Here is a 72,089-nt window from a genome sequence, read left to right as displayed (position 1 = left end):
TACTTGAAGGATTTGACTATAATATTGGGGTTGTTGGCTAAGGCCTGACGTGGAAATTATTGCAGTGCTGAGTTACTAATTGTCCTACTGTATTGCAATTTTTGGGTTGTGTTTCCCGTCCATCCTTCTATGTCGTTATTAAAAAGTTTCGTTGCTACTTGTTGTTTTCATTTCTTATTGTAATTATTGTACTGTTAGTCATACTGCGAAATTTTCTTATGTAGACATCATATTCTGTTGATCTTTTTATACTCACACTTATTCAGTTTATTAGACCAGTAGGCGTCATGACTGTTCCTCGTCACTACCCCACTGAGGTTAGTCTTGATACTTACTGGGCGCCGCTGTGGTGTGCTCATACTACTCTTCTGTACATTTTTTTTGTACAGATTCAGGTAATTGATCGTTAGTGGCTGTATGGATCATTGTTGTGTAGACTCAAGGTAAACCTGTTGTTGCGTTCGCAGGCCTCAAAGTCACCTTCAATTGTATTTATTTCCATATGTTCCTTTTTTTCGGAATAGTGATGTACCTGTTTTGTATAACTATTCTTAGAAAGGCTTATGACTTGTACCATCGATTTTGGGAATTATAAATTGTTAGTTATTGAATTTAAAGCTGGCAAATATCAATGTTATTTTAGTTAAATGTTAGGTTTACCTAGTTTAGAGACTAGGTGCCATCACGACTCATTCGAAGGAATTTTTGGGTCATGACACGCTAACTCTCTTTTTCCCTTTATTTGGTATACTATAAAACATATTTATTAATATCTTTCATAAGTTGCATAGCCTAAGCAAGCCAAGAGAACAAACTCAATTTCTTTATTCACATCTTCCCAAATCTTCTTCATGTTTATGGCCTTGGTTTGCTAAACAATTTGCGCATTAACTTACCTCCCTCCAGATGTGTATAATAGTTGTCCATTCTAGCAACTGATCCATAACATTTAGAGGGGCATAGAATAACTTTTTTATTTTCAAAAATTATATATTTTTATAATATTTTAATTTACACCTTGACTACATGTGTTTATATATTAATATAATTTTTACATTTATGTGGTTTGGGAACTATCTAAGTTACTCAGCGCATCCAAAGGGTTTCCGTGCGAAGTTCAAAATAAAATAAACTTGATAAGCAACATTATTGACTACTAAATTTCCTCCTTCATTCAAAGACACGGATTCCGAGGAGTCAATCAGGTTTGTTGTTGTTATTTAAATGAAAATATCAATGTAATAAAGTTGAAAAGCAAGTATGATAAACAAAAATATCACAACAGTAACAAAAATATCATTACAGTAACTTGAAAATTTGGATTATTACATGAATTTGAATTCTTAAATTTTATAAAAGTTATAAAAGTTGGAATGATATAAGAAATGTCCAACTATTAGAAGCATGTTATTTAGATTTGAAAGGAAAGAATCGGCAGTGCCCAAGATTAATTGACCTATCAATTGAAAAGATGTTATAAATAGAATTGTATTTAATCAAAACGAACTAATATTATTTCATAAAATAAATAATACTAATGACTACTACTCATGAAAAGAACTATGATTATATGATGTTTATTCACTAGCTACTACGAATAGGCAAAAATAAAAAGCAAACTACTCAATCATCTTTAACCACAGATCCATCACCGGTCAAGTGATATATTTTTCCATCTGGGTGCTCAAAGAAGGTTGTCACATCCAAGTGGGTGATGCCAAATTCATTGTCAGAGACAAAAATAGCTTCAGGGCATTTATTCTTTAAAGATGCTTGGTAAAGTTCAACCAAATGTCATGGTGTACGACAAATATTTGTCCAATGCCATTTTCCATCGCAACGATAGCATTCAGTTTCTGAACCCTCTGCCTTTGGCTTCTCATCTTTTCCTTTTCACTTTTGGTGGTTATTTTTCTTTGGGAGTGATTAATACTAGTAAAATTTCTTTCTTGGCCACGACCACGACCATGAACAGGGCCACAACCTTTTCCATGCTTAACATAATGGGAATACTGTCACGACCCGGAACGGGAGTCGTGATGGCGCCTACTAATGTGAGCTAGGCAAGCCAATCTTTAACAGCTTACTTCATTAACAAATCACTTCTTTTAACGATTATCAGTGATATCATGAAAACAACGGAATTTAATGAATATATGGAAGACTTAAATTAAAGAAACTGAACAATAATACGGAAATCAACATATGCCTCTACCCAAGAACTCGTGTCACATTACTCACGAACTTCTAAGAGTACTAAATACATCCGTTTGAAAGAAAAATGTAAACTGTTTTTCTCGTATACATGAGATAACAGACTAAAATAAAGATAGAGGAGACGTCGGGCCTGCGGACGCTTGCAAGGCTACCTCGGTGTCTCACTGGACTGAAAGCTGGCTCCCGCGCTACTGCTGCTGTCCAAGACCTGGATCTGTGCAAAAGAGCACAGAGTGTAGTATCAGCACAACCGACCCCATGTGCTGGTAAGTGTCTGGTCTAACCCCAGCGAGGTAGTGACGAGGCTAGGACCAGACTCCAGATAAACCTGTGCAGTTATAAACTATATGGCAGAAAAGTAAACAAGTAATAAGCAATCAAAGCTGGGAAAGGGGAAACATGCTCCGGGCGTAGCAGATAAAATAGAATATCAAAGAATAGTAAGGAAACTACAATTTAACTTCTAACATGGATAAAGAGAAATAAGGAAACTTTCACTTTCAGTTTCATCTTGTTGCAGGCGTGCAACCCGATCTCATTTCTCATATCTTGTGGTAGGCGTACCACCCGCTCCCATTTCAGTATATCTTGTGGTAGGTGTACCACCCGCTCCCATTTCAGTATATCTTGTGGTAGGCATATCACCCGCTCCCATTTCATCATATCTCGTGGTAGGTGTACCACCCGCTCCCATTTCATTATATCTTGTGGTAGGCGTACCACCCGCTCCCATTTCATTATATCTTGTGGTAGGCGTACCACCCGCTACCTTTTCATTATATCTTGTGGTAGGCGTACCACCCGCTTCCTTTTATATTTGATCACACAATCACAAGAAATCCTGGAAAGGGAACATAAATAATATAATAACTTCCCAGCAAGGGAACACAATAATATTATAATTTTCCCGGCAAGGGAACAACAATATTAAATTAGTCATCCCGGCAAGGGAGAATCAACTATAACCAATCTCAACTCAACTTGTACTCAGTTCAATTATTGAAAATGCTCAATCATCGAAGATCATTAAGTAAAGCACCCAAGTGTCATTTAAGAACACAACAACTTTCAATTTAAGACTCACGGTCATGCTTGACACCAACGTATAGATACTCGTCACCATGCATATACGTCGTACTCGACAAGAAGCAAGTAGCAAGTATGACTCAACTCCTAATCCCTCAAGCTAGGGTTAGACCAAACACTTACCTCGATGCATTGATCACCACTCAAGTCTCAACTATAAATTTATCCCTTGATTCCACCACCAATCCGCTCGAATCTAGTCACAAGTTACTTAATTACATCAATAAGTGCTAAATGAATAAACCCCAATGCATGAAAATGAGTTTTTCTAAAGTTTTACCCAAAAGTCAGAAATCACCGCCTGGGCCCACGTGGTCAAAACCCGAGGTTCGGACCAAAACCCGATTATCCATTCCCCCATGAATCCAAATATATCATTTGTTTTGAAATCGGACCTCAAATTGAGGTCCAAATCCCCAATTTTAGAAAAACCTAGATTCTACCCAAAACACCCAATTTCTCCTATGAAAATCTTTGATTTGAAGTTGAAATCATGTTAAAAGATGTTAAGGAGTGAAGAAAATGAGTTAGAAATCACTTACCAACGTTTTGGAGAAAAAAGGTTGTTTGAAAAGTTGCCTTTTATGTTTTGGGGTTTTGAAAAGTGAAAAATAATTGAAATTCCCGTTTATTTATACTCCTCTCAGACCCCCAGTGCGGATCGCATCAAATGGACCGCGGCCGCACAGCCTCCACCGCGGACCGTACAAAGGCGACCGCGGCCGCGCTGGCCCCTCCCTGAAGACCTGCAGTTCAGCACCCTGGGTGGACCGCACATAGGCGACTGCGGCCGCACAGCCTCCACAGCGGACCGCACAAAGGCGACCGCGGCCGCGCTGGCCCCTCTGCGGTCGCACGCGATTTCTCGCAGACCGCACTAGAGGGTTCAGAGACTGCAACTTCCTGAACCTGCAACATCTAACTTTCTAAGCCTAAGGCATTTCGGAGCCCACTCGAAACTCACCCGAGCCCTCGAAACTCCAACCTAAGTATACACACAACCTCAAAAACATCCTACGGACATATTCGTGTAATCAAATTACCAAAATAACATCACGAGCATCGAATTAAACCTCGAGATCAATAAAATTTCTCAAAACTCTTTTAAACATCAAATTTCTCAATTAATGTCCGGATCACGTCAAACGACATCCATTTTTAACCAAATTTCACAGGAATGACTCAAGTCATATATAAGACCTGTACCGGGCGCTAGAACCAAAATACGGGCCCGATACCATTGCTTTCTAATCAGTTTTCACTTCAAATTTCTTTAAATAATTTCTGAAAGTAATTTCACTTAAAAATTCATTTCTCGGGCTAGGGACCTTGGATTCCGATTCTGCGCATACGCCCAAGTCTCACATTTTCCTACGGACCCGTACGGGTCCAGGTTCGTTTACCCAAAATATTGACCAAAGTCAAATTTATTTATTTTAAAGTCAAGACTTAACATTTTTCACAGAATTTCATATTTAAGCTTTCCAGTTACGCGCCCGGACTGCACACGCAAATCGAGGCGACTTTAAATGAGGTTTTCAAGGCCTCGGAAGCTCATAATGGGTAAGAAAACAGGTGATAAAGGGTCGTCACATTCTCCACCTCTAAAACAACCGTTCGTCCTCGAACGGACAGAAGAAGGAACTACCTGAGTCGGGGAATAAATGAGGATAACAGCTCCGCATATCGAACTTAGACTCCCAGGTCGATGCCCCAGGAGGCTGACCTCTCCACTGAACATGAACCGAAGGAAAACTCTTCGATCTCAACTGGCAGACCTGCTGGTCTAGAATAGTCACCGGCTCCTACTCATAAGACAAGTCCTTGTCCAACTGGATAGTACTTAAATCTAACACGTGGGATGGATCGTCGTGATACTTCCGAAGCATGGACACATGAAATACTGGATGCACGACTGATAAGTTAGGTGGCAATGCAAGTCTATAAGTCACCTCTCCCACTCGATCAAGAATCTCAAATGGACCAATGAACCTAAGGCTAAGCTTGCCCTTCTTCCCAAATCTCATCACACCCTTCATAGACGACACTCGGAGCAATACCCTCTCACCAACCATAAAAGCCACATCCCAAACTTTGCAGTCTGCATAACTCTTTTGCCTTGACTGAGCCGTACGAAGCCTCTCCTGAATGATCCTAACCTTGTCCAACACCTCCTGATCCGTACCCAACAACCGAGCCTCTCCCGGCTCAAACCACTCAACCGGAGATTGACATCGCCTACCATACAAAGCCTCATAAGGAGCCATCTGGATACTCGACTGGTAGCTATTGTTGTAGGCAAACTCTGCTAAAGGCAAAATTTGATCCCACGAACCTCCAAAATTAATGACACAAGCTCGGAACATATCCTCCAGAACCTGAATAGTCCGCTCGGACTGGCCGTCCGTCTGGGGATGAAATGTTGCACTCAACTCCACTTGAGTGCCCAACTCTCGCTGGAATGCTCTCCAGAAATGCGAGGTAAACTACGTACCTCGGTCCGAAATGATAGACACAGGCACACCATGAAGGCGAACAATCTCCCGGATATAGATCTCAGCTAACCTCTCGGATAAATAGGAGACTGCCATAGGAATGAAATGCGCTGATTTGGTCAGCCTATCAACAATGACCCAAACTGCGTTGAACTTCTTCCGAGTCAGCGGAAGTCCAGTAACGAAGTCCATAGTGGTCCGCTCCCACTTCCACTCGGGAAGCTCAATCCTTTGAAACAATCCACCAGGCCTCTAATGTTCATACTTAACCTGCTGACAATTCAAACATCGAGCCACATGTGCAACAATATCCTTCTTCATTCTACGCCACCAATAATGCTGCCGCAAATCCTGATACATCTTCGCGGTGTCTGGATGACTAGATTACCGGGAACTATGGGCCTCCTCTAAAATCAACTCTTGAAGCCCATCCACATTAGCCATACAAACTCGCCCCTGCAATCTCAAAACCCCATCATCACCTAAGGTAACCTGCTTGGCACCTCTACGCTGCATCGTGTCTCTAAGGACACACAAATGGGGATCATCAAACTGTCGATCACGGATACGCTCCAATAATGAAGATCGAGCGACCGTGCAAGCTAATACTCGACTAGGCTCAGAGATATCCAATCTCACAAATCGATTGGCCAAATCCTGAACATCCAACGCAAGCGGCCTTTCACCGACCGGAATATAAGCAAGACTGCCCATGCTGGCTGACTTTTTACTCAGAGCATCGGCCACCACGTTGGCCTTTCCCAGGTGATATAAGATGGTGATATCATAATCCTTCAACAACTCCAACCATCTCCTCTGCCTCAAATTAAACTCCTTTTGCTTGAACAAATACTGAAGACTCTTGTGATCAATGAACACCTCACATGCCACGCCATACAGATAATGCCTCCAAATATTTAATGTGTGAACAATGGCTGCCAACTCTAAATCATTGACCGTATAGCACTTCTCATAAATCTTCAACTGCCTCGAAGCATAGGAAATGACCTTGCCATCCTGCGTCAACACTGCACCAAGCCCAATATGGGAAGCAACGCAATAAACTGTGTAAGGCCCTGAACCTGTGGGCAAAACCAACACTGGTGCGGTAGTCAAAGTTGTCTTGAGCTTCTGAAAGCTTGCCTCACACTCGTCTGACCATCTGAACTGGGCACCCTTCTGGGTCAACCTAGTTACCGGGGCTGCAATAGATGAGAACCCCTCCACAAACCGACGATAGTAGCCTGCCAATCCCAAGAAAGTCTGAATCTTTGTAGCTGATGTTGGTCTAGGCCAGTTCTTGACTGCCTCAATCTTCTTCGGATCAACCTGAATACCTCTACTAATACAACATGACCCAGAAATGCAACTGAACTCAGCCAGAACTCACACTTCGAGAACTTAGCATATAACTGACTATCTTTCAGAGTCTGAAGAACCACTCTGAGATGCTTCTCATGCTCCTCCTGGTTGCGGGAATATATCAAAATATCATCAATGAAGACTATCACGAATGAGTCCAAATAAGACCTGAACACTTGGTTCATCAAATCCATAAAAGCCGTTGGGGCATATGTCAACCCAAATAACATAACCAAAAACTCATAATGCCCATACCGAGTGCAGAAAGCTGTCTTAGGGACATCGGATGCCCTAATCCTCAACTGATGGTATCCAGATCTCAAGTCGATCTTTGAAAATACATTGGAACCCTGAAGCTGATCGAACAAATCATCGATCCTCGGCAGTGGATACTTATTCTTTATGGTGACCTTGTTCAACTGCCAGTAATCAATGCACATTCTCATCGAACCATCCTTTTTCTTAACAAACAACACCAGCGCACCCATAGGCGTAACACTGGGTCTAATGAAACCCTTCTCAAGCAAGTCCTGCAACTGCTCCTTCAACTCTTTCAACTCAGGCGGGGCCATGTGATACGGCGGAATAGAAATAGGCTGAGTGCCCGAAGCCAAATCAATGCAAAAGTCAATATCCCTGTCGGGCGGCATACCCGGCAGGTCTGAAGGGAATACCTCAGGAACTCACGAACCACGGGCAAAAAATCAATAGAGGAAACCTCCGCACTAGAATCACGAACATAAGCTAAATAGGCCAAGCACCCCTAACGCTACGGGTAGAATGACCAGGAGTCCCTTTCCACTCTAAACGAGGCATACCTGGTAAAGCTAAGGTCACAGTCTTGGCGTGACAGTCCAAGATAGCGTGGTTAGGTGATAGCCAGTCCATCCCCAATATGACATCAAAATCGACCATGTCTAGAAGCAACAAATCCACATGAGTCTCAAGACCCCTAATCACAACTACATAAGAACGATAGACTCGATCTGCCACAATAGAATTACCCACCAGTGTAGAAACATAAATAGGAATACTCAACGAACCACTAGGCATGACCAGATACGGTGCAAAATAAGATGACATATACGAGTATGTAAACCCTGGATCAAATAACACTGAAGCATCTCTACTATAAACCAGAATCGTACCTGTAATAACTGCATCTGAAGCCTCAATATCGGGCCTGGCTGGGAGAGCATAACATCGGGGTTGGGCCTCACTACCCTAAACTACCTCTTTGGGACGGCCTGCTGCTGGCTGGCCTCCATCTCTGGCGGCCTAAGCTCCATCTCTAGGACCTCTACCTCTACCTCTAGCACCTCTACCCCCACCTCTAGCTGGATGGGTGGGCTGTGGAACATCTGGTGCCTGAACCATAGCACGGGAACCCTGATGCGGAGAATTGTTCGAAGCCCGAGGGCAATACCTAGCAATATGCCTCGTGTCGCCACAAGTAAAACAAGCCCTTGGCTGTTGGGGCTGACAACTCTGAAAACTCTGAAGCGGCGGTGCACTGATAGGTACTGGTGGTGCACTGAAGGACTGCTGATCAGAATACTGAATCGGAGGACCATGGCTATCTGAAGCACCGTGAAAAGCCTGAAGAGCTGACTGAAAGGGCCTAGGAGGATGGCCTCTACCATATGAATCTCTACCTCTAGATGAGGTGCCATTAAATCTGCCTGAATGACGAAGCCTCTTATCTGACCCCTGACCACCTCCCTGCGACAGAACCATCTCAACTCTGCGGGCCACATTGGCCGCCTCCTAAAAAGTGATCTCACTACCGGCCTCCTTGGCCATCTGAAGACGAATCGGTTGAATAAAACCGTCGATAAACCTCCTTACCCTCTCTCTCTTAGTAGGAAGTATGACAAGAGCATGGAGAGCTAAGTCGATGAACCTGGTCTCATACTGAGTGACCGTCATGGAACCCTGTTGGAGGCGCTCGAACTGCCTCTGATAGGCCTCTCTCTGAGTAACGGGGAGAAACTTCTCCATAAACAATACTGTAAATTGCTCCCAAGTCAAAGATGGCGACCCGACTGGCCTAGCTAAGCAATAATCCCTCCACCAAGTCTTGGTGGATCCAGACAAGCGGAATGTAGCAAAATCGACCCCATTGGTCTCAACAATACCCATGTTCCTGAGAACCTCGTGACAGCTATATAGAAAATTTTGGAGATCCTCAGAAGAAGCACCGCTGAAAGTAAGTATGAAGAGCTTGGTGAACCTATCCAACCTCCACAAAGCATCGGCAGACATAGCCGCTCCATCACCGGTCTGAGCTACTACAGCCGGCTGAACTGCACCAACTGGCTGAACCGCTGGAGTCTGAATCTGAGGAGTTACCTGCTCCGGAGTGTGTGTAGTAGGAGTCTGAGCCCCTCCTCCAACCTGAGAAGTGGCTGGTGCTACAGGAAGCAAACCTGCTCGGGTGACAATCTCCATGAGGCCTACCAATCGGACCAGAGCGTCCTGAAGAACTGGGGTAGTAATAAACCCCTCTAGGACCTGAGCTGGGCCCACCGGAACTGCTGGGGCCGGAACCTCCTCCTCAAAATCAACCTGAGGCTCCGCCACTCGTGTTGCTGCTCGGGGCTGAACTCTGCCCCTACCTCGGCCTCTAGCACGGCCTCGGCCTCTACCCCTAGTAAGAGCTGCTGCTGGGGGCTCGGGATGCTGAGCGGTAGATGAGGAAGCGCGTGTTCTTGCCATCTATAAAAGAACAGAGTAGAAATCCAATTAGCATTTGAGGAACGAATCCGCACGACAAGAAAGAACAAATGTGAGATTTTCCTAACTCTGTAACCTCTAGGAGATAAATACAGACGTCTCCATACCGTTCCCTCAGACTCTACTGAGCTTGTCCGTGAGTTGTGAGACCTATGTAACCTAGAACTCTGATACCAACTTGTCACGATCCGGAATTTCCACCATCGGGAGTCGTGATGGCGCCTACTAATGTGAGCTAGGAAAACCAATCTTTAACAACTTACTTCATTAACAAATCACTTCTTTTAACGATTATCAGTGATAGCATGAAAATAACAGAATTTTATGAATACACGGAAGACTTAAATTAAAGAAACTGAACAATAATACGGAAATCAACATATGCCTCTACCCAAGAACTGGTGTCACATTACTCATGAACTTCTAAGAGTACTAAATACAACCGTTTGAAAGAAAAATGTAAACTGTTTGTCTCGAATACATAAGATAACAGAATGAAATAAAGATAGAGGAGACGCCGGGCTTGCGGACGCTTGCAAGGCTACCTCGGTGTCTTACTGCTGTTGTCCAAGACTTGGATCTGTGCAAAAGAGCACAGAATGTAGCATCACACAACCGACCCCATGTGCTCGTAAGTGTCTGGCCTAACCCCGGCGAGGTAGTGACGAGGCTAGGACCAGACTCCAGATAAACCTGTGCAGTTATAAACTATATGGCAGAAAAGTAAACAGGTAATAAGCAATCAAAGCTGGAAAAGGGGAAACATGCTCCAGGGGTAGCAGATAAAACAGAATATCAAAGAATACTAAGGAAACTACAATTTAACTTCTAACACGGATAAAGAGAAATAAAGCAACTTTCATTTTCAGTTTCACTTATTGCATGCGTGCAACCCGATCCCATTTCTCATATCTTGTGGTAGGCGTACCACCCGCTCCTATTTCAGTATATCTTGTGGTAGGCGTACCACCCGCTCCTATTTCAGTATATCTAGTGGTAGGCGTACCACCCGCTCCCATTTCATCATATCTCATGGTAGGCATACCACCCGCTCCCATTTTATTATATCTTGTGGTAGGCGTACCACCCGCTCCCATTTCATTATATCTCGTGGTAGGCGTACCACCCGCCCCCATTTTATTATATCTTGTGGTAGGCGTACCACCCGCTCCCATTTTATTATATCTCATGGTAGGCGTACCACCCGTTCCTATTTTATTATATCTTGTGGTAGGTGTACCACCCGCTCCCTTTTCATTATATCTCGTGGTAGGCGTACCACCCGCTCCCATTTTATTATATCTTGTGGTAGACGTACCACCCGCTCCCTTTTACATTTGATCACACAATCACAAGAAATCCTGGCAAGGGAACATAAATAATATAATAACTTCCCGGCAAGGGAACACAACAATATTATAATTTTTTCGACAAGGGAACAACAATATTGAATTAGTCATTCCGGCAAGGGAGAATCAACTATAACCAATATCAACTCAACTTGTACTCAGTTCAATTATTGAAAATGCTCAATCATCAAAGATCATTAAGTAAAGCACCCAAGTGTCATTTAGGAACACAACAACTTTCAATTTAAGACTCACGGTCATGCTTGACACCAACGTATAGATACTCGTCACCATACATATACGTCGTACTTGACAAGAAGCAAGTAGCAAGTATGACTCAACTCCTAATCTCTCAAGCTAGGGTTAGACCAAACACTTACCTAGATGCCTTGATCACCACTCAAGTCTCAACTATAGCTTTACCCCTTGATTCCACCACCAATCCGCTCGAATCTAGTCACAAGTTACTTAATTACATCAATAAGTGCTAAATGAATAAACCCCAATGCATGAAAATGAGTTTTTCTAAAGTTTTACCCAAAAGTCAGAAATCACCCCCCGGGCCCACGTGGTCGAAACCCGAGGTTCGGATCAAAACCCGATTACGCATTTCCCCACGAATCCAAATATATAATTTATTTTGAAATCGGACCTCAAATTGAGGTCCAAATCTCCAATTTTAGAAAACCTAGGTTCCACCCAAAACACCCAATTTCCCCAATGAAAATCTTTGATTTGAAGTTGAAATCATGTTAAAAGATGTTAAGGAGTGAAGAAAATGAGTTAGAAATCACTTACCAACGTTTTAGAGAAGAAAGGTTGTTTGAAAAATCGCCTCTTATGTTGTGGGGTTTTGAAAAGTGAAAAATAACTGAAATTCCCGTTTATTTATACCCATCTCAGACCCCCAGTGTGGACCGCATCAAATGGACCGCGACCGCACAGCCTCCACCACGGACCGCACAAAGGCGTCCGCGACCGCGCTGGCCCCTCCCTGAAGACCTGCAGTTCAGCACCCTGGGCGGACCGCATAAAGGCGATTTTGGCCGCACAACCTCCACCGCGGACCGCATAAAGGCGACCGCGGTCGCGCTGGCCTCTCCGCGGTCGCACGCGATTTCTCGCAGACCGCACTAGAGGGTTCAGAGACTGCAACTTCCTGAACCTGCAACATCTGACTTTCTAAGCCTAAGGCATTCTGGAGCCCACTCGAAACTCACCCGAGCCCTCGAAACTCCAACCCAAGTATATACACAACCTCAAAAATACCCTACGGACATATTCATGTAATCAAATTACCAAAATAACATCACGAGCATCGAATTAAACCTCGAGATCAATAAAATTTCTCAAAACTCTTTTAAACATCAAATTTCTCAATTAAGGTCCGGATCACGTCAAACGACGTCCTTTTTAACCAAATTTCACAGGAATGACTCAAGTCATATATAAGACATGGATCGGGCGCCGGAACCAAAATACGAGCCCAATACCATTGCTTTCTAATCAGTTTTCACTTCAAATTTCCTTAAACAATTTCACTTAAAAATTCATTTCTCGAGCTAGGGACCTCGGATTCCGATTCCGGGCATGTCCCATATTTTCATACGGACCCTCCGGGACCGTCAAATCACGGGTCCTGGTTCGTTTACCCAAAATATTGACCGAAGTCAAATTTATTCATTTTAAAGTCAAGACTTAACATTTTTCACAGAATTTCATATTTAAGCTTTCCGGCTACGTGCTCAGACTACGCACACAAATCGAGGCGACTCTAAATGAGGTTTTCAAGGCTTCGAAAGCTCATAATGGGTAAGAAAATAGGTGATAACCCTTTGGGTCGTCACAAATACACCTCATTTACTTCGGGTAATAGTGTAGACCCAGTGGGTCGATCATCATGATTTCTCATGAGCAATTTATTATTTCATTCAGCCACAAGAAGAAGAGAAATCAACTCAGAGTATTTCTTGAAATATTTTTCTCAATACTACTTTTGCAGGACCATATTGGAGGGATGAAATGTTGTGAACATGTTTTCAAGTTTATCATTGTCACTAATATTATCTCCATAAAGCTTCAATTTAGAAGTAATTCTGAACATTGCTGAATTATATTCAGAAACAAACTTAAAGTCTTGGAGCCTTAGATAAACTCAATCATATTGTGCTTATGGAAGTGTAACTTTAGGTTGTCATATCTTTCCTTTAAGCTATTCCACAAAATAAGTGTATTTTTTACTGTGAGATATTCTATTTCCAACCCATCATCAAGGTGATGACGCAAGAAAATAAGACCTTACCACCGTCTTGGGTAGATGCTTTATTTTTATCTTTAATGGCGTCTCCAAGACCCATTACATCTAAATAGATTTTAGCATTTGACACCCATGACATATAGTTCTTTTCCGAAATTTCAAGGGCAACGAACTTCCGTTTCATAATATTAGTCATAGTTAAAAGAGGGAAAAAATTATACCTTAATCTTCTCAAAGAGCTTCTTGAGACGGTAGAGTCTCGTGCTGATAACGTGAAATAAAACAATAAAGAAAAAAAGAATATTGCAAAGAGAGAGAGAGAATTCTATTGATTTTGAGATGAATTACAATGGATAAAACCCCTATATTTATAGGAAAAAATGAACTAGCCACAGAGTAACAAACTCTCTAAAAGATAGGCATTCATCTAGAATATAATTTTATTTAAAACAAATAACAATTTTTTTTATTTGTATGATGAAAAAGGTCATGCATATTATGACAGAAGAAGAAATAATTTCATAGAGAACTTTACTTCTATAGTTAAGGTTCAAATAATTCATACATTACTATCTTTTCAAGGAATTTTAAGTTTTATTATTCCTCAATCAACTTTGAATTTAGTGATTATTTTTTATGAATTTTTTATAATCACCTTAATGGATAATATGTGTATTAGTTGAAAAAATTATTTAAAGGACGCTAACTCTTTTTTTCTTTTTTGGTAAAATAGAAAACATAATTTATTAATATCTTTCATAAGTTATATAGCCTAAGCAAGCCAAGAGAAAAAACTCAATTTCTTTATTCGCATCTCCCCAAATCTTCTTCATGTTTATGGCCTTGGTTTTCTAAAAAATTTGCACATTAACTTACCTCTTATGTTTAGTTTAAAGTATATATATTTCTATGTATATACCCTCATATTTTACTCTTGTTTCGTGAATTTGGGATGTTAAATGCTATGATTTTATATTAATTTGAAGTGTTTTTGCTTGTAGGAATGATTCGGGAGCAATTGGGGGCGAAACGTGCAAGATTTGAACTAAAACGAACAAAACAGGAAAAAGAGGTCATTTGGGCGCCACAGGCAGCGCCTGGCGCCACCTGTGGCACTGAAGACAATGTGCACAATTTGGGCAGAGCCCTGGTGGGCGCCGGGCTGGGCGCCGATGACGCGGATTTCGTCCTGTTTTATCTGGGACACGGTTTATTCGACCTTAGACCTATCCAACACGTATAAAAGGAAGACTAAGCCTAATTTTGGGGAGAGACGCACTTTGGAGCAAAAAAAATACACACAAGAAACATCGAGGAGCAAGAACATCTCAGAATTCTTCATCTTTTCTAGTATTTTCAATTATTCAAAACTTTTGCATTTGTTTGATTACATCATGAGTGGTTAAACACCCATTGTTCTGGGGTTGTGATTTAGCCATGAATATTGTTGTTTGACATTAACTTGACCTTGATTATAATTCACCAATATATGGTTGTTTCTTCAATTCTGTGTTTAATTGCTTAATTGTCTGGCCAACAGTTAGGTTCTATTTACTATCTATGCTATGCTTGAGAAAGCCGTGTTTAGGTTAGAGAAGAATTGAAGAGAGCATGATCTTAACCCTTAGGAGGAGCGGATTTGTGGTTACGATAGGAATATACCTAGTCACCGTGCTTAATTAAATATCGTCATCTTAATGTGTTCTTAATAGATTGATTTCATAGGAATATATGCGTTAATCTATTGAGAATAAGTGAGTAGTACTTCGAGAGAAGACTATGAGAGCATTTATCGATTAATTAGTAACCATGAGTGAATTATATGAAAGGGGGAGTTAATTAGAACACAATACGAATGGTGAATCGATCACAACCCTGGAATACTTGTCTCTACTGAATACACAACAATCAACTCGTTACTTGATAATCTAGTTATTATTTAGAATCATAGTATCATATAATCATATTATTAGACTTTGATTTTAGCTGGATTGAATAACAGTTTTAGCGATTTAGTGAGTAATTTACACAAGTCTATGTGGGTTCGACACTCAACTTATTATTATATTACTTGTCGAACACGTATACTTGTGTGCGCGTTTGGGAGCAACAACCTCCTTCCAGATGTGTATAATAATTGTCCATTCTAGCAACTGATCCATAACCTTTAGAGTGGGGTAGAATATTTTTTTCTTATTTTCAAAGATTTATATATTTTTATAATATTTTAATCTACACCTTAGACTACATTTGCTTATATATTGTAATAGGGGTGTCAATGGATATTCGAAAACCGACTAGATCGACCGAACCGTACCGTATCGAATCGATTTTTAGGTGTCTTTTTAAGAAATCGTAGGTTTTTATATAAATCTATAACCGCACCGATAATTAGGGTATGTTTTTTATTTTATAAAAATAAACCGAAAAAATACCGAACCGTACCGAATAAATTTTATATGTAGAAAATATATTTATTTAGTAAGTTTAAAAATAATAATGCATTAAATTTTCTTTGAGCCTTGGAATTATGAAAACTATTACAAGCCAACAAGTAATTAAACTCAAAATACTAATTCCTAAAACCTATTATGCTACTTCTACTTAAACTAAGTTATTTCAAGTATCTTTATTAGCAAGACACAAAGTATTCTAGCGATTATGAGTAGCAAACTACAATGTATTGAATATATTTCCTTTCATGTAATTTAGATTTATCTTTTTGAATATTTAATCTTCTATAGAATTTATTCTTGAGTCGTCCCAGCTTGGTATATCTTTCAACTCGTATGATTAATATTTTATTTGCCTTTGTTTGATTTCTTTTACGTTGTTGTAGAATAGTTGATGGATCTATACTTTAGTCATCTTTTTTTTTTTAAATTCATCACCCTTTAAACAGTAAAAATGTCTAGAGAGTTTTGCTAAGTCCTATAAAAGAACGTATATTATTGCAATTCTACTTCTACTGGTGAATTTACATGATATTAAAAAAAATACCGAAAATTAACCGAACCGTACCGATACCGAAGAGAAACCGACATGATTGGGACGGTTTCAAAAAGTCTAATTTTGGTTATACATAATAGAATAACCAAAAAATTGATATGGTACAAATTTTATAAAATAACCGGCCGAACCGAACCATTGACACCCCCACATTGTAATATAATTTTTACATTTGTGTGGTTTGGGAACTATCTAAGTTACTCAGCGCATTCAAAGGGTTTCCGTGCGAATTTTTCAAAATAAAATAAAATTGATAAGCAACATTATTGAATACTGAAATTTCCTCCTCCATTTAAAGACACGGATTCCGAGGAGTCAATCAGGTTTGTTATTGTTATTTAAATAAAAATATCAATGTAATAAATAATTTAAAAAGTAAGTATGATAAACAAAGATATCACAATAATTTGAAATTTTGGATTATTACATGAGTTTGATTTCTTAAAAATTATAAAAGTTTTAACAGTTGGAATAGTATAAGAAATTTCCAAATATTAAAAGCATGTTATTTAGATTTGAAAGGAAAGAATCGGCAATGCCCAAGATTAATTGACCTATCAATTGAAGAGATATTATAAATAGAATTGTATTTATTCAAACCGAACTAACACTATTTCATAAAATAAATAATACTAATTGATACTAATGACTATTATGCATGTAAAGAACTATGATTACATGATATTTATTCACTAGCTACTACAAATAGGCAAAAATAAAAATCAAATTACTCAATCATCTTTAACCACAGATCCATTACTGGTCAAGTTGTCTATTTTTCCACCAGGGTGCTCAAAAAAGGCTCCCACATCCAAGCGGGTGATGTCAAATATATTGTTAGAGACAAAATTAGCTTCAGGACCTTTATTTTTTAAAGATGCTTGGTAAAACTCAACCAAATGTCTTGGTGTACGAAAAATATTTGCCCAATGCCCTTTTCTGCCGCAACGATAGCATTCAATTTCTGAACCATTTGCCTTTGGCTTCTCATCTTTTCCTTTCCACTTTTCGTAGTTTTTTTTTTGGGTGATTAATACCAAGAAAATTTCTTCCTCGGCCACTAGCACGGCCATGACCATAGCCACAAACATGGCCATGACCTTTTTCACGCTTAGCATAATGAGAATACACCTCATTTACTTCGAGCAATGGTGTAGACCCAGTGGGTCGATTATCATGATTTCTCATGAGCAATTCACTGTTTCGTTCAGCCACAAAAAGAAGAGAAATCAACTCAAAGTACTTCTTGAAATATTTTTCTCAATATTACTTTTGTAGGACCATATTGGAGGGATGAAATGTTGTGAACACGTTTTCAAGTTTATCATTGTCACTAATATTATCTCCACAAAACTTTAATTTAGAAGTAATTCTGAACATTGCTGAATTATATTCAGAAACAAACTTAAAGTCTTGGAGCCTCAGATGAACCCAATCATATTGTGCTTGCGGAAGTGTAACTTTAGGTTGTCATATCTTTCCTTTAAGCCATTCCACAAAATAAGTGTATTTTTTACTGTGAGATATTCTATTTTCAACTCATCATCAAGGTGATGGCGCAAGAAAATCAAGACATTACCATCGTCTTGGCTAGATGCTTTATTTTTATCTTTAATGGCGTCTCCAAGGCCCATTACATCTAAATAGATTTTAGCATTCGACACCCTGACATATAGTTCTTGCCCGAAATTTCAAGGGCAACGAACTTCCGTTTCATAATATCAGTCATAGTTAAAAGAGGAAAAAAATTATACCTTAATCTTCTCAAAGAGCTTCTTGAGATAGTAGAGTCTCGTGATGATAACGTGAAATAAAACAATAAAGAAAAAAAGAATATTGCAAAGAGAGAGAGAGAGAGAATTCTATTGATTTTGAGATGAATTACAATGGATACGACCCTTTTATTTATAGGAGAAAAATGACCTAGCCACTGAGTAACAAACTCTCTAAAAAAACAGACATTCATCTAGAATACAATTCTATTTAAAATAAATATTTTTTTTATTCGTATGATGAAAAAGGTCATGCATATTATAATAGAAGAAGAAATAATTCCATAGAGTACTTTACTTCTATAGTTAAGGTTCGGATAATTCATACATTTGTAACGACCCGACCAGTCGTTTTGAGCTTTTGCATTTTGATTGCCAGTTTTCGGGCATGAATTACCCCGTGTGGTGTATTATGACTTATGTAAATCGTTGGAGTTGGGTTTCAGGTTAATCAGAATGAATTTGGAAGAACAGTCACAGTTGAAAGCTTAAAATTTGAAAGGTTTGACCAAGATTTGACTTGTGTGTATTTGATCTCGGATTGGAATTTTTATGGTTTAGTTAGCTCTATTAGGTGATTTGGGACTTAGGAGCGTGATCGGAATGCATTTTGGAGGTTCGTGGAAGGTTTAGGCTTGAATTGACAAAATTGAGATTTCAGCGTTTTCCGGTTGATAGGAGAGATTTTGATATAGGGGTCGGAATGGAACTTCGAGAGTTGCAGTAGCTTCGTTGTGTCATTTGGGATGTGTGTGCCAAATTTCAGGTCATTCGGACGAGATTTGATAGACTTTTTGATCGAAAGAATAATTTAAGAGTTCTTGGGCTTGAATCCTATGTTAAATTGGTGATTTGATGTTGTTGTGAGCATTCCGAAGTTTTGAACAAGTTTGAACGATGTCATGGGATGTGTTGGCACAATTGGTTTTAAGTACCGGGGGTTTCGGGTTGTTTTAGGCCGAAAATCATAGTTGTAGCAGGTCGAGAAGGGTTGCAGGCCTCGAAACCCACCAGCGCGATCCACACAAAAAGAAGTGCGTCTGCGGTAGATGCTGTGCGGACCGCACAAAATGCAATGCGGCCGTGGTGGGGAACATTTCACTGGTCCTACTTCAGAAGCTCATATCTTTTGATCTATATGGAATTTTGAGATATTTTAAACACGAAATTGTGGCCTTTCGTGTCTAGTTTCCATAAAGGTAAAGATATTGCAATTTGGACATCTGTAGCAAAAGTTATGGCCAAAATACTAAAGCTTATCACTGCAGATGAAAACTTGTGCGGCCGCAGTCGTTTTTGTACGGACCACACTCGTTTTTGTGCGGTCCGCAGAGATGGAAATCCGTGGGTACTCTATAAATACGAGGTTTTGGGTTTTATTTGATTTTTTGACCTAGAGAGCTCGGATTTTGGCGATTTTTTGAAGGTTTTTCAAGAAATTCATCGAGGTAAGTGATTCTAACTAAGATTTGGCTAGAGTACATGAATCTATCATTGAATTCATCATTTAATTCATGATTTGGGATGGAATTTGGGAAGAAAATTTGTGGAATCTTCCAAAAATATAAAATGATAATTTGAAGGACCAAATGGTACCGGAACTGAATAATTTTAGTATGGTTAGACTCGTGAAGGTATGAGGAGTTTGAAAATATAAATTTTACCCGATTCTGAGACGTGGGCCCGGGGCTCGGGTTTTGGTAATTTCGGGATTTGTGCCCTTTATTGATTGTTTTCGCTTGGGCTTCGTTCCCTTAGCATATTTTTATGTTCTCGTTTTGATTTTGGATAGATTCGACGCGCATGGAGGCCGATTTGAGGGGCAAAGGCGTCGCGAGCTAGAGATTTAGCTGGTTCGAGGTGAGTAATGGTTGTAAATGATGCTCTGAGGGTTTGAAACCCCAGATTTGCACATCGTAGTGCTATGTTGAGGTGATACACACGCTGGATAACGGGCGTGGGGTCGTGCACTATTGGGAATCGAGACTTGGTCCGTCTCGATTGATGATTTTACCGCGTATTTGACTGAAACTTATTTGCTATCATCATGATTTGGGCTGATTGTCATATTTGGGATTCGTGCCAACTACTTGAACACTTCGGCGATTTTTATTACTATTTTCCTCACTGTATTTGACTTATTACTTGAACTCGGTTATGTCATTTTCCACTGGTTTTACTACTCAACCATTTTTACTCAGTTTTGAGATTTAAATGATGTTTTGGGCTGAGAAAGACTGTTTTACTATTGGCCGAGGGGCTTGTGATGATTTTTAGACTAAGTAAGGCCGAGGGCCTATTTGTGAGGATACACTGATACTGCTATGAGGCCGAGGGCTTGAGATACATATATACGCCACGAGGTGGCTTGATTGATATGAGGCCGAGACCCTAGATTTGATGCCACGAGATGGCTTGTTATTGCGCTTGGGCCGTAAGGGGCCCCTCCCGGAGTCTGTACACCCCCAGTGAGCGCAGGTACCCATTGTGATGTGAGATATAGCCCGCGGGGCTGATATTGTTCTATGTGATTTGCCCGAGGGGCTGGTACCGTTCTATGTGATTGTGCGATGGGCTGTTATTGTTCTGAGATATTTCCCGAGGGGCAGAGTTATTGACATTGTGCCCGAAGGGCGAATCTTTATGTGTTTATCTTTCATATTTACTTGTTATTTACCTGTTAAACTATGGGATTTGTGCCCGAGGGGCGAATTTTTGTGCTTATCTGCACTAACTATTTTGCATTTATTTGCGTAACTGTTGAAAAAGTCATTTTCAAAGAAGTTTAAACCGAGCTAAGATGTTTTAAGAGATTTTTACAGCTTCAGTGCTTTCTTACTAATTTTTGAACTGCTTCTATACGGCACCTTGATATGCTTTACGTGATTCCTTACCATTCAGACTTTAGTTATGATAATTACTCACTGAGTTGGAGTACTTACTTTACTCCCTGCACCTTGTGTGCAAATTCAGGTATTTATACACCCGGTAGCGGGTTTTGGCTGATCGAAGGCAGAGTCATCAGAGTTTAGCAAGGTAGCTACTAGCGTTCGCAGCACTGCTTCTCTCTCTCTTCATTCATTAGTCTGTATTTGTACACTCAGACTTTTAGTTGTGTTTATGCCCTAGTAGATGCTCGTGACTTGTGATACCCCGGTTAGGGATTGTTGGGTTGTATTTCCGCACTTTATTGGCATTATTCGCTACTTAGTATTGCTATATCATGTTTCAGACTACTGTTATGTTATTTAACTGTTTTAAAAAGTGAATTGGGTTTAATTAGCTGGCCTTGTCTTCATGAGAGGCGCCATCACGACCGGGTCCGGGTTTGGGTCGTGACAAGTTGGTATCAGAGCCTAGGTTACATAGGTCTCACGAGTCATGAGCAGGTTTAGTAAAGTCTCGCGGATCGGTACGGAGACGTCTGTATTTATCCTCGAGAGGCTGCAGAACCTTTAGGAAAAACTTCACATTCTTGAATTCTTATCGTGCGTCCTTGATTCAGCTTGAGATGTAACTCTTGAATTCCTTCCACGCATTCGTATGCGCGAATGAGCACTCAGTATCAGATGTGCATCGATGGCTTGTGATTCCTCGATCGAGGGGCGAGACGTGATCTCTGTGAGTTGATGTTGGGCCAGTTTGGAGGACTTGAGGCCGGATCTTTGCCTATAGCTTGAGCACCGAGGTGCTGATTGTGTGACCAAGTGTCTTCGAACTAATATGTTTGGTAGTGTCCCTATTAGTGGAAGTGACGACTGCATGGCTATGTGATGAGTATGTTGTGACTGCGAGATGTATTCTTATGAATTGGAAGTGACGAGGAGGGTCTGCTGGAGGATAGAAGAACTATTAGGTGCTTGATTTTCATCTTGATTTGAGGTATAGCCCCGAGTTATGGGTGTGCGAAGTGTCTTTTCATGTGTCCTAGTTGGGAGTGAAGTAAATTTCATGTTGCAGTATGAGTTCAGACTCAGGAAGGCTAAGTGAATGCGTAATGTTTGTGACGGTGGAAGGTATATAGAAATGTTAGTTGAAGACAAAGCAGGTGGGTTATCTCCTACGAAGTGTTCCGAGGTTGTGTGATTCTTATGTGTCTTTTAGAAGGTCTCATTTACAAGTGAAATATAAGTGTTGAAATTTGAATTTTGAGTCGCTTAAGAGAGTGGGCTTGACTGTTGCAAGGATGAATGCGAGATTTGCAGAAGATTCAAGGTACCAGATGGTCTATGTTTCACAAGCTTATAAAGGTTTGAGTTTAATCTCACTATGGTATTGTGGCAGCAATAGAGTATATGCGTTATGCGTTATTGTGTGTGTTTTGGTCTATGGCTCCGAGCCAAGTGGGGGAGTCTACTATTGATTAAGCGATTGCACAGTTACATGCTATGTTGGTTCCAGTTTGAGACGTTCGGGTGAATCAGTTATGGTCTACGGAGGTTGAGACCGAGGATGGCTCGGGTAAAGGAAAATTTTGACAAAGATTATATTATGCTTCATATGTGTGTGAGAATCACGGGATGTCTTGAGTTGCTATTAGCAAGAATGCTTGGTGCATAGAGCGGGACGTTGCTTGGTTGTATTGGGATGAGGTTACATTCTGCGGTGTCGGAGTGCCAATGAGGAACGGGTTGTTCGGCTAATTTGATCAGACTAATTGTAGTTTGAATAGAGTGAATGACTCTCGAGAATGGTTCTAATGTGTTCAATATTCTACATGTAAAAATTGGGTATTTTTAGTTGTATATGTGGTTAGGAATTGAGTTTTCATGGAAAGATATCAAGACTTGTGGTGTTTTCTATATTAATTGTGGGATTCTATGTATCAGTATCAGGAGGTAACGGATTTAGATTCACAGGAAGTTCTTCAGAGTAAAGTATTTCTAATGTGGTGCTTTTGGGAATATTTAAGAGAGTATTCAGCGGCTTATGAGTCTTAGACAGTGTGGTTTTATGCTTGGGTCTCGTGTGGTAATCCTGGGTTGAGGAATTTTAGTGCTACAACAAGAGGGAATATCAAGTTGAAGATGAATCAGAAGGAAACTTAGATAGATGGGATAGCTTGATAGTAGACCGGACTGGTATGGTAAGGATATGATTAGTTCCTTGTGTGTGTTCGAGGTAATGAGTTCTTACATGTATTTCACGGCAATGCTCTTAGGTTTTGATGGCTTGCATAACTTGGTTGAGTTAGAAGGATTCAGTCCTGGCGGGTTTGATTTGTGCAAGGGGAACTCGGAGAGTTCTTGATGGTTTTACCGTGGTTTGGAGATGCATATTTTCTATGGGCATGCGGAGCATGGGATGTCTAATGATTTTCTTCTAGATGGGACCAATGGGAAGTTCTTGACTAGTTGAGTATGTAGATGTTTGTGGCTCGGGAGGAAGATGAAGCTCTCAGGTTATCCTAGGATGGTATGGTATATGCGGTATGTTGTGGAGGACTTAGATTTGCATGTGTAAGGTCACAGATCAGTTTTGAAAGGAAGGTCTCAACTCTTAGGCAGCGGGCAGTTTCAGACAATTAGAGAAATGAGCTTCAAATAATTAGAGAAAGGGTCTTCGGATGATGAAGGAAATGGTATTGCTAATTTGGGGTGATTTGACGAGGGTATATGTAAAAAAACAAGCAATGTGATTAAGTTAATGGTACTTCGGTGGTATTACGGCACTTTCTTGTTAGATCGACTGCTGATATTCGAGTTTTCTTGGTGGCCTAGAAGAATTTTAGAGTATCTCTCGTGGAATGATTGGATATTAGAGGTGTGGTATGTATTCGGACGGCGAAAATGGGATTGGATATGGTGATTCATGTGCCATATGGATTTAGAGACTGAGAGTTCTCATATTCAGACTATATTGTGGTTGTGGGTCGCGTGAATCGGCACTGCTTAGTGAATATCAGGGTTTGAAGACCCGAGCAGATCTTTTGTTGCTTGCTATGTTAGATTTGGATGTGATATTGGGTTCAGACTGGTTGTCTCCATAATGTGTCATTCTGGACTATTGCGCTAAGGCGGTGCTGGTGGCTATGCCGGGAATGCCACGGATTGAGTGGCGAGGTTAGACGGATTATGTCCTAGTAGAGTGGTTTTATATTTCGAAGACCCAGCGGACGGCTGAGAAGGATTGTCTTTCTTATTTGGGCTTTCATGATGAATATCAGTGTAGAGGCTTCTACCATCGATTCAATTCCGGTGGTGATGGACTTTTCGGATGCGTTTATTGTAGTTGGGCATGTCGCCGGGTAGGGTGGTTGATTTCGGTATTAATTTGATACCGGGGACCATATCGTATGGCACCGGCAGAGTTAAAGGAGTGGAAAGAGCAACTTCAGGATTTCCTTGATAAGGAGTTCGTTGGCAGGCCAATGTGGATGCGTGTTCTAACTTGAGTCGGCTTGGTTGGCTCCAAAATGTATTGTTGAGGGATGTGTTGATTCGATTATTATTGAGCTTATTAGTAATCTAGGGAGATCTATGAGTTACCTTTCCGTGTTGCGAGGCATTATGATTTGTTTGGTTATGGGCACATATGGTGCGGTTAGACTCGTGAGGGTATGAGGAGTCTAAAAATGGTACCGGAATTGGATAATTTTGGTATGGTTAGACTCGTGAGGGTATGAGGAGTTTGAAAAAATAAATTTTACCCGATTTTGAGACGTGGGCCCGGGGCTCGGGTTTTGGTAACTTCAGGATTTGTGCCCTTTATTGATTGTTTTCGCTTGGGCTTCGTTCCCTTAACATATTTTTATATTCTCATTTTGATTTTGGATAGATTCGACGCGTATGGAGGCTGATTTGAGGGGCAAAGGCGTCACGAGCTAGAGATTAACCGGTTCGAGGTGAGTAATGGTTGTAAATGATGCTTTGAGGGTTTGAAACCCCAGATTTGCACATCGTAGTGCTATGTTGAGGTGAGATACACGCTAGATGACGGGCGTGGGGTCGTGCACTATTGGGGATTGGGACTTGGTCCTTCCCGATTGATGATTTTACCGCGTATTTGACTGAAACTTATTTGCTATCATCATGATTTGGGCTGATTGTCATATTTGGGCTTCATGCCAACTACTTGAACCCTTTGAGGATTTTTATTACTATTTTCCTCACTGTGTTGACTTATTACTTGAACTTAGTCATGTCATTTTCCACTGTTTTTACTACTCAGTCATTTTTACTCAGTTTTGTGATTTAAATGATATTTTAAATGATGTTTTGGGCTGAGAAAGACTGTTTACTATTGGCCGAGGGGCTTGTGATGATTTTCAAACTGAGTAAGGCCGAGGGACTAGTTGTGAGGATACACTGATACTGCTATGAGGCCGAGGGCCTGAGATACATATATACGCCACGAGGTGGCTTGATTGATATGAGGCCGAGGGCGTAGATTTGATGCCACGAGATGACTTGTTATTATGCTTGGGCCATAAGGGGCCCCTCTCGGAGTCTGTACACCCCTAGTGAGTGCGGGTACCCATTGTGATGTGAGATATAGCCCGAGGGGCTGATATTGTTCTATGTGATAGCCCGATGGGCTGATATTGTTCTATGTGATTTGTCCGAGGGGCTGGTACCGTTTTATGTGATTGCCCGATGGGCTGTTATTGTTCTGAGTTATTGGCCGAAGGGCGAAGTTGTTGACATTGTGCCCGAGGGGCGAACCTTTATGTGTTTATCTTTCATATTTACTTGTCATTTACCTGTTAAACTATGGAATTTGTGCCCGAGGGGCGAATTTTTGTACTTATCTGCACTAACTATTTTGCATTCATTTGCGTAACTATTGAAAAAGTCATTTTCAAAGAAGTTTAAACCGAGCTAAGATGTTTTAAGAGATTTTTACAGCTTCAGTGCTTTCTTACTAGTTTTTGAACTGCTTCCATACGACACCTTGATATGCTTTACGTGATTTCTTACCATTCAGACTTTAGTTATGATTATTACTCACTGAGTTGGAGTACTCACTTTACTCCCTACACCTTGTGTGCAGATTCAGGTATTTATACACCCGGTAGCGGGTTTTGGCTGATCGGAGGCAGAGTCATCGGAGGTTAGCAAGGTAGCTGCCGGCGTTCGCAGCACTGCTTCTCTCTCTCTTCATTCATTAGTCTGTATTTGTACACTCAGACTTTCAAATGTATTTATGCCCTAGTAGATGCTCGTGACTTGTGACACCCCGGTTAGGGATGTGTTGGGTTGTATTTTCGCACTTTATTGGCATAATTCGCTACTTAGTATTGCTATATCATGTTTCAAACTACTGTTATGTTATTTAACTGTTTTAAAAAGTGAATTGGGTTTAATTGGCTGACCTTGTCTTCACGAGAGACGTCATCACGATCGGGTCCGGGTTTGGGTCGTGACAACATTAAATTTTATGTTTTATTATTCCTCAATCAACTTTGAATTTTGGTGAATTATATTTGGGGGAAATTTCACATTAGAACAACTGAGCTCCATACTTTTCAATTTTATAGCTCATATTTCAATTTACAACCAACTAGCCCAAAAATAATAGGCTAAGATTCAACATCCAACTCAAATAGGTTCTCAAATTACTATTTAATTTTTAAAAAAGATTCCTCAAGCTTTTAAATTAATTTTCAAATCAGTAACTGTGACTCAAATATTAATTCAACAAACCAAATTCATTTGGGTGGTGAAAATTAGATTTTTAACAACTTTAAATATGTGGGTTTAAATTTCGAATTTGATTTTGTGATAAATTTGGAGTGAGTGTTATTTAGACTTGTTAGAAATAGTATAAGAAGGTTGTATATAAAATTTGAAGTCATTTAATGGAGATTTAGACTGGTTTTGAACGAGAATTACAATTGAAAATCGTGAAAGAAGTTCGTCTACAGACGTTTGTATAAAGGTGTATAAAAGTGTATAAGGTGTGTTTCTACACTCATATGCACTATTATACAAGATTATACATAATTATACAAAAAACTGACTTCGTTTTCTTCCTTGCGTCTTTTCTGAAATTTAACTCAAATCTTGCTCAAATTACTTCAAATTTAAATTTTGAACTTCTTTTGATATTTTCAATCAATTGGAACAATACCCAATCCAAACAACTAACAAATTCAAAAAAACCAATTTTCAAAAGCAAAGCTTTGAATGGTCTTCAATGGTGGACTTCTACTCTTCAATTTTCTTACATTGCAAGCAGGTGACACAAGAGGAGAAACAGAAAATACACGGCACTTGAAGCATATGTAGAAGATGTGAGAAGAAGCGAGAGTGAAAGCAATAGTTGTGAGAATAAAGAATTAACTTCATAGCTTTTAGAAACAATGGTTGTAAGAACACAAATATTGAATTTGCAAGTGCTTTCAAAATATGTACAATGTGGGATAGATGGGGTAAAACTTAAAAAACATGGGCCATTTTTTGTTATGGTGTGAAGTCATATGTATTTTCTTGTAATTCTTTCTTATTTTTTATGAATTTTATATAATCTTAATGGATAATATGTGTATTAGTTAAAAAAAATATATTTAAAGGACGCTAACTCTTTTTTTTTTCTTCTTTTTTGGTATACTAGAAAACATAATTTATTGATATGTTTCATAAGTTACATAGCCTAAACAAGCTAAGAGAACAAACTCAATTTCTTTATTTGCATCTTCCCAAATTTTCTTCATGTTTATGGCCTTGGTTTGCTAAAAAAATTGTACATTAACTTACCTCCTTCCAGATGTATATAATATTTGTCCATTCTAGAAGTGATTCATAACCTTTAGAGGGGGATAGAATTATTTTTTTTTAATTTCGAAAATTTATGTAGTTTTATAATATTTTAATTTACACCTTGACTATATTTGTTTATATATTAATATAATTTTTATATTTATGTGGTTTGGGAACTATCTAATAGCCTGTTTGGCCAAGTTTTTTTGGGCCAAAAGTACTTTTGGCAAAAAATTGAGGTGTTTCGCCAAGCTTTTAGAAGGAAAAAAAGTGTTTTTGACAAAAATTAGAAGCAATTTTTGAGAATTAAAAAAATGTAGTTTCTCTCCAAAAACACTTTTGAGAAAAATATACTTAGAAATAATTTTTAAAACGTGGCTAAACACTAATTACTACTCAAAAGTACTTTTTAAATTAATTAATCTAATGCAAATTCTTCTTACCAAATTTTTTTTTTAAGCACTTTTGAAAAAACACATTGTCAAAATAATCAAATTTTAGAAGATTGGCCAAACCGGCTATAAGTTACTCAGCGCATCCAAAGGGTTTCCGTGCGAATTTTTCAATTATTTTTTTGATAAGCAACATTATTGAAACTGAAATTTCCTCCTCCGTTTAAAGACACGGATTCCGAGGAGTCAATCAGGTTTCTTGTCTTCAAATAAGACACTCTAATGGCTCCTTAGACCTCTCTAGAGAGAGAAATATCGCAGAAAGAAAAGCAACTGGGTTTTTTTATTGAAGACGCAGCCCCTGAGACATGCATGCTACGTTTTAGACCTAATTTCTAAAGTGAGATTGCAAATTTACTTCCATTTAAGGTACATGTTTAAGCCATTTATCAATTTTTAAGCTACGTGCGTTCTATACATTTTGTGTTGATTTGTTGGATTAGTTGCATTTATGCAGAAATTGAGCTAAAAAAAATGGTCTGATTAACAACACAGTGTCTCCTAGTAGTAAGTACCAAACAAGCTGGTCTTGAAATGTTTGACTACTCTTTACCATTTTTCTGTGAAATTCAGCTCAGAGAGGACTTGAATAGAAGCATATTCATTTGTTGTTGCATGTGCAATATGCAATTGGATATGATCCCTCTATAGTATAGTAAATTCTTATTGAGAATGAAGAAATTTAGTCCTAATGTATTTCAGTGAAGAACCTTGGTTATAAAAATTACTACAGTATCATTCTTTTCTGCATTTTGTGTGGTGGCATAAAGCATCACATTTTGACTTTTGGTTCTTTATTTGTTTTCATCCCCCATCACAAAAGGATAAGGAAAATGGCATCAGCTTCTACAGAGGAAGTGGTGAATGCATTGCTGGAATACTTAGTTAGTCCTCGCTTGCCTTTGACATCTTCTGCCATTAAGGAACCTCCTTCTCTTTCTCAGCAGCACTCTGTTGCCAAACAGGTTAACAATACCTTCTCTCTTTACCTTCTATACTCATTGCCTGCCCTTCTTTTTGACCCTTGACATTTATTTGAAAAAAGAAGCATGACTGATTTCAATGTTCTTTTTTTTATTAACTCATTGTTCCTTTCGAAAATTCCTTTTAATTTAAGACTTTTGAGGATGTGTCCAGATGGGGCAGAGTGTTGTCCAGTTAAGAACTCTCATATCCAGAAGATGAAGTCTCATATCCAGAAAATGAAGGTAGCTGAGATGAGGATGTTGAGGTGGATCTGCAGGCACACTAGGATAGATTAGATTAGGAATGAAGATATTCGGGAGAAGGTGGGTGTGGCCTCTGTGGATGACAAGATGCGGGAACGAGACTCAGATGGTTCGGGCACGTGCGGAGGAGAAGCCTGAATGCTCCGGTGAGGAGGTGTGAGCTGTTGGCTTTAGTGGGTACGAGAAGAGGTAGAGGACAGCTTAAGAAGTATTGGGGAGAGGTGATCAGGCAGGACATGACACGATTGTAGATTTCCGAGGACATGACCCTTGATAGGAAGGTTGGGAGGTCGAGCATTAGGGTTGTAGGATAGAGTGGTAGTCGAGCTTCTCCTTCTCCATTCCGGGGTGAAGCGAGTTTGAGTAGGTTGGTCCTAGACGACTTGTGGTTAATGTAGAGTTCACACTAACCTTACTGTTTTCCATAGCTCTGGACCTTAGTTGCGGGTTATTGTTATTGCATGTCATCTATTTTATGGTTTTTAGGATGCTGTCATTATTTCTATGGTTATGTTGACGATACTGATGAATTGTCTTTTATTGTTTTATTTCCATCTTCCTGAGCTGAGGGTCTATTGGAAACAGCCTCTCTACCCTATCATGTAGAGGTATGGTTTGTGTACACACTACCCTCCCCAGACCCCACTTAGTGGGACTTTACTGGGTCATTGTTGTTGTTGTTGAGGATATGTCCAGAGGCGGATCCAGGATTTGGAGGTTGCGGGTGCCACAATGTTTTGAACAGTAGCATATAGGATTTTGCGTAAGCAGCATCAATATTTTCAGAAGAGAAGCAATAAATAAATTTATCATCAGTTATGTAGACAAGGAAGAGCCTTGACTCTTTCGTTTAGTTGAGTCTTAAGTTAGCAGTCTACGGTTCAATTCTACCTAATAAAATTTTTGGTTTAGTCGAATCTTAAGTTAGAAGAAGTCTACGGTACAATTCTACCTAATATTTTTTTTTAAAACAGTAGAGGCTCGCTTCAATATTTGTCAAAAAGGTTATCTAAGTCGTGGTTCAAACCTTTGACCAGTAGAAGTGAAATTAAGCTTCTAACCAACACGCTAGGAAGCAGCTTTTAACCAGCAGACTAGGAATCATCCTTTAGTAGGTTCGATTGAGTCTAAGTGCAGCATGCAAAAGGTTTTAAAAAAGTGTACAACATTGGAATCGAACCCACGCCCCTTGGGAGCTCAAACTGACTCTTCACCACTGGCCCTCGTGCTATTTCGTTACTCCGGGTGGCACAATAGTATTTAGCCTTTTTTTTGTGGATATATACATATATACACAAAATTTAACCGAGGCGTCCAGGTGGCGTGGTACCCCCATCCACCTATATAAATCTGCCCCTAGTGTTACCGTAGCAGTGTGTTCAAATAACGAGAATGGACTTACTTTTTGTTTCTCAGTTCTTATCTACCTGTTATAAATTTAGAAATTTTTTGATTAATACAATTTACCTTATCAAAAAAAAAAAAATTTAGAAAAGACCTTGGAATGGAGAAGATTAATTTTGTAAATTGTCCAATAAGATCTTCGGCTGGCTTCTGTATTCATTTCCTTCCTCCTTTTTTTCCTTCTTCAGTTGCATGCTGTTGTGTTACTTTACAACTACTACCAGAGGAAGCAAAATCCACAGGCACAAAATTTAGACTTCGAGTCATTTTGCAAGTTGGCTGTGACTCTAAAACCGGCTTTGGTGTCATACATGAAGTTCATGAATCAATCTGATCTAACTGGCTCCAAGGACATGGGCGATGATCTTTCTGTAGCTGAAAAAGCAATTCAAGATGCTTGCAACATATCTTGCGCTTTAGATGCCTCAAAAAATGTTCCGTCTATAAACAAATGGCTAATTGCCAAAGTTTCTGTCTTATTACTAGACTCTAAGAAAGAAACTTGTTGGCTGCTTTATAGTTCTGTCACAGATGGGGTCTGGTCTCTCCTCGAAAAAAATCTTGAGCTTCCCTCTGCTGAAATTGAAGGTATGGTGGAGGGAAAACATCTAAACAAAAAGAGGCGAACCAGTATGAGACCAGTGAAGGTAGAGCAAAAAGGTGATGACTCTGGCTTTCAGCAGTTTGCATTTTTGGCTGTCAAGGATGCAACAGGTATGTGAATATCAGAATTATATTTGTAATATATTTCTAGATTGGCAAAATAAATTTGTGCTTAGGCTGCTCTAGATCATAAGCTGATTTCCTAAGTTCTTAGAATACCTTTGCTAGCAACGAGTCTCTTAAATAGTGTTCTCTCATGCCTAGGCAGAGAAAGAACTGGTCGACAGAGCTTTGACCTAGGCAGTGCGATCTTTCTGTTCCTGTTTTATAAAAATGAACTGCTTGAGTTACAGGTTTGTTCTGATTTAGAGAGCATTGTGTCATGTATGAGACTTTGCTTGATATGGAGCAGGTATTTCTCGGTCTGACCTTGTGGTTTTGGAGAAGCATGTGGTATATTCACTAACTAAAGAAAAGACAGCATCTTGCTTTTACATCATGCAATGCAAATCAATCAATCAAGACATTCAAATTCCTGTCAAGGAGATTTTTGAGAGGTTGGTTCTTGTTTTTTTAACTGCTTTGGCTTAGAGAATAATTAGGCTTATTTTATCAAGGGTAGTTTAAGAGATGGGCTTTTTCTACAAGAACTCTTGTATCTCTAGTCTTAGAATAGCTCATGTGTTTGATGATACTGCTACTTTTTGTGAAGAAATGATGTGATGGTTTCTCAAGTTCATCAATATTTACTTTCTTTGACAGAATCACGTGAATAAGGAGAATGATTTGTTTGTATACTCTTGTCCTTGAAGAGCAACTTAAAGTAGGTTATGGCATTAACTATGCGGAGTTTGAAGATTATAATGTCGTCTTGTGTTGTTATGAGTCGAACATTGATAAACTCACAGTCAAAGAACAATCCTAAACATCCACTAGGTGAAGTCAAAAGGCATAATTGCTTAAATAATTTGTCAGTAGCATTAATTCATATATTCTGGTACCTTTTGCTGCTAGAAAAAGAAAAGTGATAATTGTTTATCTCTGTAGTTTACAGGGTCCATTGGTGAAAAAAAGTTCTGGTAGTTGGTCCACTACAGAAGCAGTTGAGTACTTTCATCTGCTTCCCTATGCCAATATCATGTCAGCCTTTCTTCTGAGGTACCTTCAATTTCAGTTGGGCTTTGTTTGTGGTGAGTTGTCAATAGATCTTGCTTTGATAGTCATTTACTGTCCTGCTTAATTGGGTTTTCGTAGCGTAGAGGAACCGGTAAAAAAGATAGAAGCAAAGATGCCTGATGAAAGTTCTGAAGCTTTAATTGGAACAAAGTCAGATCGTATAAACCTAGAAATTTCAGAGGCAAAACATGGTGATGGTCGCCATGAAAAAGTTAGTCATTCTGCAGTTGGTCAAGAAGCAACTGCTGTAGATGGCCACCAGAGGATAAGGAAAAGTGAAGAAGCTGGAAGAGATAGTTCAATCAAAAATACAGAAACTGATTTCAGTGATGATAAGCTATCTGATGTCAACTTGGAATGTCTAAATGATACAAGTAAAAAGGTATACCATGAAAATAGCAGAGACTATAAAGATTCAACTGCAAAAGAATTGTATGATACCATCAACTGTCCACGTACACGAGAAGATAAAACTGAGGAGCTGGTGAAGTCCACTAAAAGCTGTGAAATCAATGGTTTTAATGGAATGGAGTTAGCTGGTGCTCATCCTGAATCTTTGGAGGTGCAAATGAATGATGATTATCACTTTTCTAGGTCTCCTACTAGGCCTCAGAGGATGGACATTGATGCTTGTATTCCCTGCTCCAAAAATGGAAACAGTAAGGATCGTAAGCTTATTACAAAGGTTTACCATCACGAGAAAAAGACGACGAGGGTGAGTGGTGGAGAAACCATTGGAGGTGGTGTAATTTGCAAGGTAAGACATTTTCAGTTATTGTAGTAAATTTTTTGAATTTAGGATGCATTTGTCTTATTTGTTCTTACTAATCCTCCCTTTCTCTTTTCAAGAGCTAGCGATCAATATTTTAAATGAAGGGAATTTCGTCTAGAAATAGCACAATTTTTTAAATAGAACTCTTTTCATCTTTTCCTAAAGTTTTTATGGTTGTGCATTCTTTGCTGGTTCCAAAGCAGACATTAATTCCTTTCCCTGATAAATCTATGATACATTCAATTGCAGTTTTGGATGATATACATTCTTTATTTTAATATGTATCTTCCACAAGCCTTGTACAGGGGAGGCATCCACTAGTAACATGAGGACACCCAATATAGTAACATGAGGGAAAACACTAAGGCAACTTTGTGTTAAAGAGTTTCCTCATGTTACTATATTGAACTTTGTTGAATGATGCTTGAGATAGTGGTTGAAATGGTAGTTTGTAAAAGAGATACTACAAGAAGTTGACAAGGGAAAAATAATGTGGTTTTATGTCCTTATCCTAATGTGAGTACCTGGAAATAGTGAACTTTTCCTTTTAGGAAAAAGTAAGGCAAAAGAATTGGATGGACTATATTGGAGATCTAGGTTGAGGCAATGTGTGATGGAGGATATAGTTTTATTCTCCAGGAAGGACATACAGCTGCTGCTGCCTTTTATTAGGCGTTATTGTAACTCCTTAGGCATCAAATCATGTTGATGGAAGTCATTTTCTTTTTCCATGTTTTTTCCTGGAGATGAGAGAGTCCCCTTTATTCTTCATTTCATTGTCATATTTGATACCAAGCATTATTTGCAGGCAGAAAGAACTGATGAAGGGAAGTCTGCTAAAGAGTGTGGCATTTCCACTATCTCACCCAATCGGAATTGGATTTCAGTGGCACATACTGCACTTGTTCCTTATCAGCATGATACTATGGATATAGGCAATTTACAAACTGTTTTGGCTTCAAAAGAGAAGGCTTTAACACAAAGTGCCCTTAGAGTTCTTCTTCATAAACGAGAGAAACTGGTAATTTTATGTTTGGTATGACGTAGAGTATATGTGTCAAGAGCCTTTTCATTTGTTTATTTGCTATTAATACTGCTGTTATTCCTTGATCAATTTAAACTTGAAAATCAGTGTTTGGAAAGTTTGGAGATGTCCCTTTTGTTGTGTCAGGTCTTATAGACAACAGAGCTATGGGTTCCAAACTAAAATCCAATTGCTACTGTTTCCAGCTCCGATGCTCTAAATGGTTAGCAATATACTTATGGCTTTTCCTGATCTATGCTGGTGAGCTGATAATTCAATTAATATTGCTTATAGGACCACGTTTATTTTTTCCTTTTCCCTTCGATCTTCCTAAGTACTCCCTCTGTTCCAGTTTATGTGAACCTATTTTTTTTTTGTCCGTTCCAAAAAGAATGAACCCTTTCTAAATTTGGTAACAATTTAGCTTTAACTTACAACTCTACCCTTAATGAGAAGCTTTTATAACCACACAAATACTCTGGGCCCCATTTGGACTTGTTAGGACCACAAATTCCAAAAGTCTTCCTTTTTTCTTAAACTCCGTGCCCAGTCAAACAGGTTCACATAAATTGGAACGGAGGGAGTATATTTTAATCAATCTTAATCCATTGATTTTTCATTTGACTTCCGCTTAATCCAAAATGAGACACTAGGTTCACCCATTAGTTCCTCAAGTTGGACTTTTTTGTAAGACGAAGACTATGATGTATATTTTCTGAACTGACCACTTAAAATGTCAATGAATCAAGAATGTTCATCCTTCAAAGTATAGTCCGGTAATTTATTATGGTCCTTAGCTATGGACTTTTAATGGGCCAAAAGTCTTGTGGAGTTTTTTCTGAATCATTTTACTACTCCCTCCCCTCCGTTTCAATTTATGTGAACCTATTTGACTGGTCACGAAGTTTAAGAAAAAAAGGAATTTTTTTGAACTTGTGGTGTAAAATGAAGCACGGATATTTTGTGTGGGTATAAATCATTGCATAAAGGTAAATTATATCCAAATATGGAAAGGGGTCATTCTTTTTGGCACAAACTAAGAAGGAAATAGGTTCACATAAATTGAAACGGAGGGAGTATTATTTTTCTTATTTCCATTTTAAAAATTCTGTGGAATAACTTTTTTAATCTGATTAGTGGAGCTTACTCTTTATTTGGTTCTCAGTAATATCAAGTTGCATTCATTTCTTGGCAGTGTCATCAACAACATAAAATAGAAGATGAAATAGCATTATGTGATAAAAGTATTCAAAGAATCTTAGATGGTATGATTTCTATCTCAGGCTTTAGTAGCTTTTTTTTGTTTCAGTTTCTTTGTGCTAGTATTACTCTTTTTACATGGCTTGGTACTGTATGGATCAAAATTATTTTCTTCTGCTTGTTGTTTGTTTTTCCTCCTCTCTTGTTTGATCTTTTTTAAGAAATGAATGTCAAATGAACTAAGTTTCTATCCAAAATAGTTGCCTCTGTATCTCCTTTTAGACCCATTTTATTCCTAGCTGACATGGTGAGTGTGTAGTGGGCATGTCGTAATGAATTCAACCTTTAGGAGATTCATCATAGTTGGACTATTCTCATGCTGGTTGTCAAATCTACCCGCAACCATCCTTTATACATATGCTTGGGAAGGACGTCAAAACTAAAGCAATTACTCCATTTTTGACCTCAACTAATGTATGAATATAAAGCCTTGATGCATTATCATGTGGGAACTTATCAAATGCAAAAAATAAGTATTGCGGAGTTGGATAACTGAAGTACTGAACATGGAAGACTCATAGCATTGTATTTCTTCTCTCTTTGTTAAGCAATTAGATACAGTTACTTGTGCATAAAAGCTGCACTCAAAACAACTAGAAAAGCTATCAATATTATATCTCACATCGTAAGTGTATTACCAGTTTTATCATGTATGGACAAATGTTAGAGTTGGCAACGTTACTGTTATGCATGGAGTACAACAAAGACCCTAGGGTGCTCTGTCCTTAGTTAAGAGGGGACTAAAATGGTTTCCTTTTTCTTGCTTTCTTTTTTGCTCTCTCTGTGCTGGAGGGTGGGTGGGAGTGAAGGGGTACGGTGTGGTTGAGAACTGTGATTAAATCAGGCTTTGGTGGCCAAGTTTCCTTGTGGAGGTTTTGATTCCTCATCATGATTTCGTAGTTTCTTGGAGTTGTGAACTACTCAGAACTGCTGTGCCATGAACTTGATCTAAATTACTGAAGGTCAATGTGCTCATGTTATTTTAAAGCCTTGTAGGTGGCAAAGATAATTTGGCTTTAAAACTAGAAACGCTACTGGGCTTCTGTGATGAAATGTGCTTGAAGGATAGAGCTGCTATCCAAGAAGAAGGCCATCAACCTGACGAAGAGCTTGGCTTGGTTCAACCTATGAGTGGAAGGAAATTGCCCAAAGCTGTATGCACTTCACAACGTGCATGTCAGGCATGTTTTGGCATCAGAACTTGCTTGGATTTTATCTCTCCTCTTTTTTCAGTGTTTGTTCCATGCTTTATTACTTGATCATTTCCATGTAGATTAATGATGTCTTGTGCTCTTGGTATGCTCAAGCATCATGTCCGATAATTTGTCCCTGCGCTCCTTAATGTGTTGGGTGATCCTTAAGAAATGCTTGTGGTTGACCATACAATACCATCAGCCTTGCCTGCACGGGACTATATGTCATCTCTTTTATGATTGTTCACATTTTTTCCATTTTCTGAATAGCATCTTATGAAGCATTTACTCTGTTGTAATTTTCCCCAACTAAATGTAACAATTTTTCTTTTGGCAGGACTTGCATCAAATATGTTGTGTGAATAACTGGATGTCTCCATCATATAATGTGTCAGCAACAGACGGTATGTCATTTTTCATATATGCGAATGTTTTTTTTAAACAGGTAGAATACATTGATGTGAATATTAGATGGCTTCTCGTGTATTACTGCTACTACAGCAGCTACTACAGTGTGCTTGTGCATTTTTTTTAATTTCTAATAAAGATGGTGTAACAGCTACTCGAAAGGCGGTTCGCTGGAAAACTTGTTTTACGGAAATTCCACAACGGAATGGGAGGGTAAATTTAGGGGCCATATAAGGGGGAGTTCAGGATTTAACTGTTGAGGCACCTTTTGGGTTAAAGCCCAAGTGGAAAAAACCATGAGGCGCAAAAGCCTTGAGGTGGCCCAGAGCTACCAGGCCAAAGCGGACTATACCTTGGCAGTTGGGCCTGGGCCGTGATAGATAGTTGAGAACATCTGGTTGCTGATTATAAAGATCAAATGTTCTTGAAACAAAGAGATGGAAGTAAATCTTCCTTTAAGACGACAAGAAAGATATGGAACTTAATTTTCCTTTTGGCCTGTTGGAACCCTGATGCTGTCTTTTCTTGTCACCCCTAAACGACAAGATCATATCATTTCTATTTGCACAAGCAGTTACAAATGAGTTTATTCTGTCCAATGAACTTGGAGTACATCAGTGTATGCTTCTCTCACTTTATTCGTCTCCCAGGCATACATGTGCTTGTACTGGTGAATGTCTCTGTGTACTTGCTCTCAAACTTTCTCACTGGCACTTCCCCTGCAACTTCTGGCACATCACTCAAACATACTCTTCTACTCCACTGGCCTTGTCTTGGGGTTTCTAGTAATCTACCGTACCTAATGAGGGTTTTGACAACATTAACCTCATCTTCAACCATATCATGTGATGATTCTTTCATGTACTGCCCTTACCTATCCAGACCTTGCTTCACAATACATAGTGATTTTGAAATAAGATGCGATTCCTTTTAGGCATCTTAGTACAATGTGCTTCGACTTTTTATTGTTTATTTCCCGTAAAAGAACATCATCTTTTAACATGAAACCCACTTTTGACATTTCCTTCCCCATTATAATTTTCATTTGTTTCTGTGGTGAAATTCCCAAGATTGTGTAACCCTCCAAGATTTTGTTCTGTCTTTCCATTAATGCTTCACTGCTGAACATAATGCATTTGGGAGGGGGGGTTTCATCTGTCGGACAAGCTAGTAATACCTATTTATTGTCTGAAACACAGTTTCCCTCTTATAAAAGGAAAACAGAAATTCCCTATATTGGCTGCTCACAATCGGATAGAATCTAATTTATGACATTTAATGGTACTAATTCCCTTTAAATTTCCAGATTCAACTAATCTTTTCAGTTCACTTTCTTATAGGTGGATTTCATGCTAGAGTTACTGTAAAGGGGGTTGACTTTCTATATTCTTGTGAGAGTGATCTGCATTCCAGCCCCTCTGAAGCACAAGAGTCAGCTGCATTTCAGATGATTACCAAATTACACTCTGTGGCAGATCACATGCATTAGATTGCATGATAGCAAAGAACATCAACACCAACATTTTCAAATTCTATTTCTAATGCTTCAGTTAGATACTGAAGGAATTAAATGCCAATTTGCTGCATTCAGTGGGTTTTGTCTGTAATCGAGTTCAAAGGCATGGCAATTCAACAACTAAATTCGGCTCTTTTCTAGGCAGCTTAGTTCTCTAGTTTCCAGGATAGTAAAATGTGGGATATAACCCATTGTTTAGCCTAATTTGACTAAGCTCATCTTAACTCAGCTAAACTTTAGAATGGATCGGGTCATGGCCAATCTAATGATTCAAATCATTTTGACCCATACAAATTTAGCCCAACCTCACATATTCTTAGTCAGCAGGTCCTATTGGTACGTGTCAATCAATAAATGTGACAAATGTCATGTCCATATATTCCATCTATATTCTGGCAAAGGGGATCCGTGGCTCAACTTAACTTGCATTCCTTATTAGATAATTCCTTTGTTTCAATTTAAATGACACACTTTCCTTATTAGTCCGTTCAAAAAAGAATGATACATTTCTATATTTGGAAATAATTTAACTTTAAACTTTTTATTTTATTCACTTTATGCTTAATGAGAAGCTTTTATAGTTACACAAATGTCATGGTCTTACAAATTTTTGCCCTTAAATTTTTAGGATCACATATTTTAAAAGTTATCTTTTTTTCCTTAAAATTTGTGTAAAGTTAAACTACCATTTAAATTGAAACGGGAGGAGTATTATGTTGTATGTTCAAGTCGAACATGGAGTCTAATAATCACACAATTTATGAGATCACAAATTTTTAAAGTCTTTCTTTAATTCATATCCCGTTATCTATGTCATATAAGTTAAATCGGAAGATACTAAATCTGTATTCAATCAAACTATGTCTGTATAAATCCAAACGAAAAAATAATTATAAATTATGTCACTTCAGTTCATATGGCTTAAACACCACTACACATACTAGTACCGGACCAGGAGTGTATTTAGTGCCCAAAATATGATATAAGTGAACCCATAGTATTTTTGTCAAACTAGGTTTCTTATGTATATATTTTCTATAATTGATTTAATATTATCTGCCGGCTCTTATACTACAAAATATTGAATGGTCTATTTGGCTGAATGTTAAATTATTTACCTAAAGGAACAATGATCGATTTACACTTAATATTTTCTTTTATTCCATCTTTAACGGTACACTCATATTCTAGAAATTCTAAATTCGTCTATATTGAGGACAAGGGGGAAAGTGAAAACAATCAGGCTGTCTTTTTCTTCCTAGCTAGCTCTAGTGGACAGAGTAAATGAAAGGGAAAAAAAAGAAGAATGAGGAAAACAAAAATGTAGGGAAGCAAGTGAATCTCTTGGGCCCTATGGGCATCGAAAGAAACCAATGAATGGTCTCCAACTGTAGAGCATTAGGATAAGGAGAATAGTAATTTGTAGAGGAGGTTTAAACAAGCAGATGGAGGAGCTTTGTAATATTGATAATGCTGGTAATATCATTATCTAGAAGCAATCCACAAAAGAGGTGCCACGTGTAAGGTTGTAAATCACAAATTGCAAGTCTTCACTAATATTATTATCAAGGGACCATGCAAGCCTAAAGGAGCACATTTACAAGTTAGAGCAGAAGAAGAAGAAGAAAAGAGAGCATAGGAAATGGCAAGCACAGTAATGAGCTCATTGAGCCTTAAACCTGCAACTTTCAGTGTGGAGAAGACAGCAGTGAAAGGACTGCCATCACTTGCTAGGTCTTCTTCTTCCTTCAGAGTTCAAGCTAGTGGTGTCAAGAAGCTTAAAACTGACAAGCCTTACGGTATGTTTCAACCTATTTTCTTTTATTCCGTGCCAAAAAAGTAACCTCTTTCCTTATCATTTTACGCCACAACTTCTATCTTTTCTTGAACTTTATGCTCACTCAAATGAGTTCACATGAAATTAAAACGAAGGAGTATATTTCTTCCTCCGATTCTTGCCACGTGCACTTTAACTTGGTTATATACATCGATAATATTATACTCCATCCGTTTCAATTTATGTGAACCTATTTCCTTTTTGGTCCGTGCCAAAAAGAATGACCCCTTTCCTTATTTGGAAACAATTTACTTTTATGCAATGATTTATAGCCGCACAAAATATATGTGCCTCATTTTACACCACAAATTCAAAAGTCTTTCTCTCTTTTCTTAAACTCCGTGTCCAATCAAATGGGTTCACATAAATTGAAACGGAGGGAGTAGCTTTTACATTATTGGTGCAATTTTATCTATTGTAATAGGTCATTATCATGTTTTACATCTTACTAATCGTCTTTGCTGTTAAAGTTACTTCTACTTAGATTTTGTAGATCTTTAGACAAATAGATCGTCGGAGTCATTGTTTACTTTTTCTAGGCGGATATATAGATTATATACTGATTATGCATAAAATTTGCCAATTAATTTTAGTTTAAGCGGTTGGATATGTGGCTATTTAGATTAATTCTTCTAGATCTTTTAAGTGACGTAAAAGTACAAAAATTATGTATTAATATATATTCGTCAATCTCTTAAAAAGGTCCAAATTTACCCAGATATTATACGAAATATCTTAATCTTATTATTTGTTGTACTCTATAGCTATTCATATTTTTACCGTTAGCAAATTGTCTGGTACTTGACCTTGACTTTAATAGAGCTTTAGTGTTAACCGGAAGAATTCCGCATATCAAAATACTTTTGTAAAAGCTCCAAATTTAACCAGCGACTTTTATTATGGTTTAAAATTACCCTCCAGTATACAGCACCATAAGGGTCTAGGGCGTGATTTGCTAACGATGAACGTATGAATCACAAAGTATAATGGAAAATGAAATTAATTAAGATATTTTGTATAGAGTAGGCGTGTTTTTAATCCTTTTCCGTCAGCTCTTTAATGAACCCCAGTTTTGCCAGATTTCATTTTCACTTTCTAAATCGTGTTTTGGGTTTGTATATGTTGTAGATATATTCTCCCATATGTTACGTTGTTTCTTCCTTCTATCTGCTGATTATAAAGTGCTACCATTTGGTTTTGTCATTAGGAATTAATGGAAGCATGAGCTTGAGAGACGGCGTTGATGCCTCAGGCAGGAAGCCCAAGGTTTGTTTCTACAATTTTTGATTTCAAGTATTATATTGTTAATTATGAGGGCAAAAAATTTCTATTCTTTGATATCATATTTTCAAATATAAGTATGTAAATTTTTATCATGAAATTTTAAAATCTATGGCTAGATCTACACCAAAAGTTGAATGCGTTGATTATTGTAGTCTGATCGTGAAGATAACTATATCATAGCCTACGTAAACGAAATTCATAGACCCAAAAAATAGTCAAATTATTTTGTGCTGTGACACTTGTAAATTGTAATATATAAGCAAAACCGTTGGTTATGTTCAGGGAAAGGGTGTTTACCAATTCGTTGACAAATATGGAGCAAATGTTGATGGATACAGGTTAGTGAAAAATTAACTTCTTTGCTTAACGTAATTCCCACTAATAAAAAAATTAATCTAATTACTTTGTCTTATCCAAATGCAGCCCCATCTACAACACAGATGATTGGTCTCCAAGCGGTGATGTCTATGTTGGTGGTATGACACTTTTGAAATTGGTTGATGATGATTACTTCTACAAAATAGCCAAGAGAAGAATACTATAATTTAGGGTGGATTCCAAGAAATTTAATATGAAACCCTTGCTTTTAGCTCAAAATATAGAGTACATACAATAAGATCATATTCATTTTGAAGTCACGGAATCTAGATCCAGAGACGGATTCAGGATTTCAAGTTTATGAGTTCATGATCCTAAATTATTTTAAGTTACTGGGTTCTAAATTAATAATTTTTATATATATTCAATGAACTTTTTAAGACAAATATAAGGTTCAAACCAAAGCTACTGGGTTCGGCCGAACCCATTAGGAACACTCTAGCTCCGCCCCTGTCTAGATCTTGATTCGCGTAGCCTTTCAGTTGTGCTTTTTCAGCCTCCATTTAATCCCTAACAATTTAATACAGAATGAGTTTCTATATTTGTTTCTTTCTTCTAAGCTTGAACGATGGTAAAAATTGCAGGTACCACTGGCTTAGCCATATGGGCAGTCACCTTGGTTGGCATTCTAGCTGGAGGTGCTCTCCTTGTTTTCAACACAAGTGCTTTGGCACAGTAGATCGTTATCCTTGTACTCCTATTTAAGTTGTATTCCAGCTCGCACCATGTCTTTTCAAGAATACTTTGCACTACAAAATATTTCCTGCCATCTTGATTAATCTTGTAATCGCTGTGATTTTACTGTGGATATATTAAACATAATGTTTATCTAAGGTCTTGTAATCTTAACCTTATAAGTTTAATCACCTAATCAGATTGACTACCTTCCATGAACTAATGACTAGCCTGCCAGTACATAACATAATAATAATACCAATGCAACAGCCATTTTCAAAAAATAATACCAATGCAACAGTAAGATGTTACATCCAATGCAGATGTAAAGAAATTCCACGATGCTAGCAAAAATCTTCATTAGCCTAGCACATTGTTAAATGTTCAAATATTGTTTTCTTTCAAGTCCAACAAAATGGTACAATTTTGACCTCTTAAAGTTGCTGTACAGAGAAAAGAGCTCGATCATAAATGCTGGCTAACAATACAACAAAACCACAAGGACAAAATATGCAGTAATGAGCTAACTACATAGTCCTTTTCACTACCTTAACTCTAATTCTTTTGTTTTGGCTTAGGTGACATCTAGTCACCCACAAAATTTAGACGTCCAAAATAGAAAAAGCATTTTTGTTTGCACAACAGGCAACCAGTCCAGCAATGAAGGACGTATCTATCTCCTTCTCCCCACCAAGATGTACTAGTATACAAGAATATACATCTTTCTTCAACAGTGTAGAGTACAGAAATGGTCTCATACAAAGCAATTCTATCGACTCTTTCAATTTTGTTCATTTCTTCTATAGAATCAGATGGATGTCAATATTGGTTGCGAAATTTGTTGTCATAATCAATCAAAGCAGAACTCTGATTCCTGTTATTGCATCTCTTGAAGTGCATCTTCCTCTTGAAGCTGTGGCAGTGGGTGTTTTGATGAAGAAGAGCCTAAAAACCCAGTTGCGTCTACCACGGATGAGCGAACCATCTGCACGGGCAGATAGATAATGTCATTTCTACACCCCAAAAATATTGATTTACAGTGTACAAGAAACCTCCCGTTGTGTTAAGCCAATAACTACGACATATAAAAATGTATCTTCGCTTATGGGACTATGACCACAAAATGGCCATAGTTTCCATAACTAATATGCAAATAAACTGAGGATGTTTGCTTTATTAGTTCTCTTTTATTATCAGGTTATTTATTCGCTTAAAACCTCCCAGGTTATCTTCAGATATTGAACTTATGCTACACAATATGACAAGTAAAACACTTCCAAAATGCACCTAAAAAGTGAGTATAATTACCTTCTCTATTTCTTCAGAGAGAAGAGGATTCTCTCTCAAATACTGCAATGCTTTCTCCCGTCCCTGTCCCAGCCTTCATTAAAGCATCAAGAATAAGTGTTGACCAGCATAAGTTTGTAATAAAGTAAAACATCAAAGAAACAGTGGAGAGTCACATAATATTAGTAATGAACCGGTTGCAAGATTCGGCTCACAGATGTAAAACAAGACAGACAAATCTTTGATTGATGTTAGCTTCTGCACGTATAATCAATAAATTGGACAGTTCTGAATCACTTCATTTTTTGTTGAGATGAATGGAGCACACATGACGAGGCCCAATAGTTGATAAGTAGTACTGGGCCCAATATGCACAGCTAGCCCATTTCAATTGTACTTGTATTTTGTATTAGTATATTAGGCCCATTTTAAGATAGCACGGGGGATTTATCATTTCTGTACAGAATCATTTGACATGATGAAATAAAACATTCTTTTCCTTCTCTCTCTCATCTACCCGACCTAGGGTTTTCTTCTTCTTCATTTCTTTCAATTTTTGCAAATAATCAGCTTAACATGGTATCAGAGCGGGATCATTGGAACGATCTCAACCTCAGCTATCGCCCGATCCTACCCTTGAACGAATTTTTGGAGATTTTCTCGATGTGGTGATTCTTCGGCAATGGAAAATTAGGTTTTTGCTTTCATAACTTCAAACCTGAGCTTCAGTACTCTCTATCCTCTCGATTTTATAGACGATTGGTAAATCTTCTCACTTTCCTTATTGCATGCTCGATTTGGGCTGATTCCTAGGGTTCGTTTCAAGTACTGCAACCAATATTAGTCTGGGTTACATCTACTGTATCTTCACAACACTACTGCTTCTTTTGTTGTATTTTTGCTGCTGAATTTGTTGATTGCAATGAGTACTAACACGAATTTGACTGAGGACTTTCATGGTACCACGACTGATTCTGTAGGTTTTAGTGAATTCACTCTTGATCTGTGTCACCTTTTCTATGTTCACCCATCCGACATTCCCGGTAGTCAATTAGTCACCATTCCTTTTAATGGAACTGGCTTCGTTATATGGCGTAGCAGTATGTTGACTTCTCTCTCAGCTAAAAACAAATTAGGGGTGATAACTGGTAGGATACCTCAACCTCAACCTCAACCTTTATTATCCCTTTTGGGAGGGTTGCAATAACATGGTCAAGGCTTGGATTACTAACTCCTTGACTAGAGAAATTGTTGTGAGTGTTATGTGTTTCAACACTGCTAAAGTAGTCTGGAAAGACATAAATGATAGGTATGGTCAGTCAAAATGGTTCCAAGTATATCCAAATTCATAGGGAAATTAGTAGTACCTCTCAAGGGACATCTGATATAGCTAGCTACTTTACCAGAATGAGGAGTCTCTAGGATGAACTCAATTCTGCCTATGTTGGCCCAGCATGTTCATGTGGTGCACTTCTTAAATTTATTGAGGACCAACACCTATTTCAGTTTCTCAGTGGGTTAAATGAGACCTACTCCACAGTCAAAAATAGCATTTTAATGATGTCCCCTTATCCAATCATCAGCAAAGCCGATTCACTTTTACAACAAGATGAAAGTGAAAAAGAAGCTAAGTCCATAGCTCATGGGTTTCCAGCTGATTTAGCATCCTCATTCTCTACTTCATCTGGCATCTCTTCTTCCTCCAATAGGCCATATAATCAAAGGGTAAATTTTGAGTCTAAGAGGTCTACTTCTCCTGTGACTTGCAAATATTGCAAGAAGCCTGGGCATAGTATAGGCAAATGATATAGACTCCATGGGTTTCCAGCTGATTCAAGTTTACTAAGTCCAAGAGGTCTGCTGCATGTGTTCAAGTCGGGGATTCTTCTGCAAGAAACTTGATTGCTACTGGCACTAACAACAATTCTTCGGACTCTGCTTATGGATTCAGCAAGGAGCAATATAAACATCTCATGACTCTCTTCCAACAGGCAAATCTTTCTTCTGGTTATCCTCAGCCCACTTCTCCCGGAGAAAACATTGGTTTTGCTAACTTTGCAAGTGTGCGCAATCTCCGTGTAAATCAGTTTCCTGCAGTAAATTCTGTTATGCGTTATGCATTCCTTGTCTGCTCAGTTAGGAAGAATTCCTTGGATTTTAGATTCAGGTGCCATCAATCATATGACCCCGCACAAACAGTTTTTATATAATATTAAACCTTTACCTTCTCCTTACTTAATCACCTTACCAAATGGGTATAAAGTGAAAGTTATTTCTACTGGATCTCTGCATCTTAGGCAGGATATAACTTTACACAATGTTCTTTTGGTTCCTTCTTTTCTATTCAATTTAATTTCAGTATATCAAATCCTTTGTCAAGTGAAAGGTCTAGCAATCTTTACCAGTTTCTCCTGTTTTCTACAGGGCCCTTCTCTGAAGAGGCCGTTGGAAATTGGTAAAGCTGCTCATGGGCTCTATTTTCTGCTACCTGATATGGTTACTCCTTCATTTTCTTCTAATGTTTCTTGTCCTACTGTTTATAATTCATTTACAGCAAATGTTATCACCTGTTTTCCCAATTCTACATGTAACTCATCTAGTACTATCAATAAAATGGATCTATTTTGGCATCAAAGCTTAGGCCATATGCCATTTCACAAGCTGAAATCTATTCCATGTTTATCTATTCAAGTGTCTTCTAAACAATCATTTGCATGTTCTATTTGTCCTATGGCTAGGCAACAAAGACTACCTTTCTCTGATAGTCATATTCATTCAACTGTACCTTTCCAGTTAGTACATACAGATATATGGGGACCCTACCACACTAAATACATATAATGGTTTTAGATATTTCATCACTTTGGTAGATGATTTTACTAGAGTCACCTGAACACACTTATTATCTTCCAAAGGCAATGCCCTTTCTGTAATCAAAGCTTTCACTATGATGGTCAAAGTTCATTTCAAATCTTTTGTCCAATCTTTTAAATCAAACAATGCTTTTGAATTAGGCAGTAGTTCAGAGGCTATTTCCTTCTTTGCTGACAATGGTATTTTACACCAAACCACTATACCTCACACCCTACAACAAAATGGTGTGGTAGAAAGGAAACACAAACATCTTTTGGAAACTTCCCGAGCTCTTCTGTTTCAATCCAAACTCCCTACCAAATATTGGGGTGAATGTGTGTTAACTGCAACTTACATTATCAATAGACTACCTTCATCTGTTTTGGCTAATGTTACTCCTTCAGAAAAATTGCATGGAACTCCTCTTACTTATGACCACCTAAAATCATTTGGTGATCTTTGTTTTGCAAATAACCTTAAATCTGGAAGAGACAAATTCCAGTCCAGAGTTGTTGCCTGTGTTTTTCTAGGTTATCCCTTTGGAAGAAAGGACTATAAATTGCTTAATCTCTCTAATCATTATGTATTTTTCTCTAGAGATGTAGTTTTCCATGAGCACATCTTTCCCTATTCCTCTGCTCCATCTTCTTCTGATTCCTTTGAAGATCCTTCTTCATTTCACTCCTCCACTGGTCCTTTACCAACTCCTCCTGTTGTACCTCATGAATGTCATCCTGATCCTAATCCTTCTCCTTCTTCCTCCCACCATCAAGAACCACCTGCTATGCATGTTTCTTCCTCTGCCTCTCTTCCTCTCAATGGTCCTATTCCGCCTCCTAACACCTTGCCTATTAGGCATTCTACCAGGGTCTCCAACCCTCCTTCCTACCTGTCAGATTATGTCTGTTCTTCCGTCCTTCCTGCCAACCTTGTCTCTATAAACTCCAAGGTTTCCACTACTGAGCTACAGCTGCAAGAACCACCAGCAGGCTGCCTCACATTGTGTTTGGCAAGAAACCATGCTAAAAGAGTTTCAAGCTCTTGAAGCTAGCCACACTTGGATATTGTTCCTCTCCCTCCTCACAAGGAACCCATTCCTTGTAAGTGAGCGTACAAGATTAATCAGAAATCTAATGGCACTGTTGAAAAATACAAAGCCAGATTAGTCATAAGAGGTGACACACAAAAGGAAGGGATAAAAGAGTTCCAAGCTCTTGAAGCTAGCCACACTTGGGATATTGTTCCTCTCCTTCCTCACAAGGAACCCATTCCTTGTAAGTGAGCATACAAGATTAAACAGAAATCTGATGGCACTGTTGAAAAATACAAAGCCAGATTAGTCATAAGAGGTGACACACAAAAGGAAGGGATAAAAATGATACCTTCTCCCCAGTTGTTAAATTCACCACTAGCAAGTGCCTACTTTCTCTTGCTGCTAAAAAAGGGTGGATTGTTTATCAGCTAGATGTCAACAATGCCTTTCTTCATGGTGATCTCCATGAAGAAGTTTACATGAGACTGCCTCCTGGTTTAGTGGTTTCTGGTCATTCTTCCTCCTCTTCTCCACTAGTTTGCAAACTCAAGAAGTCCATCTATGGCCTCAAACAGGCCTCAAAACAGTGGTTCTCTAAATTGTCTGAAGCCTTGTGTTCCAGAGGTTATATTTCCAGCAAAAATGATTATTCACTGTTCACAAAGCCCTCTGGTGGTTCACTCACTGTCTTAGCAATATATGTAGATGACATATTATTGGCAGGAGATGATATTTCTGAATTGGATGGTCTTAAGACTTTTCTGGATGTTGCATTCAAAATCAAAGACTTAGGTTATGTTCACTATTTCTTGCGTTTGGAAGTTATCCAACAACCCCAAGGTTTCTTGATGTGTCAGCACAAATTTACATCTGATCTATTGGAGGAGTTTCACTGTGATCATTTCACTCCTGTCAGTACTCCTCTTGATCATTCTATCAAACTATCCTCTGATATGGAGGAGCCTCTTTCTGATCCTAGCATACAACAACAACAACTACCTAGTAAAATCTCACAAAGTGGGGTTTGGGGAGGGTAATGTGTACACAGACCTTACCCCTACCCCGATAGGGCAGAGAGGTTGTTTCCGATAGACCCTCGGCTCAGAAAGACGGAAAATTTCTGATCCTGGCATCTACAGAAGAATTGTGGGCACGCTCAATTTCTTATGACATACAAGGCTTGATATTGCATACTCAGTCCAACACCTTAGTCAGTTTCTTCAAGCTCCTCAAGTTCCTCACATGTTGGTTGTTATACATGTTTTGAGGTATCTGATGAATGCTCTTGATTTGGGTATTTTCCTTCCTAAGCCTAATGATCTTTCTCTCCTAGCTTACTCTGATTCTGACTGGGCCTTGTGCCCAGACTCGAATGTCTGTTACTGGGTATTACATTACCTTAAGGGGTTGTCCTATCTCTTGGAAAAGCAAGAAACAACCTACTATATCTCTCTCATCTGCTGAGGAGTATAGAGCTCTACGCAAAGTGGTTGCTGAGATTTCATGGCTTGTTCGATTGCTGGTTGATCTTGGGTTGGTTATTTCCAACCCTGTTCTTGTGTATTGTGATAGCCAAGTTGCTCTGCATATAGCCAAGAACCCAGTATTTCATGAACGCACTAAACACATTGAAGTTGATTGCCACTATGTTCGGGATAACTTACAATCTGGTCTCATCACTTTACATCATGTTTCTTCTTCTGCTCAACTTGCTGACATTCTCACTAAGTCCCTTCCAGGCACCACTCATCAAGTCCCTTCCAGGCACCACTCATCATCTTCTTGGCAAGCTCGGGGTGTCAACACCCTCAAGCTTGAGTGGGGGTGTTGAGATGAATGGAGCACACGTGATGAGGCCCAATGGTTGATAAGTAGTACTGGGCTCAATATGAACAGCTGGTCCATTTCAATTGTACTTGTATTTTGTATAAGTATATTAGGCCCATTTTAAGATAGCATGGGGGATTTATCATTTCTGTACAGAATCATTTTTACACATGATGAAATAAAACATTCTTCTCCTTCTCTCTCTCATCTCACCCGACCTAAGGTTTTCTTCTTCTTCATTTCTTTCAATTTCTGCAAATAATAGCTTAACATTTTTTGGGACAGTTCTGAATCACATTGAGAGTCAATTTCTTGCTTATTCTTATCACTACATAAAACTATTTCCTTCAATAACCATATGAGGTATGAGTAATATAAATTGACCTAAGCTGTTTTCTTTTCATTTGAGCGTAAGCTTTGACACTTCTAGTATGGCCTATAGAAAATTTTCAGACTCTTGATTGGTCATGACAAAAACATGCAAATACTTCTGTTGAAATATGGAGTTCCATAATTAACAGTTTTGTAAGCTTCTCGAGAGTCCCTATATTTTAGCAAAAGCTGCAAAATGTACAAACCTGTGCTCCCCATAGTTATACCATGAACCCTTTTTAGATACCACGTCAATCAGTTCAGCACAATCTAATACGCAACCCTGCAAAAGGTCAATTTCAGGAACAAAATTTGAGCCGACCACAAAGGAAAAGAAAGATAATAATGCCACACAGACCAGCTTGCTCACTCCTTCTCCAAAGATAATTTCAAATTCTGCTTGCTTGTATGGCCTAGAAACCTAAGAAGGAAAAGAGTAAGACCAATTAGCATATTGGCACCATAATCAGCAAGATGCAAACAGTAATAGATCAGATGTATACTGGCAATTTCTTTGATGTACTTGTATTTGCTAAAAGAGATTCAAAAATAAATAGAGGTCTTTGCTAGAAGAGATTTCTGCAAGGATGCATCACTAAAGTAGCTATCTAAAATCTTCGACAATATACACCAATTTAAAATAATTACACAGTGGAATCACCATGCCACCATGACAACCTTTATCATGCAAATGTCAGCTTTATTTAAGCACTGAACACTTGTATAACTGAACCATTAACACATGTTTTCCATTTCGACAAACATAATACTGATGCCACCACATTGAGTAGATATGATGTGAAGCTGTTTTACCTTGCTCTTTTGAACTCTTACCCGGACCTTAAGGCCCACTTCCTCATCTCCTTTTGCCTGAAAGAATCATTAACAGTGTTTCAATATAGAAAATTCAAATGTGTGAAAAATATAATTAGCCATCTGAGCAGTTCTGCACTCACAGATTTTATCTTTCCTGTAGAACGGATCTCAAGTCGAACTGAGGCGAAAAACTTCAAGGCAATCCCTCCACTTGTGACCTCAGGATTTCCATAATAAACACCAATCTGATTCCAATCATAGGAATTATTATCATTCAGCAAGTGAGTCCACAAGTAAGGATGAGAATCATGCAGTATATGGAGTTAATCATACTTATGGAAGCTAGAATGGCATGTTTACTTAGAAAGAGCATGCTGCAATTTCTAAGTCAAGAGTACCTTGTATCTTATCTGATTGAGGAATATAAGAGTACATCCAGCTTTCGAAGCATTGCCTGACATTTTACGTAAAGCTTGACTCATCAGGCGTGCTTGTAAACCCATTTGCTGCATCCCAATTTCTCCCTACACAAAACAACATACCATGAAATCAGGAACGGGTGGGACTTTCTAAGCATTCAGAAAATTAAATGTTGGCTTACCTCAATTTCAGCCCGCGGAGTAAGGGCTGAAACTGAATCAATACAAATGAGATCTATAGCACCCGATCTGCACATTCGGTCTGCGACTGGGGCAACCAAAAGTTTGGTTAAAAGTACAAACTCTAGTAAGACCACCACGATCATTGATAAGTTTGCTAGCGCAAAAAGCACAGAGTCATTTCTGATGGTGTAACGAGGGAAAAGTATTACTTTCTAGAGCCATCTCTCCGTTATCAGGTTGGCAGACAATCAAATTCTCTACATCTACTCCAAGTGCTTTAGAGTATGCAGGATCAAAAGCATGCTCAGCATCAACAAGCATTGCATTGCCTCCTAGCTTCTGCATAACGAGAATTTAACAATTTATAATCTCTCACTTCACACACAAACATCTTTAAGTAAGAAGCCTAAGATAAGTGGTTTCAGAGGATAGGCTGCAGCAATAAAGGTCTAATGGACCCTAGAAGGACTCTAAGCGTGCCTTTTACCCTTCCAAATTGTCCATTATATTTTTTCCAGTTCATCTGTAGATAGAACCATACGACTTCTGTTTTTCATCCAAATTATCAATTACCCCCTCCTGTCCAAGTGCAGGCCCATGCCCAGTAGAAGTTCCAAATTAATGAGTAGAATAAACCAAACACATATTGCACCTGTACTTCCGCAATAGCATGGAGAGCTAAGGTAGTCTTTCCGCTACTTTCAGGTCCATATATCTGTAAAGACAAACGTGAGTGAAAAATATCAGAACAACAAATTGCACCAATCTTGTTAATATTCCACACGCTTATATCAGTTGAGGAATTCAAGATGTACAGAAAAATCAGAATCTAGTACCTCAGCCTATTGATGAAATAGTTTTGTAACAAAATCAACTTTATTAACGCATAAATTTCAATTGTTCTATGTAGATTCATGTAGGATTACTCCACCAATGTGCAATCAAAACCAACAAGTAGTAATGAATACCTCTATTTAAGCAGCCATATGATTTTGAAACTAAGAGAAATCAATTAATCTTAACCAAATAGATGATTAATAACCAGCAATAACTAGTGCATATTGAAAATACAGATGAAAAGTATTTAAAGTTAAAACCTCAACAATTCTCCCTTTGGGAAGGCCACCACCTAAAGCAAAGTCAAGCGTCAAGCAGCCACTTGGGAAAGTTTCACTGCAGAAAAAAGCAGATTGTGAGACTGATTTATCTCTACAGAGAGACTATTAAAGCTTCCTACGATAAGTTCCACCTACAGAACCTATTAAATCAGAAACAGATTCACCATTCACTTTTTCCAATTTATTTTCTTTTTTCTTTTATTTGGCATTGAGGAAAAATTACGTACACAAGAGCTCCACCAGCACTACCCAATCTAGTGACGCTTCCTTTGCCAAAGGAGCTATTTATATCATTCATTGCAGCTTCCAATGCCTTTTGCTGAAGCACAAACAGTTAGTCAAGTCAGTCACATGGAAAATCTTCAGTGAAGCTAATGAGTGTTAACAATTTTCCGTAAAATAAAAACAAGCAAATATATATATTTTCCCAAAATTTCATTTTAAACGCATGCTTTTTACACACATATGTTTTGTGTGCGGGAGAGAGAGAGATACCCGGTCGAGGAAGCGAGCGTCATAATCGGGAGAGAAAGCTCCATTGACTTTGTGGTCAAATTCTGAACGAACCCTAATTCCATGTACTGAAAATTGAGGTCGAGATACTTTGTGGTAGAGTTTTACTGAAGTAGAGTAGCTAGGGGACTTGTAACAAATGTTGGAGCCAAAAAGCTGAGCTTTCACTGGGAAGCTTAAATCCATGGAACTTGCTCTACTGTTTAAAGCTCACTTCAAAATTCAAGTTGTAAACATTATAGCTGAAGAAGGAGCACATCAGCAAAGACTATGGTGTCGCCGGAGTTCAATTGCTCGACGTTGTTAGATATTTCTCTGTTTTCAAGCCCAAACCACTAAACCATAAACGTGGGCCTCTTTTTGAAGGCCCAAGCTTGTGAATTCGTATACTACTAGCCTGTTTGGCCAAGCTTGTTTTGGGCCAAGAGTGCCTTTATTTTTTGCCAAAAGTGCTTTTGGCAAAAAATTAAGGTATTTGGCCAAACTTTTATATAGAAAAAAGTGCTTTCGAGGAGAAGCAAAAGTCATTTTTGAGAAGCAAAAGAACTTTTTTTAGAAGCATTTTTAAGAAAAATACACTTAGAAGCAGTTTGCAAAAGCTTGGCCAAAACACTAATTACTGCTCAAAAGTATTTTTTAAATTTATTAGCCAAACACAAATTGTTTCTCACCAAAAGCACTTTTTTGAAAAGTATTTTTGAAAAAAACACATCTCAAAATAAGATGATTCTACAAGTTTGGCCAAACATGCTATACGTAAGCTTACAAGCCCGATACTTGTGGAAATGGACATCTAAGTGAAGCCCAGCCTAATTGAAACTTAGTAGCTTTAAGGAATTTTTACTTATTTATACTACTTCTGAAATTTATTTACCCTTAATAGTGAAGTTTTAACTTAATTACACGCTAATATATAATTTACTACTTATATGGAAAATAATGTATTAGAATCTAATTTTCCATTCCCCCTCCCTTTTTTCTTCTCACGCCTAATTGTTTATTCAATCAAATGATTCTTTCAAAATTCACAAAATACAATAATCACAACCAAAAGGATAAATTTGGGTACCTTCAAAATCGAAAATTGGATAGATACAAGAGTAATAGGACTTAATGAATATATTTCATGTGGTTCCTTTCTGGATTCCATTTCGAGGAATAAACTTATGCTATATGTTGTTGGATTATTATCATTGATCAAACTGTTCAGCTTTTTCGCCTGTGGAAGAAAGGTTTGGGAATCAAACTCTCTTAATTCTTAAGAACTTCATTGAAAGCCATTAAAAAGCTTTGAAGCTTTAAATCCGAAAATTAAATTTTACGAAATTATTATTTATTTGGATTGGATATTGTTACAAATGATTAGGGATATTTTTTGAAGTTTATATCTCAATTTTAAGCGAATTTGGTGAAGATTCGAGTTGGTTTTGGTTGAAATTTCATATTGAAACGCGAGGAAGAAGACATAAACAAGTTGAATATATATATTTTATTTCGGGTGTAGAAACAACATACAAAATATAAACAAGTTATACATAAATTGTATGTAAACTATAATGTTGACCGGATATAAAAAAATTATATAGATAAATTATAGATTTTGACCAAGTTTATATACATTTTGTAAAAAACTTTATTTACTTTCTCTATATAGGAAAACTTAGATAAATCGGGTAAATAAATTTAAAATTTCGCATATATACGAAAAAATCCCTAGCTTTAAACTGTCGGCGACTATTGCTAGCCCACTTTTCCTCAGAAGAGGAGGGGTGGGGGGCTGAGATGGCTTCGAATTTGTATGAAAAACCCTAGGCAGTTTAGTCACAGAAACGTGCCTCTAAAAAAGTTCGATCTCCATACAGTATAACGACTCCCTCCCAATAACAACTTAACCCCCTCTTCTGGGCGTGTGGTGCTCACGCACCGTCTCATGAAGAGCGCCGATTGATATTAATATGGCACGTCTGACTGAGAATATGAAACCTACTTCCGAGAATCCTACTTCTATTTGTGTTGTTGCTCTAAAAACTTCCTCGATCCCGAGCCCTAACGAAACTCGCCATGGGAATCTTGATGTGAAAGCTCGATACTCCACCATAATGGAATGCGAACGATCATTTTCAAAATCTTGGATTACTATATAGTCATTGGCAGAAGAATGTAGGCTCACTATTGTGGGTAAGTTCTTACGAACTCGACCTCAAATAGAAAGAATTTGATCTAAGTATGCTAAAAAAATCACAGTCAAAGGTAATGTCAAAATTAGGGTGTATGATTTTTGTACTGTATTTCTGGATTTTTCTAATGAAGATTACTTCAAAAATGTTTGGTATAGATTCTCTATAGAAATTGATGGTCAACTAATGTGGCTAGAGAAATGTTCACCGGATTTTAAGCCGGAAGAGGATTCACCTATAGTTTCAGTATGGGTGCTCCTTCCTGAACTTTCCTTTCACTACCGTACTTGGAATTATGTTAAGCTAGTCATATTATAATTCCCCTGTCTATGGATTTGGCTACAGACCACAAAACTTGACCAAGTATGGCTAAGGTTAGAGTGAAGATTGATCCCACCAAGCCAAAACTAAACTCTGCCTGGGTGGGATCAGAGGATGGATCTAATCCACTAAAATGATTTACTCAGAAATTGGAGTGTGAAAATATCCCTAAATTTTGTAGACATTAAAGATTGCTTGGGTACTCCATAATCCAATGCAGAAAAGTCATGAAAAAAAGAAGAAAGAGAAGGAAACACCAAAGGAAAAAACACTACTGAGGAGAAGACAACCAATACAAATTTGAGTGAGGTTAATAAGAGAGGACAACTGATGACATCGACAACACACCTCGATAAGAGATATGATATGGTCGTATGCAATATAAATTACCCAACTATGAGTTGGGGTCGAATTCACAGGGAGTTATAAGGGATGTTAGGAGTATATACTTGATTAGAGTAAATGGACTAATTAAATTTGTACTTCTACAACACAATTTTGATTTCTACTTCTACTATTACTCTAATAAATGCAAACTAAAGAAAAGAAACTAGAAACGAATGATTGATTTTAATGTTTTTCCAAATAGTTTAAAAGTCTAGGGATGTGACCACAACCTAGGTGTTCTAATGAGATAAAGACATTAATTTATTTTGGTGATTAGGGGTATATTATAGCTCTCAACTCTACATTACCCACTCAATACCTCTCGGTCAAAGAGTAAATTTTTCCAATTTGGCTTTCTCAAGTCCAAATGGGTAACAAACAAAATAGTTGATATGCGCTCAAGTCGAGTTCTTACTATCTCTAGTTTGAATCCTTTAATGAGGCTAATCAATCTCTCAATTAGCCCAATTCCTTGTTAGCCAAGTTATTCTAGACTAGGTCCCTCTTTCTCAAGTAGAGACTAAGTTAAAAAGGCATGAATCAATGTTTGCAGCCATTAATTCTAAAATCGAAGCATGAACTAAGCTAAATAATAAACACCCAATCATAAATAAGTATTAAACTAAATACTTTAATATATACACTAGGGTTGAGTTACAACCTTAGTAAGAATCTAGCTACTCATAATGGAAATTGGAGAAAATAAAGAAGAAAAGCTAATTAAACTCATATTTAAAGATTAAAATGGTAAAAGATAATGCTAATGCACTAAAATGGTTACAAACTTCCTAAAGTAGTAAAGGTACCAACTACAATAACTTTTTTTTTCAAAATTTGACCTAAATTTGTAAAACTCATCAATTTATAGTGGGCCAAAATTTGCTGACAAAAATATTCATCGGGGGGTTCTACGGCCACACAATTTGATGTGCGGTCCGCATATGTCTTCAGTTGACAGGAGATAGGATTCTACAGCCGCAAATTTCTGGATTACGGCTGCGAAGCAACTTTTGCGGCCGCATAAATCTTGCACGGTCCGCACTTTAGTAAGGCATCAGAACTTGGTCTTCTGCACACTCTCTGAACTTGGAACTATTTGTCAGTACAGACCCTGTTTTGCGACCACACAATTTGTGTGCGGTCCGTGCATTTGTCAAAATCCTGTTAGTTTCTTTAGCTTGGTTTGCGGTCGCAGATGGAATTCTGCAGTCTGCAATTTCTTATGCGGACCGCACTTCTTTGCTTCTGCGCCCTTTATTGCCTTGTGCTTAGGAACACTCCTTTTTGAGTCGGATTTCATCATGGGAGACTAAACTTCTTACATTTCTGCAATTTGCATATTTTCATTAGTTTTGGGAATATCAATCAATACTTTCGGACTAAGACAAGAGTAAAAAGGTGTTAATAAGTAGTCAAAATCCCCACTTATCAACTCCCCCAAACTTAAGTCTTTGCTTGTCCTCAAGCAAATAAATTAGTTCCCACCTCCTAAAGTTAAGGGTCATTTCAGCGAGTCAAAGGTGAGCCATTCACACATCAGTTGGGACCAACAATTACCCATACTACTCATGCATTATCAACAAGGTGACAAGTCAAATATTCATGCACATATAGTTCTAATGTGAAATTTGAGCTTCAAGAATTGACTTTACTCATCAAGGACTCTTGTTCTATCATATAGGCCATGGTGGACTCCAAACTCTTCCTCCTCTACTTTCTATTTGCCAAGCTCACTTAAGAAGTTCGCACTCAATCCGAAGTTTCATGAAAGGCTAATTATCTCTCACAAGAGAATGTCACAAGTACGGCGTCAAGTACCATAGCTTGCCCCTCGTGTAGATCACCACTATGTAAGCTCACTCGATTTGAAATCAAGTAAGACTTCTTTCGAGGTGTAATGAACGCTTTTGGGTTAGGGTAGGATACCGTATAGGTAAGTGATTACACCTTTCCTTAAGCCCTCCATATTTCATTTCTCGGCTCACAATTGCTAATTCTTGGAGGCAGTTTCTTTTCATTGGGGACTAGGTAGATTTAACATCACTCTTTCTTGATCATTTCATTATTTTTCCCCCTTTTCAATTTCTCAATATTTGGGATCATTACCTCTCTTTGAATCCATCAACCCTTCTGCTTATTCACTTTTTGTATTTTTCTTTTTGTTCTTTTCTTTTCTTGCCTTCTCTTCTTGTAGAGATCATTTCTTTTTCTCTTTCTATGCCTAGATACTTTTTTTTCAAATTCCTCATCTCTCCCTCAAACTTAAGTTTTAAGCCATTTATTTCACAAGAGTGTTAAGGAAAGCTGGGGTACCAAGAAAGGGTCACGACAAAACAGGTAAAGGCTTGTAACATAGTTATAAAATGAGAAAGGCTAGAGGCTCAAAGGGGTTAACTAGGGATAACGACATTGGTTGGCAATAGAAAACTCAAACAGGCTAAGGAGAGCCTACAATCACTTCTCAAACCAAGCAAAACTTAGGATTTCGCCGTGAAACACATTCGAGGCAAGTTCTAGACCCTTCACACGGATACTTGGAGTAGCAACAATCCATCTCACTCCTCACGCAACTAGATTGTAAAAGATGATATAGTCGAGAACCTACAACGACCACATTCAAGTTTAAAGATCACTATGGTCCAATTAAACCACTCGATGATTGCCAAAGTTAACTCAAGAGTCACAAAGTCACTAACTAGAGCTAGTTCTTTTATAAACTTTGTCTCTAACCATAAGCACTTAGTTAAGTGTGTTGGTTCCAATTGAAACATGGTTGACTCTTCAAGCATGACTTGGTTATGTCTTTTTATTCATTACTACTACTATTATTATCTAAACACAAAAACAGACTCATTCCCTTAAGAAAGTTGTCACGCCATCCATCATTGGGATGAGTCACCCGGTTCACACAACAACTACCTTTGGAAAGAATCGTGGCATTAAGAAATCAAAGGCTTATTATCTACTATAATATAAAAAGAAGCTACGTGATAAAACAAGAACTAATATGGAAAAGATAAAGAAGCTAATAAGCAAAAAACTACAATAAAGAAACTAATGAGCAAAAACTACTAAAGATAGAATGAATATATATAACGAGAGAGAGAGAGAGAGAGAGAGAGAGAGAGAGAGAGAGAGAGGGAAAAAGAAGATATATACATCCAAATAAGAAAACAGAGAATATCATCAAATTATTATAGGCCACTTGTATCAGAATGTAACAAATGTGTCAAATCAACTCCCCCCTCCCCCCCGAATAAAAGCAAACATTGTCATCAATGCTTATCAAAATAAAAGTAAAAGAGGAAAGGGTGAATAAAACTCCATATGGCTTCTTGGACATCTCTGTGTCTCCAGGAATGTCATCGCCCTCCGAATCAGCCAACTCAATCTCATCATCCTCGAGTCTAGGTGTGGTTGCGTTGGCGAACATCTCACGCACTGCCTCAGCAGTATCAGCAGCAAGGTCTAGCTCTTCAGACTGGCCAGCTGGTGCTACCGGTACAAATGGGGCTGTAGGATCTAGGGCAGACTAGTGCGGGTCAAGTAACATGTCAAAGCGAAGATCTCTGGCTGTAGAAACTCTGTTCACCTCTCTTTGGAGCTTAACCACTGACTTCTTACTGGCATAGGACTTTCTCATCTTCTTTACTTACTTTCCCAATTCTTCAATCACTGACCTGTGTTGTACCAAGGTAGCCATGATTGTCTTCTGGTTCTCCAGGAGCTTCTTCAGTGTCTCATCAACGGTCGGGGGAAACTGAGGTGCTTGAGAAGTGGACTGCTCTGCAACATTACTGAACAAGTTAGACAACTTTGCAGTAGTTGTCTGCATCCAGTTGTTGAGACTCGCCAATGTCTGAGAGACTCATAGTGTATTTGCCATGATTGGGTACCTTACTGAGCGTTGAGGTTGTGGCATGAGATATAGGAAGGGCTGTGGATGATGGCGGAGGCATAGTTACGACACTGGAGGAAGGCTCGGCCAAAATGGATTAAATATCAACTATCTCAGACACTACCACTGTTAGCTCATCAGATTGGCCTATGATGGTAGGAGGCTGAACTTTCTTCTCGGGTCGCTCACATCCATAAGAGAATACCAATCAAAAGGCTTTTTCGGCTTTATCTTTGTGTCAAAATCCCTCGGCTTTACCTTGGAATCCATAAGATACTCTATAATAGTGTTGGGATATGGGTAGGATGAGCTATCCTGACGTGCTATCAAAGTGATGTTGATCGATATAACGAAACCCACATTGATTGGGTACCTGGCCATGATGGAAGCCACCAGAATTGCCTGAGGAATTGGAAGGCGAGTCTCATTCTAGCTCGAGTCTAGTCTGCTGTAGACAAAGGTTTGCCACCCCTTTCGCCTTAAAATTCAAAGTGCTCCGGTTGATGGGAACCCCAATAGTAATCCACGGTGGTGGTGGCCCTGGTGGTGCTAGAATCTCAGCTAACCAGGGTCGGACTTCGTCCCCCAGTGCACACTTCTCCAAATATTCCTTCGACTCAACATCTTCAAATCCCAAGTACGCGTTGAGGGTATGCTGATCAAACCTCACTTTGAAGTTGCACACTTTGGTCGCCTTCGTCCCTTTCTTTATATGAGCCACATTGGCGTAGAATTCACGGACTAGGTATTCCTTGGCATGCACTACACTCTGGGTGAAACACATCCGCCCCTTTCATGCCTAGAACACTCTCAATATGGCCGAGTTGTACCTCTCCAAATCCTTCAACAGAAACTGTCGCTCAAGAGTTAGGTATGTCATGAACTGGTGCAAGAACTTGTGCCTGAGGAACTGGTGTAGCTAATGGTTCAGAAGCCTGACTAGCACTCTTCTATCCTTCAAAAGTGCTATGAATGAGGACGGTTCATCTTTGAGTTGGTATCTCCCTTGTGGCCTTGACTGTACGACCGAATGCTCCTGAACAGAAGTTGAGTTGCCCTCTGACACTTCCCTGATGGGACATATGAGCTAGTCTCGGAAAGGTCTGCACCTCTTGTTGATACCCAATTTTCCCTCATATTTTATCAATATATATATATATATATGCTTTCAAAACATCAATTTTGCATCATTATATAATTTACAAATCTATACAAGCATTTTCTATAATTTTTCATAAATTTTAGAGCTTTTAAATTAATTTTCCTGCATTTAAATTACTTGAATAATTATTAATTACTCATTCAAATTATTTTGTGATGACTTAATTACCTAAAATTATTATTTGCACCTATAATATGTGTTTTAAATATTTTACTTTATTTCATATAATTACATTAGCATCTTTAAAAGCTATTTGCATAATTTTGCAAGAAATAGCCTATATTCATATACAAACGCCTTTTATTTATATTATTTGAGTCAAAATAGTATTTTATATTTTTATAATGCTAAAGCAATATTTTAAATCATTTTAGTGCATAAAAATATTTTTATTCATTACCAATTATTTTTATAAATTATTTTGATAAGTTTGGTGTATTTAAATAGTAGCCCAACCTCTAAACCAAATTTTGGACCAAATCAGCCCAATAAACCCTAAGCACACTCCAAATGACCCAATTCCCCAACCCCATCCAAAAATAAAACGACCCCAGCCTGATAAAATCCCAGTCGTTGATCAACGGCTCACAACATTTTCCCCATTCCCCTTATATCCCCCACCTAAACCCTAGAGACTCATCGTCTCTGCCCAGTCCTCCCTCCACCAAAAACCCTAATCGCCTCCTTCCCCAAATCTTCCCATAATCCTGTCAATAATGGGATTCTCCCATCATTTACTTACCATACTAGTGTTTCTCCATGGTATCACTTAGTACTTGCCTAAACATGGCAAGTAATATCTCTCAGATTTTGCCTGTTCAACTTCAATCATTTGAATCTGGGTGATATCTCATCCATATACATCATGACCAGGCTATATTGGGTCCGATTAGCCAAGATTTTTGGCCAATCGCCGATTTCTGCCAACTAGGGTTTACATAATTTTTTCCCTAATCCGATTTTTATTGATTCTGCATGTTATTACTTCCTTATTTATGTTTGATTTTATAGTGTTTCCTTGTTTACTTGTTCAATTTCTGTCACTATATAAACCCCTCCCCATTCCCCTTTAGGACATGACTTGAATCGATATAATCTCACTAAAATTTGAGACTTTATTTTGTTATTCCCTTATTATCTTGTTCATACTTTGTTTTGGCCGACTGAAAGCCAAGGCCACTATGAGTCTATTGTTCGAACTTTCTCTTGGTGCAAGCATTGCCCCGGGTTCTTTTGAAGCTCTTGGAAACTTTGACGCATTGAGGTTATTGGTTCTTATGGATCTTTTGTTCTTTATTGTTGTTCGTTTAACTAGTAAGTTACTTGACTTTTGCAATTTCGTCCTTATGTGTTTCTGATTTACATGTGTTTCTCACTTCTGAAATCCATGGCTTAATGTGTTTCTGGGTTACTTTTGTGCATAACCCTGTTAACTTTACACTCGTTTTGAGTCTCTTTGGCATTTAACTTCTCCTAATGCTGCTTTTGAGATTGTGTAAGCCTAACTTGGATAATCTGACCCTCTTAAGCTCATTTAACTAATATATTGGTGCCTGAATATTCATAAATATGCTTACTTGCTTTGTCCTGAATCTTTGTAATGAATGCTTCACGTTTGTAATGACCTATGTTAGAACTTCCTTTGTTAACTATGACATGTTTCCCTGTTTCATTGTCACTCAACATGCTCACTTGATCCCATACCCCGCTAGTGATTGATTGAGAGCTTAACAGTTACTTCAACTTGTTTCCCCTACCATGTTTGAACTATTTTGTTTCATAACATAGCTTGGACATTCTTTAGTTAATTAGTCTACCGTACCTACATGTGCTATTTGACATGAACTCACTTTCCACTCTATTCTGAATCTCTGAGATAATAGTCTTGCATATGTAACGTGTTTTAATTTGTGTTAAGACCTTTCTATCGACTATGATCTTGCTCCTCTGCTAATGTGTCCCTCAGTATGCCTTTGGTTTATTTGACACCCTGTTCCTTTATTGATTATTTGGCTTATCATAATGTGTGTTCCTCATCATGTCTAAATGTTGATTAACATGCCACTAGGATGCATACTTAGAATAATTTAGACCTCTTAGGTTTTAACTAATTTCATATTGTGCATCTGTGCATGACAATCTTTGTCTGCAAACTTAATTCTCCCCTAATCCTTCCCATATGTGGTTGTCTATGTGTTACTTTGCTAAGTGTTGAAATCCTGCCGAAGATGCTCTGTATGTTCAAGTTGGCTATGTCTACTTTAGGTTATAAGTGTATCCCCCAACTTCTGTCCCTCTACCATTGTCCATTCTGCCTCATTTGTTATCTATGCTATTCTGAACTTCTCATTCTTAGCCGACTAAAAGCCAAGGCTACTAAGACTCTTATTACTGACCTCCCTAGTGTGAGCACTGGTCGGGGTCCATTTGATACCTTTGTAAACTCTGATATACTAGGATTTGGGTCTTTATTCACTTCATGAAACCTTAACTATCCCAATCAACCCTTTCTTCCTATTATGTGCTGGTTGGTTTAAGTGATTCAAGGCTTGGCAATATGGTTGTGTGATTTGGATTTGAGCTCTTCTATGGATTCTGGGTTGTGTTGATGAATATGGCTCCTTTTTGGAAGCCTGGGTATGCTGTATGAGAACTGCTGAAGGCCCAAATAGTGTTGGGTATTTCTTTTGGGCCTGCCGTCATTATTTATACCACGTTTGTAATAACTTTATTATTGGGCCTGTAATAATTTTGTAATGAACAATGGGGTGTTAGTAAAAATGGGGAATGGGTAGATTCTTAATGTTCGTATAAAAGGGGTAGAGAACATGCCTATAGGACTTGTGATTTACTTGCTATTCAATCACTATGTGCACCATAAAAATCATGTCATTAGGGGAAGCACGTGCGCGCGCGCACACACACTATCTGCTAGCAAATATGAATCTAAATGCTGTAATTATTCTTGTTGCTGCGGGTTATTAGAAATCATGCCTATATGATTTTGATCACTTCACTTGCTACTATATCGCACTGATCACTAGAAATTATGCCTATAGAATTTTGATAATTCCATTTGCTATTATATCGCACTGTTCACTAGAAATCATGCTCGTTGGACTAAGTATAACAATAAAATGAGTTCCAAGCATCAACTGTTAGAGATCCTGCCTATAGGGTATAATTACTCGTTCTGTATTAAAGATGGACTTCTAAAACACTGTTTACTGCTTGTTTATGCCACTGTCAACAAGCATAAGTAATTCTGGGCTCTTCTTAATGGTCTTCATTACTCCTTACTGTGCAAGTCACCTAGACACAACATGTTTAATAATTGGAAACCTATAATTTCAATAATCAGCATGTATAATCCTGTCTATGAGCAGCGCCTGGCCTTTGAAACTGCTTGTGTGCTTTGATGCCTTATCACATAAAAATCATGTCTATAGGGCTTAAGGTTCCTAATTCTAAATTTCCTAACATGGAACTTGTCTTGCGTGCATTAGTCGCTTAAGTGTGGAGGTAAAATTGAGCCCTTAACTGCCTATATTTGAAGTCCAATGTGTTTTTGTATGTCGCCTAGTTTTGACATTTCTGAGCAGCCTAAGTAAGGTCTAGAATCACCCAAATAGAGGTCCAATACCTCCTGGACCATAGGCATGGGACGGGTAGTGCACACATAGGGTACGACTTAGAATTGAATTAGAGCGCTTTTAGGTAAACAACTTTAACATAGTAATCGGGTAGCAGGAGATGATAGTCTATGCCCGCTGAATAATATGAGTAACTCCCTATCCTAAGGGAGTTGCGAAGTATTATTTGTGTTTCATGGGGTGATCCTTTAGGCTAAAAAACTTAGGACCCCCTTCTCTTTATACGTTGATATTAGATCTAAATAGTTGTACCCCTATATTCGTACTAAGATCCGTATTAATCATGTTGTAATAATGTTCTTTGACTTCTGAACTCCCTTTGTTTATTTGATCACCTAGCTTAATTGTAATCCACATAATCTTAAGTTCGGCTAGGACCCACAGTTGTGGACCTCGAAGAGTGTCTAACACCTTCTCTTTGAGGCAATTTGAGCCCTTACCCAATCTTTGATGGCGTAGACTAGTCAAACAGAGTTATCTGTATAATAGGAGCCCTAACACACCTTAAAAATAGTTAGGTGGCGATCTTCTTCTTTTTAGACTCTTACCATAATGAACTTGGATTATGTGGATTATTTTCTTTGTTATAAAATGCACATCTCTTTTCATCTTTATTTTTTAAATCTTGCTATTACATGCACAACCTTTCACCCATATTCGTTTAAATCTGTTATAGCGTGCACATTCTGTATACAAGGTTTACAGAAGGTTACGATCTGGTCTCATTATCAAAGCACCTCGAAAGACCATCTCGAAGTCCCAAGGCTACAAGATTACGATCAAGTCTCCTCCCTCGAGGTTCGTTGTCACTCGGTCTTAGGATCATGTTGACCACGGCCACGGTAGAAATGAGGAGTTCCCAAGGGACGTAGCTAGGACTAATGGAGCCTAGAGAGGTACTATAAGATCCGAGTCAACATTAAATTTAATTGTTATTACCATTTTCACGGTAAATAGTTTGGCCCCACCGTGGGGCTAAAAGTAATAGTGATTATTTTCTTGTTGGTTTTACTACATAACGCAAGTTATCTTTCATGCTTTTTCTTGTCCAAGATCTTCGATTTCAGGTCGAAATGTCTAACTCGATAAACGGAGATGAAAACAACAATCTCGGGGACCATGGGGAAAATGGTTTGGCAGTTCTAGGTGTTGTTGTGCCACTACATAACCTTGGGAATGCGCTGGAGCCAGTCCCCATGGACGCGGTCTCATGCGATGCCCAGCGCATCGACATAAGCTCCCACACTGACAGTAACGTGCACCAAGAGGATCAACAAGAATCACAAAAAACCCCAACTAGGGAAGAACATGAGGTTAGCCTTCATGTTATTTTTGAAATGTTGCAAGCACAACATCTAGCTATTGCTCAGATGCAAAGTCACCAGAAAGCTCCTAGCACGGTAGCACTGGGGACAACTCCCCCAACCGAACAGGTACCTGATAACCGACCCTATCATCGTAAAAATGCTCGAGGACCTCGCCAAAAGGATCAAATCGGGGGAGAAAATGATAGAAGCCAATGACAAAAATGTCGAAACCTACAACTCCAAGGCCGACCAAATTTTGGGCGCACCCCCGGTCCTGAAAGGTGTGGATTCGAAGAAGTTTATACAAAGGCCGTTCCTTGAGGAAGCAACCTCGAAACCTATCCTGAAGAAGTTCAGAATGCCGGAACTCCCAAAGTACAACGAGACCTCAGGCCCCAATAAACACGTTACTACCTACACTTGCGCAGTAAAGGGCAACGACATAAAGAACGACGAGATCGAATCCGTATTACTAAAGAAGTTCGAGAAAACACTCTTGAAGGGGGACATGATGTGGTATCACAACCTAGATCCTAACTCCATAGACTCATTTGCCATGCTAGCAGACTCATTCATAAAAGCACATGCCGATGCCATCAAAGTAGCAACAAGGAAATCTGACATCTTCAAGATCAAGCAGAGGGAGAACGAGATGCTGCGAGAATTCGTATCTCGCTTCCAAATGGAATAGATGGAACTACCACTAGTCTCCGACGATTGGGCAGTGCAATATTTCACTCAAGGTCTGAATGAACGAAGCTCGGTGGCTTCAAAATAGTTGAAACAAAATTTGATCGAATATCCCGCTGTGACCTAGTCAGACGTCCACAACCGATACTGGTTGAAGATCAAGGCCGAAGATGACCAGATGGGAGCCCCCTCAGGATCAATATACCCAAGCAAGCTTCCAACGAAGGAACCAAAGCCAAACAAACAAAGATATCAGCGATATACCGAAGACAGGAGGAACGCCCCGAAACACAACCCACCTCACAATGATCAAAAAATAGATCGAGGACAGGATCCTCGGTGACTCATCAATAGAGAAAGATTCGATAGGAACGTAGGGCCAACGGGGGCACCTTACTTATCAGAATACAACTTCAATGTCGATATATCAGACATCGTGTTCGCTATTGGTAAAATCAGAGACGCCAGGTGGCCTAGGCCTATACAATCAAATCCTTCACAAAGGAATCGTAACTTAGTGTGCGAGTTTCACAACACGCACGGCCACAGGATCGAGGATTGCCACCAACTCCGAGAGGAGATAGCTCGACTACTTAACAAAGGTCACCTCCGGGAATTCCTCAATGACGGGGCCAAAAATCAGTTTCGAGAAAGAGAGCGGCCAAGAAGAATGAAACAAATGAGCCACAACATGTCATCCACATGATCTTGGGAGGCGTATGCCTCGCAGGAACCCGTGATGAGAAGGACAAAAATATCCATCACCAGAGAAAAGCGAAGCCGGGGATACATACCCAAAGATGCCCTCACATTTAGTAAAGAAGACATCGAGACCTTGTCTCAACCTCACAATGACGCACTCATAATCTCTTTCCTTGTGAATTCTTTTTAAATAAAACATCTACTCGTGGATCCAGGTAGCTCGGCCAACATCATCAGGTCGAGGGTGATAGAGCAGCTTGGACTGCTTGACCAAATCATGCCTGCCACTCGAGTCCTCAATAGATTCAACATGTCAAGTGAAACAACGAAAGGAGAAATCACCCTTCCAGTATCCATGGCCGGCACAACCTAAATAGCTAAATTCCATGTCATCGAGGTAGACATGAGGTACAAGGCCTTGTTCCAATGGCCGTGGATACGCTGCATGAGAGCAGTACCATCCACTCTCCACCAAATGATGAAATTCCCAACAAAGGATGGAGTTAAGACCGTATACGGGGAACAACATGCGGCAAGGGAAATGTTCGCGGTGCACGACGTGGTACCGGAGCCAATATCTCCGCCTGCAAAAGAGCCGAAGGGTAATTGATCCATTCTTTCGATTAAGCCCGATTACATAAAGTAAGGGACCATACCGCGTCCTCGTCTCGAGTAACCAAGACGTATCGATCCTCGAAACATCGCCGACGCATCTCACACTAAGGTATAACCATCTCCCTTTTCATTTCATATTTCAGACTACCCTTATGCAGGCGCCCAATCAAAACAGTCAGAGCATTAACCCAGCTTGAAGACCTTAAGGTTTTAAAGCATCCGTTGCACTCTTTTCCTTCGACTGAGTTTTTATCCCGAAAAGGGTTTTACCGACAAGGCTTTTAACGAGGCAACATCTGCATGCTACCTAAAGGAGACTCAACAAATGTTCGAGGATTATTTTGCAATCAACCTCGAACACTAAGGGGCATCCCCCCCGAAGGCCATCCGCTCGGAAAAGCCAAGAAATGCCAAATGGGGTCCCTATACGAAAATAATGTACTGGGCCAAACGGTCGAACGAACCGTGTCCGTATAGCCGGGCCCTGGGCAGGAAAAACATATACACTTGTATCAAATAATTGAAGAATATCTTTTATCAAAACGTGTCGCACTCCAAAAGAAGCTCGACACCTCCGCAAAAACTATTTCTCTGCCGAAAACGTCCCGAATACTCGGGGACTGGCGTCCACGATTCAACACCTGAATGGCCTCCAAGTCGGGACTCCAAAATCATAAGCCCTCAGATGAGGCAACATGAAAATCTCAAAATATCTCCAACGTTGAAAGTACCCCGAATACTCGGGGACTAGCATCGAAATCTCAAAAAACGCACGACCTCAGGGTCGAGATCTCCAAAAATTATAAACCAGCGACGAGGCAATACAAAGTTTGCAAGTAATGTCTCCCGAGTCAAGAAACCCTCGATGACTCGGGGACTGCCGTCAAGCGCCACCTCCATTGACTTATCAAAACCCGAGGCCCTAAAACCCCGAGCGGGCAGACTCAGTCTCGTAAGACATACATAAGGCAACAACTATATCTGTAAGACCTCAATGGCATATAAAACCTGTAAGACCTCAACGACATGTAAAACCTATAAGAATTCAATGACATGTAGAACCTATAAGACCTCAACGACATGTAAAACCTGTAAGACCTTAACGGCATGTAAAACCTGTAAGACCTCAACGACATGTAGAACCTCTAAGACCACAACAACATGTAAAACCTGTAAGACCTCAACGGCATGTAAAAATTGTAAGACCTCAATAGCATGTAAAAACTATAAGACCTCAACTGTATGTAAAAACTGTAAGACCTCAACAACATGTAAAAACTATAAGACCTCAACGACATACAAATACTGTAAGACCTCAATGGCATGTAAAACTTGTAAGACCTCACTAAAGGCATAGACCCGATCCCAAAGTTCCAGCTATATATCAAACTTGTAAGACCCCTAAAAGGCATACCCTCAATACAGATGCCGAAACTACTTCACTCGGGACTCAAAGGCTTTGGCCAAACACAAGTGACTCCGGTCACATGACTGTACTAGTCGAACTAACGCGACTCGGGGATGCCTGACCGTCGCTACAAGGCGTAAGATGTCGCCAGCCCACATAGGCCTTCAATTACTCTAAATCTACTTAGAAAAGAACCGGTTAAATATGCTATTCTCGGCATAGGCAAATGAGCTTCGACCATGTAGGCTCCTGATCACAGGCTTCGAGCTACTTAGCCTCCGAGTCAAACCTCTCAAGGTGCTCGAACATCGCCGCAAGTTACCCGAAATCGAGGTTCTTCCCGAACTGACGACGGGTCAGGCAAAAATTACTCCAAAAACCCTTAACAAGAGGAAAAATAAAGCCTACATAAATGGTCGCATCGACCAAGCACGTAAGCACCATTGTCTCCAGCCTAATGAGCCTCAGGGCCACACACACAAAATGTCGCATCGACTAAAAGCATAAGAGCCACTATCGCCAGCTTGAAATATGAAAAATTGAGGGTCAAAATGAGCTCGAGTCATAACCCAATTTGGAGACTGGATCCAAAATAGTTAACCAAATATGCCTAAAGGCAAAAGCATAAGAGCCATTGTCGCCAACACATATACATTAAAAGGCTGCATCGGTTTAAGGCATAAGAGCCACTATCGCCAGCCCACATACATTAAAAGTCCGCATTAGCCCAAGGCGTAAGAGCCACTATCTCCAGCCCACATACATTAAAAGGCCGCATCGGTCCAAGGTGTAAGAGCCACTATCGCCAGCCCACTTACATTAAAAGGCCATATCGGCCCAAGGCGTAAGAGCCATTGTCGCCGACCCACATACACTAAAAAGTTGCATCGACCAAAAGTGTAAGAGCCACTGTCGCCAGCCTAAATTTCGGCCATTCAAAGGTTAAATAAGCTCGAGTTGATGCCCGACTCGGGGATTGAGCCCAAAATAAGTGGCCTAAATATGCTTGAGAGAGAAAGTACATAAGAGCCTACGGGCCAGTCTAATGAGCCCCGGGGCCACATCACTACTCTGAGGATTCCTACGAATGCAAAAACCCGCTCGCCTGGTCAAAATCAAGACAGAAAAAGATACGAAAGAAATAAAACCGCGAGGTTTTCTTTCATACAAATATGCGGAAAAACGCAACCTCTAGCTACAAACATGCTTTGAAAATGCTACATACAGATGACAAAAACTATGCTCCCCCGAGGGCTATGGCTTGTCGGTCTCATCCTTGATTTCCTCGACATCGGGTAAAAGCAGCCGAGCATCACGCTTGTCTACCCTTGCTAGCGCCAATTCTTCCGAGAAGGCGAAACCCCTATCACGAATCTCCTCGAGGGTCTTTATTTGAGACTTGCAACGAGCATATTCTTCAATCCTCCCTTTGCGATCGAGGATCCTTCTCAGCTCGGCTTGAGCATCGACAACATCCTTTGAATAGATCGCCATCTCCTGGTCAGCCTTAGTCAGGCTCATTACAACTTCTGCCCAGGCATCAATGATCTCAGCCCTGACTTTCGAAAGCTCGGACTCGAGCTTTGCGATCAGTTTTGTTTGGACCAAAGCATTGTCACGAGCTAGGCGAAGTTGACATTCAAAAGCAGGAACTCTGGCCAGAGCATCCTTCCCCTCTAAAGCCTGAGCCTCCGCCCGAGCTTTCAGCTTATCATGCTCACATCTGGCCCAACCAATTTCATCTCGAAGGCGCTACAGGGCCTCCATCTTTTACAACAACTAATATAAACTAAGCGTTACCTTCTGGAACCAGGAAGCGGAATGCACGCTCACCCGGTACAGAAAACTACTTGCTCCTTCAGGTGGTTCTCGTAATTCACGCTCCGGCCCACCTCATACTGCAAATGTACCAACTCGACTTCTTTTTCATCACAAAGGAGCCTAAGGGATCTCTCCTTATCCAGAGCTATCCGTAGCCTGGATTCACAACAAAGTAGCCCGGACTTAAGCTTGTCGAAGGCCTACAAAAAAAAACCCAATAAGAAAGAGAAGGCTCGAAGCTCGAAAGATTTGTGCCGAAACTCACTGCAAAGTGAAGCCGCTAGGATTCCTCGAAGGCCGAGCGCACACCTGCCAATACAGTCCCTTCAGCC

At 39.0% G+C, this 72,089-nt stretch overlaps 3 protein-coding genes across 15 annotated transcripts; 2 read left to right on the top strand and 1 right to left on the bottom strand.

The window, feature by feature from the left end:
* Positions 1–28,557: 28,557 nt before the first annotated feature.
* LOC104224570 (uncharacterized) lies at positions 28,558–39,315 on the top strand. Of its 10 annotated transcripts, XM_009776246.2 has the most exons (11): positions 28,560–28,805; positions 29,260–29,401; positions 31,258–31,783; positions 32,085–32,229; positions 32,720–32,830; positions 32,927–33,605; positions 34,429–34,641; positions 35,840–35,909; positions 36,901–37,085; positions 37,435–37,501; positions 38,846–39,315. In XM_009776246.2, exons 2-11 carry the CDS (start codon positions 29,270–29,272, stop codon positions 38,992–38,994), a joined length of 2,277 nt encoding a protein of 758 aa, XP_009774548.1. In that variant the 5' UTR covers positions 28,560–28,805; positions 29,260–29,269; the 3' UTR covers positions 38,995–39,315. The 10 variants fall into 10 exon arrangements, 5 of the variants coding, with proteins under 5 accessions (XP_070018458.1, XP_070018459.1, XP_009774549.1 ...); XR_011403499.1 differs by lacking the exons at positions 36,901–37,085; positions 38,846–39,315 and adding an exon at positions 34,851–34,905 and having other exon boundaries at positions 28,558–28,805; positions 35,810–35,909; positions 37,435–37,503; XR_710378.2 differs by lacking the exons at positions 37,435–37,501; positions 38,846–39,315 and adding an exon at positions 34,851–34,905 and having other exon boundaries at positions 28,558–28,805; positions 35,810–35,909; positions 36,893–37,035.
* A 1,169-nt stretch (positions 39,316–40,484) lies between these two features.
* On the top strand, positions 40,485–43,353 carry LOC104224572 (photosystem II 10 kDa polypeptide, chloroplastic). Its single transcript, XM_009776249.2, has 5 exons — positions 40,485–40,820; positions 42,066–42,124; positions 42,425–42,480; positions 42,566–42,618; positions 43,105–43,353. The coding sequence occupies exons 1-5, from the start codon at positions 40,664–40,666 to the stop codon at positions 43,197–43,199; spliced, it is 420 nt and encodes a 139-aa protein (XP_009774551.1). The 5' UTR covers positions 40,485–40,663; the 3' UTR covers positions 43,200–43,353.
* Positions 43,354–43,656: 303 nt separating this feature from the next.
* On the bottom strand, positions 43,657–53,918 carry LOC104224573 (DNA repair protein recA homolog 1, chloroplastic). Of its 4 annotated transcripts, none has more exons than XM_009776250.2 (13): positions 53,599–53,912; positions 53,331–53,422; positions 53,083–53,158; positions 52,638–52,700; positions 52,195–52,324; positions 51,985–52,070; positions 51,782–51,907; positions 51,524–51,628; positions 51,381–51,437; positions 50,926–50,988; positions 50,774–50,850; positions 44,504–44,576; positions 43,657–44,180 (listed from the first exon to the last, which is right to left on the bottom strand). In XM_009776250.2, exons 1-13 carry the CDS (start codon positions 53,800–53,802, stop codon positions 44,073–44,075), a joined length of 1,260 nt encoding a protein of 419 aa, XP_009774552.1. In that variant the 5' UTR covers positions 53,803–53,912; the 3' UTR covers positions 43,657–44,072. The 4 variants fall into 4 exon arrangements, 3 of the variants coding, with proteins under 3 accessions (XP_009774552.1, XP_070018986.1, XP_070018987.1); XR_011403836.1 differs by having other exon boundaries at positions 44,117–44,180; positions 50,774–50,837; positions 53,599–53,914; XM_070162885.1 differs by lacking the exons at positions 43,657–44,180; positions 44,504–44,576 and adding an exon at positions 46,020–46,573 and having other exon boundaries at positions 53,599–53,918.
* Between the last annotated feature and the right edge of the window lie 18,171 nt (positions 53,919–72,089).

Source organism: Nicotiana sylvestris, chromosome 11 (genome assembly GCF_000393655.2).
Source record: "Nicotiana sylvestris chromosome 11, ASM39365v2, whole genome shotgun sequence".
Taxonomy (NCBI): domain Eukaryota; kingdom Viridiplantae; phylum Streptophyta; class Magnoliopsida; order Solanales; family Solanaceae; genus Nicotiana; species Nicotiana sylvestris.
Note: the sequence above shows the minus strand (reverse complement) of the source record. Positions and strands in the feature narration are given on the sequence as shown.

Bases quoted from the DNA above. Each gene is read 5' to 3' on its own strand.
- LOC104224573 (XM_070162885.1), bottom strand. From the start codon at position 53,802: ATGGATTTAAGCTTCCCAGTGAAAGCTCAGCTTTTTGGCTCCAACATT. The intron at 52,701-53,082 runs GTTTTAACTTTA...TTGTCTTTACAG, and splicing joins CCAAAGGGAGAATTGTTGAG to ATATATGGACCTGAAAGTAG. The intron at 51,438-51,523 runs GTGAGTGCAGAA...TGATTCTTTCAG, and splicing joins CTACAGGAAAGATAAAATCT to GCAAAAGGAGATGAGGAAGT.
- LOC104224570 (XM_009776246.2), top strand. From the start codon at position 29,270: ATGGCATCAGCTTCTACAGAGGAAGTGGTGAATGCATTGCTGGAATAC. The intron at 29,402-31,257 runs GTTAACAATACC...TTCCTTCTTCAG, and splicing joins AGCACTCTGTTGCCAAACAG to TTGCATGCTGTTGTGTTACT. The intron at 37,086-37,434 runs GCATGTTTTGGC...TTCTTTTGGCAG, and splicing joins CTTCACAACGTGCATGTCAG to GACTTGCATCAAATATGTTG.
- LOC104224572 (XM_009776249.2), top strand. From the start codon at position 40,664: ATGGCAAGCACAGTAATGAGCTCATTGAGCCTTAAACCTGCAACTTTC. The intron at 42,125-42,424 runs GTTTGTTTCTAC...GGTTATGTTCAG, and splicing joins CCTCAGGCAGGAAGCCCAAG to GGAAAGGGTGTTTACCAATT. The intron at 42,481-42,565 runs GTTAGTGAAAAA...ATCCAAATGCAG, and splicing joins GCAAATGTTGATGGATACAG to CCCCATCTACAACACAGATG.